Consider the following 72089-nt stretch of genomic DNA (forward strand, 5'->3'; position numbering starts at 1 on the left):
TTGCCATCAATGACAACATAGTGAAACCAACCAATAGAGTGTCAATTGTCAACAATCTCCCCCTTTGGCATTGATGGCAACACTCATGTGAAAAATGGTCAAGGTTTCATCTGTCGGTTTCATCCTGCCCTACTCCCCCTGAGCTGAATATGCAAAATACTCCATATCTCCAAAACTCCATGACTTCACAACTCCCCCCAATGTATGCAACTCTTTTTATTCTTTTTCACATCTATACTACTCCCCCTTTAACATCAATGTCATCAAAAATTCAAAAAGAAATGTCAAAGAATAAGAACTGTACAATGAATATCCCCAAAAATATCTTACCAGAGCTTGACAAATTTCAAAAAATTTAAATAAGCCTTCTCTAGTAACTCCAGATAAGTATCCTAGCCGGTTTTGAATGTGCCAGAAATAGATACAAGTCCACTCAATAAATGTGTAAAAGACTCTTTTTCATTTAACTAAGTCAGTGTGGGCTTTCCCACCATATCCATGCATCCTTTCTTGTGGACACAGAGTAAATCCAACCAGGGACTCACCAAGCCTCTCATACTTCTAGCTCTTATAATTATTTTGTTTCTTTCCTTCTCAAAAGCAGAAATTTGGTTCTCCAAAATCAAATTTTGACCATCAATTGATGTAGTCAATGAAATTAATCCGTCAAAAGAGTTAGCTATATTTGCAATTTTCTCCTGAATCTCTTTTATCCTTTTATCTATATTTGTTGTAAGTAATTCAGTGTTACAACATACTGTATATATATTTGTACATTGTTTCAAAGAATTTTCTATTAGGATCAGCTTCTCCTCAATCTTTTTCTTCTCAGTTTCAATTATTTGATCAAATGCATCTCTTTTAGCCTAAGAAACCTTTCTAATGCTTACCAGTTTGAGATTTCCTGTAAGGATTGAAAGTCCTTTGATATATGCTCAGTGATTACCTTAAGCTTGTTGGATGGGCTTGCTTCATTTTTAATCTTACACTCTAGGACCAGTCTGTGTAAAACATTGATTGATTGATCTATAATCCCTTTATCTGTGGATCCCTCCTTAATCAATTTTTGTGCTACCATCATCATTAGTTCAGTGGAACTCATTTCTGTGATGTTTTTCTTTTCTACCTGTGAGGTGTCAATTGACAATAATGATGGATCAACAATCTGTTCTCTGTCGGATTCCCCTGCCTTCTCTTCTAAAGATTTGTCATTTATAACTTCCTCGCTTGCACCAGTGACCTCGCCACTTGGTGCAGTCTATGTAACTGTCGGTTCCTCTATAGGAACAATAACCTCAACCTGTACATTTGTATCCAGAGGACAATTATCCTCAACATTAGTGTCTTGTACAATATTAGCTTGTTCACTCTCTGTATTAACCAGTATCTCAATATTTTTTTGTACATTTGTATTTGTTGGGGGCTCAATTTCCACTATCTTAATGTTTTTCAAAACTGTGGGTGAAGTACCCATAATCCCCTTTCCTTTACCTTCAACCGGGGTATCTACGGTGTCTGTTTTGGTTTCTGGTGAAGCAAAGAATCCTCTACTTCTTCAAGAAATTTAACCCATGCTTTTTGAGTCTCCTTTATTATTTCATTTACTCTTCCTAGCATCAGACTAGTTATCCTATGCTTACTATTGAAATATTTTTGTCTACCACCTCAAGTGTCTTTTCCATTTCATCAAGAGAAATAGTAACACGGATAGATAATAGCTCTTGAATTTTAATGTCTTTATCCTCTTGCATAGCTTACAGTCTTCTAGCATCTAACATGTTATACAATTCAGCTGGAATTTGATTTTCTATTCTATTAAGGCTTTCTTATAAATATCCAAGTATAATAGGACTGCTTCCTCTACCTCTCTTTGTTCATCCTCCTCTAAGTGGTCATAGTAAAATTGAACATTCTTCAACATGCCATCTTTAGTGATTTCATCTACTAATTATGTACAAGTTTTAGGTGGAACCTTACCAGAATCAGTGTTATCATTCTTCTTCCTCTTTGCAGTTTCGGATGCAACTGTAGGTATAGCTTTAGGTGCTTGCTTTTGTGTCGATAGCTTGATTGTGACCTTTCTAACTGGTTGCTTCTTAGATTCTGGCTTTGTTTCTTCTAGTTTCTTCCCAACAACCCTCCTAAATGCCAATAGTGTGTCATCCTCAGATTCTGATTCTACAATAACAGGCTCAATATGAACTAAAGGATCCTTCCTCTTTCCGCCTTTCTTCAAGACAGCATCAATTAGTGCTTGAATGTCCTTTGAGACCTTCTCCACAAATTTGCTTGCTTTTCCTTCCTATTTCTCTCTTTTCTTCTGGATGAACTTTGTTTCAACCTCTTGAGTTTTCTGTCGTGCAGTACCACGGGGCTTCTTTGTCTCATCTATTGGTGCATCAATCAGTATTTTTGCATAGGCATCAAGAATCTGTGCATCCATCTCATAGCCCATTTCTTCAATCCAAATCTTTCATGGCTTAACTACTTCCATGAGTGTCTCATCCTTCTTTACCATGAAGCATATGTCGGTTGAATATTTTTCTACAATATGCTCAGGTACCCTTACCCTAGACTTCATAGATTTTTGGAATGCTTTAAAATACCCCCATACCTTATCATCTTTTTGTCTTCCTGGAGCAGCAATTGACTGATTCAATTGTCTCTCTATCGAGATGTCAAAATCCCATTGCCTCTTACCAGAACCAGGTATATCATTCAGGAAATATAACATCAAGCAAACTATCAAGTTGCCATACCAGAATGTACCCATCTTTTCACCCTTAATCTTCCCTAGATTTATCAACAACTCATCAAGTATCCAACTGCATAGATCTAATTTTGTATTCTCTCTCATCATTTTGTATGCATCCAAAATGCATGAACTAGAAATAGAATTCAATCAATTTGACTGAGTTACCTTATACCTGATGACCATGCTACCAAATTTGGTGTCGATGTCGGTGATAGTGCTCACTTTCATGGATCTTTTGTCAAATATTGCACCAGTAATTTTTCTCATGAAATCATTTGAAACCTTCTTGTTTGGTTGTTTCCCAACCGATGGTAAACCAGTGATTGTCTGGATGGCTTCCTTGGTGATTTTGTAAGGTCTGTTTATCCATATAAATTCCCCATGTACTCTGCTCAGAATATATCTAATTATCTCATCCTCAAATTCTGGAGTATCCAGAATGTGGGTAAACCCTAGGTCTTCAATATGCTTGAATGTCGGTTTACTCTTTCTAGATTCTCCCATCATCTCACTCATATACATGCCCTTTATTTTTTAAGTTCCCAAGTCCTCGATGTGACAATGAATATATGCACTAACATCCTCTACATAGACAACTCCCTCCGGAACGCGAGAAAAAACTCCAACCAAATCTTCCAAGGTAGCCACATGTGGATACCGCTTGAAAATTGGTCTGGGGCGGTCCTTGACTTCTACTACAACCAAGTTTGCAACAAATATAGGAATAGATGATGATCTCGCTTCCATGTTTAAAGATAAATACCTTTTGATCACTTTCAGTGAAAACCTCCAATAAGTTCTTCTAGACGCCGGTGAGATCACTCAAAAAGAAATCTAATTTCTTTGAGTTACCTTGATCACACTTAGTCGCTCTTAATTTCTCTGAAATCGCTTTGAATGCAAGGTGATTAACAATGAATTATATTTGATCGTTTTAACCTTCAAGAAAAAGCCTAATCTTCCATTGATATAAATGGCTACCGATGAAAGATACCGGATCTTGCTTAGAACATATCCATGCCAGATAATAATCTCCAATATCAAGAACAACTTCCAGAACCTCTTCCCAGGGCATATGCAACATCTTCATGAATTTTGCCTACCCCTATGGCATCTGCCTTAGTTACCGGATGAGCTACCTATCGGTGCAGGAGCAGCCTCTTCTGCTAGATAAGTAACCGGGACATTCCCATCTGATGATTGTTCTTCAGTCTTCCTAAGCCATCTCTAAGTATGATCTTGCTGGATTTCGCTAACCTTCTCTTTTCCTTTTTCATTTGATCATCCATTACTAACCGGTGGATTTCTGCTTCTACAGAACTTTGCAATATCTCCAACCTTATTACATGCATAACATTTAACATTGTTCTTTTGAATTTCTTTTTCTAAAACCGGTGAAATTGCTTGACCTGCTAATTAGCCATATGTCCAAATTTTCCACAAGCATAGCATTTAACATTCATTTTGCAATCTTTTGTTTTATGACCAAACTTATTACATTTAGAATATTTACCAGGAGTATAATTAGGGTTCTGATTTGCTCTATTTCTACACTGTCTAGCCATGTGACCAAATCTATTGCAAACAAAACATCTACCACTGAATTTACAAGCATTAAATTGCCTTACTAGTGCCTTATGGTTTTGATCTTCATTAGCAGTACCGGAACTTTGTCCATGCTCAAATCCAAGTCCATTGGAATCTCCAATCTGCCTCTGTCTCTTTAATAACTCATCTAGTTGTGCTGAGCTAATTTTGAATTTTTCTTTATACTCACTTGCAGTAGTTAGATCTTCTCTCAGAATTATCATTTGTCTTTCAAGCTCTTTCTCATTACTCTGGGATTGTACTAAATCAGTTCTTACCAGATCATTCTCATGAACCAACCTACCACATTCTTCAAATTTGTTCTTCAGGGATACAGCAAGATTTTCTTCCTTCTTCTTTCTATCCTCAATCTCTTTAGACATCCTCATAGTTATAACTTGCATTTCACTTTTCATAACAATGTTCTCCTGACTCAATTTTTGACATTGTTCCTTAAGTGCATCTTTCTCTTCATCATCCTCACTTTGCAAAAGTTCCTTCCTCCTAGCTTGAATTGATGATAGCCTCTCCTGTAGGACAAAAATGAATTCCTTAGCAGAATTTAATTCATCTTGTAGCTTTAATTTATTCAACCTTTCAGCATCAAAATCTTCAAGTGTCATCTCAAGTTGTTTCTCCAAGGCCATATCTATGGATTCTGGTTTCAGGATCTTCCGCAAGCTGTTAAACTTTCTCTGAGGTACAAGACTATGATACCAATTGTTGGAAACCAATAACATTGAAAGGGGGGGTGAATTAGTGTTATACTAGAATGATAATCTTTAGCCTTATTAAAACATGCATACATCAGTCAGTATACCGGTACATACAGAATTAAAAGAAGTAAAGCAACAAGTAAGCCAATCACATAAATGAGAACCATAGCACACATATTTCTACATGGAAAACCTCAAAGAGGAAAAACCACGGTGGGATTTGTGACCCACAATATCAATCCACTGGCCATATGAAGAGATATTACAAAATATGAGGGGCCTGCACTTGCAGGAAGGCTTACAGCCTAGAGCACACTACTCAATCACAAAAGGAGTCTCACTGACTACATAAAATTCCAGACTACAATCCGAATAAGTGTGAATTTCTAAGATAGCGTCTTCTATGCCAGTATACAGTTTCAATTTAACCTTTGTCTCTTCTGGTCTGAATCCCTAAACCCTTTACCAAAATAACGCTTACATGAATTTCCTCACATACATGATCTCTCTTATATATTTCGCATATCCTATATTCTCTCCTTCCAATTATATATTCGCATGATGATTCTTCTCTATTTTTTTCTCTTTTTTCAAAATGATCTACTAAACTGACCTATATACCCTATACGAATTTACATGCCTTATGTTGGCTTACAAAGATATTTACAATATCAAATTACATGTTGGCCAGATAACATAAATACATAATCATTAAAATCAATTGTCGATGTCGGATCCAAGATATGTCGGCCTCCAATGCCGATATCCTTTACTAAATCATGTCGGCCTGCTTTGCCAATGACCAAAGAAATTCCTCTATCCTACCGATGTCGATGTCGGGGAAGTATCTGTGAAGCGTCTACCGGTACACCATAGAATCAAAACATGAAGTCGGAACACAATACCATGTTGTCATCAATGACAACATAGTGAAACCAACCAATAGAGTGTCAATTGCCAACACTTCATACCGATCTTGGAATCCGATGGAATGGATTATGGTGAATAGGACATCCGGTTAAACTTTATAGTTGCATTTATTTCAACTTAAAGTTAGGGTTTGCAAAGTTAAAAAGGGAGAAATGTGAATCATTTCTCACATTGCAAAGAGTTGAGACTACAAAGCAAGGCAAACCAGTTATCAAGGCGATCAGAAAGCTTGAATTCATCCGATCACAAGGAGTTCTTGTGCATTCGACAGAAGAAAAAGGTATTTACCGAAGCATTTGAACCCTAAATTTCTCGAAATGGCATCTTCTTCTATTAATACTCCCTTGGTAGTAGAAGTTTCTAAGCGAGCAAGGCCTCAATTCAAAAGACACCCATTTAAGTCTATTGAGGATGACCCCAATGGTGTTTTTTCGTCTGTTCCCTACAAAGTTTTACATGTTGATGATGTGAGGGCATACATTCACTATTCAATTGAGGAGACCATAAATAAAGACATATTAACTTTGTATACTAACCACATAATGGACTTGGTTGGAAATCCCAAACCGGAATATGCTCAATTGTAGAGGAAGGGTTTCACGTAGTTTGTTCACTTCTCGACTTTCGATGAAGATGAATGGGTGAGGTGCATTTTGAGCCGTGTCCACGATGAATTCATATGGTTGGATAAATCCTGCAAGATAACCAAGAAGGTCATCCATGTAGTTACATGCCTAAATCAAACTAGTGGAAAACCTAATTTGAGGAAGGTAATAAACCGAACCGTCACAAAGCTAATAGGTGCTCAATTTGATAGCAGATCTATGACAATTGATGATATCCTAGAGCATGATGTCATATTTGCATCCATGATTATTGGGTACAAAGTTTATCAGTCTAGAAGATTGAATTTGGTCTCTAGTACAGCGATATATGCGTCCTATCATATGGTAAAAAAGGATATGAAGTATGATTTGTGTACAGTTCTTCTTGAAGAACTCCTGAGCAATCTAAAGAAAATCAAAACTGACAAGAAGAATGTTTTCAAATTCAGTTCACTAATTGTTTGTTTAGCACTATACTTCATGAATGAGATCCCCAGGACAGGAAGAGTCCAATGGGCTTATGACTTATCAATGGCCACTCAGATCAAACAAGGTTTGCAAAGATTGGGAAATAGAGAGAATCAGACAGCTTCCTTATGGAGCTTTTTCAAAACCTTTCAAAGAAGAATGAAGAATAGAGTAAGGATCCCTAAGGAAGTGGTGGATAAATATGAAGATACTATCCGTTTCATGGTCGATACAAGGACCGGTGCCATGTGGAGGTAGTAGATCCTAGATCAGTATGGATAATGTCGATGAGTTATGAGGTTGATGCTCAAACTCTTGAAGGATACGCTCAATATCTTTTGGGAAAACCGGTTGACCCTCAAGAAGAGAGATTCGGGACATTCAAGGAAAAGGATACGAAGTTACATAAGAAGTTCACTTAGCCAGAAAGGAAGAGAAAAGTGACAAAGATGGCAAAGGTTGTTGCTAAGAAGATGGTCTTTACAAAAGAAGCTATTAAGAAGGCTAAGGCGAAAGCAGAGATGGAATCAAAGAAGCCTAAGGTTGAACCGGTTCCCTCCCAATCAAAGCCTAAGGAGACTAAGTTTTCTCCCACTTTGGTGAAGTAACAGCTCAAAGCTCTTCTGGAAAAGGAGTAATGAAGCAAAAGCAGAAGCCAAAAAGAACTTATGTAGGTATATCTCTTGTTGCTTCTGAGATTGAGTCAGATGAGGAAGTAGAAAAAGCAAAGAAGAAAGGAGAATTTGTCAAGGTGATTAGGATACCACATTATGGTGGTGCTCAACCGAGTAAGAAAAAAAATCAGAACCCTCTCTAACTCGCAAGCCTAAAAGAGGAAGAAGGCTAAGAACGGAGTTTGATAAGAACCTTGAATTTGGCAAGGTAGAAGGTAAATATACCTTTATTCCTCCATTAACTGCAAAAGAACTAACTGATGAAATAGTTAAGGATGGTAATCTCAATAACATTAGTGCATACTATGATAATTTTGATGAGAATGAGCAGAGGGAAGTTGAGGAAGTTGTATTACATTTGCATAACTTCAGCAAGTCATTAATTGAGTTAGAACATAGTATTCTGAAATATTTGTATAATATTATTGATGCTAGAAAGCTAACTACAAGAAGATTAGATAAAGAAATGAAAGAGCGTGAATTGATAAATATCAGTGATTGCATATCTCAAGAAGAAGTTGATAATCTCATGGAGCAGGCCAACCAGAAGGAATTCAGAAGCAAAAACAGAGTCAATAGACTTATGGTTGGCAAGGTAGAGGAAGTAAGAAAAGAAACTGAAGAGATTTGAAAAAGGTTTCTAAAGGTCAATTGATTTCCAATTAACCCTAATTATGATGATGAACCTCAAAAAGAAGATACTTCTCATCTAGAAGGCCAAGCCAATACAACTCTTGATGTAGTAGATAGCCAAAATGCTCTGGTTGATCATTCAGACACAGTGGAAATGAAAGGTGAAGTGGCCCAAGAGACACCTAAAGTTGATATTGCACCAAGTGGTGACATCGGTGCTCAGCCTGAAGAAAAAGAAAAGGATAAAGAAGGAAAGGTTGCAGAAAGAGAAGAGGCGGATAAGGATAAAGTACAATATAAGGTAGAAGAGGTAGATAAGGGAAGGCAGACAACTGACAATGTCTTGGTAATCGTGGCAATTGACACTCTGAGGGACAAAGGGAAAAGAGTTCTCCTGCAGATCTCCATTAATTTTGATAAACCTATTGACATTGGGCAGATCTCTTCGGCAGAAAGGCTAATGTTAGCTACAACAGTCCAGACTCAAGCTTGTCAGGACTTGGTGAAATCAGAGACTGAAGATAAGAAGTTGATTGAAATGTATGTAGGTGTTTTGCAAAAGGTGGTACACAAAGTGCAACTAGATCCAAACTCCAACCCCTTCAATAAGTTGTTATAGTTAATCAATAACATCAATAACATCAATAAGTGCATTTGCAGACTTTCCGAAAGATGATTGAAGATGACAGAGTTAGACTGAACAAAGGACCGTAGACTATCTCTGAGGCACTAAGTGAAGGTGGGAAGATATACAAGTCATTCCTTATAATACTGAAGTTCACCTCGGATATAGATAACGAGATAAGTGTTTGCCAGGGAAAACTTGAGAGTATATCTCTGTCATTTGATTCAAATGTTTCCCTAGCCAGTAGTGTAGAAGGTTAGGTGATGGCTTTAATTGATCAAATCTTGAGCCTAAATTCACAAAAGGAGAGAATTATGAGGCAGGTTGGTGAGCTCTAGAACCTTATTGCTCCTCAGATGCACACCATGCTGAGTAATAAAGTTGATTGCTTGAAGACAATGGCACAACCAATTCTGTCTAAATTGAAAGATGTAGAGATATATGCCTATGTTTTTTAATGCATTCATCATAGTTTTGGATAACTTGAACAATGGGTGGGATACCCACTTAGGATTTTTGAAGACCATTTTTGCAGATATCTTCAAGTATGTATAGAGTATCCAGTATATACCCATGTATATAGGTTTTTGTGTAGCACCCCATCTTTAGCATTAATGTCAAACAGGGGGAGTAGAGTGAAAAATGTATAGAGAAGGATACAATTTTTTTGAGTTTTGATCTAAGGGGAAGCCTTAGAAATTTTGATCCGGTGTACAAGCTTCTACGAGTGTTTCCGTCAATGCCAAAGGGGGAGATTGTTGGTAATTGACACTCATCCGGTGAATTATAGTGCATGGATAATGGATTAGGGTTGTCATTGATGGAAACTCTCCTTGGAAATCCTATCTGATAGTTATGGATTTTGATATCCGGAAGAGGAAGTGATCTGGTAATCTGTCCTCGGTATTTTTGGATAAGCAAGGAACTTTTTGGTTTGAAATCGTTGCAGTGATTGTGATGGTTAGATTCAACCATTGGATGATAGGGTCAACATATAGAGATCATTTGGACATTATTTGGTTGATCTGCATGTGTTTTGATGATTTGGTCTAAGCCGACACCTGGTTACACGTTACATTACATATTGTGATTGGCCAATGAATGTCTTATCTGAGGTTGCGGATATATATGACCGATGTAGATGATATTTTTGAGTGATGATATGAGCAAGTGGTGATCAAGAAACCTTTTTGGTGCATTTTCACATGCGCATTCTTGATCTAGTAGCTTACTGAGAAGCAGAACAGAGCAGAGTAGTAGAGGTGTTACAGTCATATTTCTTGCACTTAATTGGAACTCATCCAGGGATTATCTGATGCTATTTTGGGGTTCAAACATTGTAGTTATCATTGTAATTGATCTGTAAGTCAGTAAGACTTCCATATTGTAACTAAACCTTTGATTCTAGGTAGTGTGTCTGAATGCAAGTGCATTCCCCTTATGTAATATTTATGTACTCCTGATCACAGTATATGAATATTGTGGGTTCCAATCCCATCGTAGTTTTTTCCTTTCTAGGTTTCCACGTAAAAATCCGGGTGTTATGATTTTATGGTTGATTATCTTGTGTTTCTGCATTTTACTTTCTTGCATTTGCTTCCAGTAGTCTGAGAATAAGTTTAAAAGACTATTTACCAGTAGAACATTGATTCACCCCCCCCCCCTCTCACTGTTCCCTGATTCCAACATAATCAACTAGTCTAGTTAACATCATTATCTCATTCTAATACATTTCACCTATGATAATATCAGATCATGAAGTAGGTCTATCTCAATCATCAAAACATATTAGGTCTAGATCATGCCCCAATCACCCAATGAATCAAGTAACTAAATCAATCATGGAATGCTTCTCACAACCAAGCAGAAGGAAGGAAGCACACATCTCAATGCAATAGCATTCTCAAATCACCATAGAGTAATCCAACACATCACTAGTTTGGAATGATCATGAACATACATTCAAAAAGGAACACAAGATAAACATTCAAAATTACATACTGCAATAATAAAAAGTCCAAAGCAAGATCAAAACACTACAAGATGATCCACATCCAAACTGCAAAAGATATAATCGACGGGCATAAAGCCAAGTTCACATGCAAAAGTATGAAATGCAAAAAAGCAGACGAGAGGGGCATTACACAAATTATTCACAAACAATTGGATAAGTTATTGATTAACTTCCCTCTAAATTTGTACAACTCCCTATTATGATAAAAAAAAATTAGATATTTGAGATTTCAAAATGAGGTATACTTTTAACTAGAAAGTAGAAGGAAAAGTTAACACTTATGCATAACCATGACTTAAACGCAATTAAGAGATTCAATACAATTAAAAAAATTCAAAATGACCATTCAATATGCAAGTTTAGAAACCAAAGAACATTTTAATAGAATGAATTTCACATGGCATCCCAATGCAAAAATTGAAATACAAGTGAATAGCATATAACTTTAAATTGAAATTTTACCATAACACAAAAGGAAATGAATGTTAAGAAAATGGATATCGCCTTTGCACAGAAAGATAATAACCCAATATTCGCTAAATCACACAGACGTATAAATATCAAAGTATGGCATTCAATTTTATATGCACACAAACTTATAAATCTTCTCAGAAAATAGGAAAAAAAAAATTTGTTCCTTCTCTTGATCATGTCTCACTAACACACTAGAATGTGTTGGGGATCAAAATTCTAAACCCTTCCAATGTATTTTCATTACGTATTTAAAGAGTTACAAACATAACTACCACCAAATTCTTGAAAATGATTCTTTAAAAGAATCATAAAATAAAAGTTTAATACAATTAAAACTTTATGAACTTTTAAAGTTAAAAATAAAATATGTGGTCATTGCTACAGTGGTCGGTCTTGTGAACCCACATTAACTCCATCCACTAGGTCTTGTTTAGCATCTAGGACATGTGCTTTGTAGCTCTTCGGTGCTTGAATGATAGCGCTAGAATATCTGTGTGCTAGGGAATTTTCATGTTTTTGGTTTTGAGCCTCTAGAGGGCCTTGTTACCATAGATACTATCAATCTTGCCAATAAAACTAGCTAGATGACTCTCATACCAAGCCAAAGTTGAGTCAATTCTTGTCAACTTCTTCAAATTATCCTTGTTGAAGTCTTGTTCATCTAACAATACGCTAATGAATTTTTTTAACTCTTCTTTTAATTTGTCTATAGTGGCATCACCTACATTATCCTTCTTCAAGTGACACACGATATCTAAAAATTCTTTAATGAGGTCAGCCTAAGCACAATTACATTCTCTTTGAAACTTGCTTTGCTCCTTAATGTTTTTCTTTAAAAAAGAGTATTTTAATTCAATGCTTTTTCTCCACAATACACATATGGTATCATGTGTACCTTGGATGATTTGTTCAATTGTTGTCTTATATAAGCCCATATCAAAGACTTCCTTGAGCTCTTAGTTAGCCTGCAGCCAAAGGAACTCTTCTTGTTTAGTATTTTCTATCTTAGTGTTGATATCATTCCTAAGTAAAATCAAATCATCATGAACTTTTTTCAATTTCTCAATAAAAGGGGACCCTTCAGTTCTCAGATCTTTCACCCATTCCCGAGTGATTCTATCATCAGAACTATCCTTCTGCACTTTACTCACCAGTCCTTCCCAACTACATAGCTAGGGTCAAAGGAGGCACTTGCTTGTCTGATTGATTGGGGTGAGGGATCAACCAATTTCAAGCAGCTTGTGAGAAATTCCACGGCTTTATTTAGTTCACCCTTGTCTTGTTTATCTCTTTCACTTAGTTCAACCAATCTTGTGGTTGTTACCTAGAAACTATGCACAGCCCCCATTTCTACTCCGGGAGGGGGGGCATGTCAACCTTAGTCATATAATAGTCATCTATGGTAGCCTGACTAAGTTCCTTTTAGGTAGAGAGGTGTGCAATTTCTACATACAAGTGCCCAAAACCACTATCCTCCATTAGCCTTGATGTGGTCTTCAATTTCTTGGGCTTAGGAGACCTTTGCAACAATTGCCCTACATTGTTGTCCTTTGGCAGACTGACTGGTACTATTTTTCTTTTCTTTGATAAAATGGCTTCCAACCATGAAGGGGAGGAGGTAGTACCAATAGTTTGAGTATTTGACTAAGCATCAAGTGATGAAAAATGTAGTGTCCTCCTCAATGGTGATGTTTTGGCTACATTCTGCAAATTAAAGAGAAAGGAGGGAGGAGATTTACCCTTCAAGGTGGCTTTGTCAATCACATTTTGAGATGGACCTAGCTCTAGTCTAGATGAATCAACATTGATCACCTACATTTCGTGTTCTTGTTCATTATCTTTCTCTTTTCTTTTCTCCTTGTCCTTTTTTGCTTACTTCTCCAATCCACTATCCTTGGGTGAGTCGTCCCCACAAGTCTTCTCTGGACTTTTTCCTTCTCTAGAGGCTCTTCTCCATCCCCACCTCCTCCCAATGCAATTGTGTTGTGTGAGATTGGCATTGTACTTGATGAGGTAGCTCCTACCTAACTAAGATTGATCTGTCCTCATGCATGTTGTCCTCCTTTAGGTTGTGCTTTAGAAGCCTCAACCTTCTTTACCAACCAAATTTGGGTCCTTTTCAAAAAAATAGCAGTTCATGTATCAAGGTACATGGGTTCCTTGAGACTCCAATCTATTGGAACAATTGGTTGCTGGTGAAGATTAGGTCAACTAGGCCAGATTCAACATCTTCAACAATAGAAATATCCCAATTCTATGTGAATGTCACAATCTGCCTAAGGGTCATCCTTGGCCAATTTATTTTCCTAACCTCATAGTCATGGGGACAATCAACCCAATAGTCTTCCATGTGAGGGATTTGGTGGAACTTAGTGCCTAGTTGCAAATTATTCCTAACAAAATGTGTACTATCAAAAGGAAATCTCATATCATAAGTTGAGGTAGTATACATAACAATATACATTTCAATGTCAAGGGCATTAGATTGAGACTAGCATGAGTAATACCTAAATCCAATTAGAAATTGGATACCTACCTTTCTCCTTTTGATACATCTTTTATTAACATCTACAACTAGTCTACAAATCCCAATAAGGATAAATTTGTCTTCTGAATATTTGGGAAACTTATGAGGAGGCCCATCATATCCCCCAACTCTGGTATATTATTACCATATTTATTCATCAATTGAATAGACTCAAGGGAGATCCTTTGGCCCAAATCTCCCTATAGCTCAATAACCAATTTCATCGTGAATTCATCATTCACTGATTTGAATTTGTGGTAACTTTTCTCTAGCTACAAATTAGGGTAGTAGTCATATATTTGAATGTGACCATCAAACATGTCTGCAAGCCGCAATCCTAGCCATTGCCTTGTGCATGCCAAAGCATAGAAGAGGTAGCCATATCCAACAATGTCTTAGAGTAGCCAAAATTTAAGGTTAATTCTTAAATTATAGGATCCCCTTGTAGAACTTTGCTAACAATCTATTACATATACTTGATTGCTAATAGGCACCAAAGCCTAGTCCTTACAGTTTCTATTTATGCTTGTCTACTCAATTTATAACTCAAACTAGGATCCTAGCAATTTTATTAGTTGCACCATACTAAGTGAACCACTTCGCAAATATGCAATGCTAAAGCTCTTATAAATTTTTCAAACATATTCAGATCAAGTTGAACTCCAAGTATTTAACCATTCCACGGGACATTAGGCGTGTCCTGAAAATTGTACAATGTCAGGATTGGTCACATCAAATATCCCATATATATTTTGACTAAAGAAAAATTTCAGTTCCTAGCATCCATAATGCCTCGTGTCTCTCAATACAAACTTAATGCTAGTTGCCAACCCTATTTCACTATCAATTATAAATATTGAGAATAAGAAATATAAGGGTAATTTAGGGAATGTATACCTAAGTTGCCAAATTCTTCCTTGGCAGCCTGGGATCCTCGTTCGGTCCAACCCAAATACTAGTTTGGATATGGTCCAACATAAATATGTTCAGAGTCTCGCTTTTGGAGTGTACGTTCACTGTGAAGGACCTAAGGAGAATTTGGACGAATTTGTAGTGAATTTTGAGATGAGCGGTAGAACCCGAGCATAATATGACAGGTTTTAGACATTTTTTTTATTTTTTTTAGTTCTTTTTTGGTCTATTTTGGTCAACTCAACCCTCCAACCCTAAAATAGACCACTAAAAAGGCCAAAAAGGTGGAACATATCTCATTTGTGCATTTGTGAATGAAAAAGAGAAGTTCTTATCTCCATTGCTAAAATTTCTTATATGCTTGTCATTGCTCAAGGAGTGTTGAAGGGTGATTGTTGCATGCTCTAAGCTAGTTTGTGAGCTATTCCCACTTGGTTGCAAGTGTTGAGAACTCCTCAAAGACATTGAAGAGGAAGATTTCAACAAAAGAGGTAGATTTTTGTTAAGTTTGTTTTTTAATTTTTCTTTACAATTTTTTCTACAAAATGAAATGAACTCTCTAAATTTATTTTATTTTTCATTTTGGTTCGTGGCTTTGTCTGTTGTTTATAGATTCATAGAATGGCAAGTGATTCTAGCATTGGGATCTCCTCATTCAAAACAGACTCGGGCTCTCCACCATGGAAATATGGGAAAATGGTTCAACAACTACCAGGTGGAGGAGAATTCCTTTGGATTTGCAATCATTGCAAAGAAGAATATAAAATCTCTTATAGTAGAGTGAAAGCACATTTGTGCTTTATCCCTCAAAAAGGCATCAAGTTTTGTGCAAGCAAGCCAAGAGTTGAAGGGTACCCTCCACCTAAAACTCTTCTTGCAAACTCTATTGTACTAAAATATATTGAAGAGAAAACACAAGCAAATGAAGCAATTGGGAATGCAATTGTTCATCCTTTGGAAAGGTCTAGAAGTAAAAAAGCATCAAAGGCCTCTATGGCTTAAGTTTCCTATGAACAAACCAAAGAGTGACATCCATTCTTGTGTATTCCTCAAGAACCGGTGAAAAATAAGAGCAAAGGGGCCCTTGGAAATGTCATTTCACAATAAGGCTAGAGACATTATCAAGCAAGACATGGCTAGATGCATCTCTGCAAATGGATTGGCATTTAATGTTGTTCACTCGCCGTATTGGCAAAAAATGGTGAGATCAATTAATAAGGCTCCAAGGGGTTTCAAGGGCCTCGGTTATGAGAAGGTGTGCACCACTTTATTGGACAAAGAGGTGAAACATGTAGATAATTCCTTGAAGCCCATCGGGGATCAATGGATTGAAACAGGTGTGTCCATAGTATCTTATGGATGGAAAGATGCAAGAAATCGCCCTTCAGTCAATGTTATTGTAATGTCCATGAGAGGTGCAATGTTTTTTAGAGCAGTGAATTGTGAAGGGGAAGTGAAGGGGAAGTGAAGGACGGTCCATTCATTGCAAACATTTGTTTCCACACCATTGAGCAAGTTGGCCCTCAAAATGTTGTTCAAGTAATAATAGACAATGCCAAAAATTGTAGGGTTGTTGGAGTGCTATAAACACATTTTTTGGACACCTTGTGTTGTCCACTCACTCAACCTAATGCTGCAAAAATTTGGCAAGAAAATTGAGTGGGTCAAACAAATGTATGATGATTCCTAGGAGATCCAAATGTTCATCATGAACCACCATATGTCGCAAGCTATATTTAGACAATTCTTGAGATTGGAGCTCTTGAAGGTAACTGAAATTATTTAAAATTTAAATATGTTTTAGACTTTAGTTTAGTAAACTTTCTAAGTTTTTAATTTTAATTTTGATTTTAATTTATTATTGTTGATTTTGAAATAGGTTGTTGATACTTGTTTTACCTTCAACACTATTATTTTGAGATGCCTTTCAAAGGTTAAAGAGGGATTGTCTAGAATGGTAATCAATGCTAATTGGAGCATATGGAGGCAATCTAGTGGTACAAGGGTAGATGCCATAAAGGAAATGATACTAGATGAATCTTGATGGGATCATGTTGAGCACCTCCTGAAATTTAATGAGCCTATATTGAGCATGATCTGATACACTAACATGGATAAGCCTTTCTTGGGTGAGGTATACGATGGCATTCTCCATGATTAAGATTATGGAAAAAACCATATATGAGAAAGATAAAGATCATGAAGAAACATTCTTCAAGGAACTATAGATAATCATGGTGAAGAGATGGAACAAAATGATTACCCCTTTACATCTCCTTGCCTTTGCATTGAGCCCTAGTAACTATAGTCGAGCAATCCTTAATGAGAGTAGCACTAGAGTTGCCCCATATAGAGATCTTGAAGTTTCTCACGAGTACAAGGCAATCCTTCATAGACTCTTTCCTGGCCCCATACAACCTATGGTGAGGTATGATTTCATGAGTTTTGCAAGCATCGATGATTATGGTCTTGATGCTCTTGAAGACAAGGAAGGTGTTGATGCTCATAAATGGTGGTACTTACATGGAGAAATATGCCAACACCTACAACCCATTGTCATCAAAATTTTATCACAAGTTCTTATCTCTTAAGATTCTAATTTCTAGATTCTTGTTGATGAATATTGAATTTATATTTAAAAAAATTATTCATAACTCTTAACTCTCTAATTTCAAAATTGAAAATCTTGATAGGTTGCTAGTTCATCATCATTTGAGAGGAATTGGAGCACATACTACTTCATCCACTCAATAAAATGCAATATACTACATTACAAGAAGGCAGAAGACTTGGTCTATGTGCATTCAAACTTGAGGGTCCTAACACACAAAGACAATACCTACAAAAAAGAGGAGGCAAAGCATTGGGATGATGAACTAGAGTGTGTGGAGTTGGATGAATCAACTACCAAGATAAGTGCACTTGGAGTTGATGATGATGATCATGAGCTACCTAGTGATCATGAGTTTCCTCCTGAGGCTGAGATTGCTAGTATGGATGCCATTGGCATTGTTTGTGCGTCCAATTTGCCACAATGGGAGGATGATGATATGTTTGATGACTATTGATTATATTTGTGTTGAATATCCGTGCAACTGAGAGGGGGGTGAATCAATTGACAACTTAAACATTTCTTTAATTCTTTCATGAATCCAGAATAACCAGCAGATTTGAATAAAACAGATATAACATGAAAGAACATACACAAAATAAATCACATAATGAACACTAGATATAACATGGAAAACCCAAGAAGGTAAAAACCATGGAGAATGTTAGTTCTCAACATATATAGCTGGTTAAGGTGATTTTTACAAAGGGTGGCTCACTACCAAAAAGGCTCATTACCGAAGGGCTCACTGCCCAAAAAGGTTCACTGTCGGAGGGTTCACTACTCAGAAAGGCTCACTACTGAAGAAAAAAGAAACAAAAGAGAATCCACCACTGAAACATGAATTGTGATATCAGAACTACTTTCGATGTCTCTCAACAACACACTTTGCATATCAACATCAATCAAATTTTTCTTTTTGAAGTCTCTCACATCTTCCATGTCTCGACATGATCCAACCATCTTCTTATATATATTCTCTCCGGGAAACATAATCTTCTAAGTTGGACAAACAGAGACTCGAAATAGGTCATCACTAAACATTATGGTGGTGGGAAGGAATGAGAAGTACACCATACCACAATGCACTTCATTGATCAAATCAAAACATTACATTTATTACAAATATTGGATCTAAATCATGACTCATACGCTACACATGTCGATGCACATTCTCCAATTCTAGATCGAACTAGACCCAAAATAGCACTACCCAACTTAGCAAGAATAAGAACGAAACCAAGATACTCATGAATACAATAAATCAATATCATATCTGGTAAATAGAGAAATTTGGATCACCATCATCACAAACAATTAGCATTGAATATCAAATGTAGCATGCCTTCCAAAGCACCAAACATTCGAAGAGCACATCTCTCAAATCACCAACTCTCAAAACGATATGTTGACATCAATGGCAACCATCAACATCACATTTGCAACAATCTTCCCCTTTGTCATTGATGGCAACATCCATCAACAACAAACATGCGACTTACTCGACATCATCAGATCAGCGTTTCTACACATTTCAGCAACTATCCCCCTTTGACATCAAGGACAAAGGTGGGTACAACTTCCCCTATGAAACTCACTCTTCTCCCCCTAAGAGGAAGCACCCGAGCATTAGTCCAAATAAGAATATTCAAGAAGTTCACTAGACCGATGCACATCCAAATGTACATTAGTTCAAATTGGGAAGGAGTAATACCCCTAACTTATGTCGGAGATACTCAAAAGTATCATTACACAACGCCTTTGTGAAGATATCTACAATCTGCTCTTTTGTAGGTACATACTCAAGTTTTACTTCATTATCCAGCACCTTTTCTCTCAATAAGTGATACCTAATACATATATGCTTTGTTCTGGAATGTTGTACCAGATTCTTAGAAATGTTTATTGCACTAGTGTTATCACACATGATTGATTTGGATTCATTGAACAATACACCGATATCCTTCAAAGTATGCTTCATCCACAGTATCTGTGTGCAACATAAGGATATCGCAATATATTCTTTTTCAACTGTAGATAAAGACACAAAATCCTACTTCTTGCTCGACCAAGCAACCAACCGGGAGCCAAGAAAGAATGCTCCACCACTTGTACTTTTCCTATCATCAACACTTCCGGCCCAATCTTCATTTGTATAAGTTGTCAAGATGAAATCTAAATTTTTGGGATACCACAAACCAAACTCTTTTGGTCCTTTTAAATATCTGAAAATTCTTTTCACCACCACAACATGTGATTCTTTTGATTCTTGACATAATCTAGCTGCCAAACAAACTGCATACATGATATATGGTCTAGTAACAGTTAAATATAACAATCCTCCAATCATTGATTTGTACTGACTTGCATCAGCTTTAGGAGATTTATCATATTTTATTAACTTGCATTTTGTAGTCATAGGTGTACACACCGATGTCGAATTCTCCAACCCAAACTTCTTCAACAGTTCCTTAATGTATTTAGACTAAGAAATGAAAATTTCTTTGCTATTTTGATTACTTGCAAACCAAGAAAGAAATTTAACTCACTGATCATGGACATCTCAAATTTCTTTTGCATCTCATTAGCAAACTTTTTGCACATGCCTTCATTTCCTCTAAATATTATGTCATCAACATATACTACAAAAATAAAAATTTTACCTGAGTCAATTTTGAAGTATAAATTGCTATCAACAGATCCCTTCTAAAAATCTTGATCAATCAAATACTTATCTAGTCTTCCATACCAATCTCTAGGAGCTTGTTTCAATCTATACATGGTCTTCTTCAATCTACAAACAATGTCTGGATCACCTCTCAACTTAAATCCTTCTGGTTGTTCAATGTAAAATTCTTCTTTCAACTCTCCATTCAAAAATGTTGACTTTGTATCCATCTAATAAACCTTGAAATCCTTAAATGTTGCAAAAGCTAAAAACATCCTAATAGATTCCATCCAGACAACATGAGCATATGTCTCCTTAAAGTCAATGCCTTCAACTTGTGTGTAACCTTTGCAAACCAAGCTTGCTTTATTTCTCACAACTTTTCCATTCTCATCCAACTTGTTCCGGAATACCCATTTTGTTTCAATTACATTCTTGTCTATCGGTCTGTGAACTAGTTCTCGTGTCTGATTTTTCTCAATCTAATCTAGTTGTTCTCTCATTGCTTTTATCCAACTCTAATCATTGCAAGCTTCTTCTACTGTTTTCGGTTCAGTCTCAAACAGTAAACATAACATAACTTGCTCTTGAGCTATTTTGCTTCTCATGATAATTCCTCTATTCTTATCTCCAATAATTTGATCTATTGAATGATTCTTTTGTACATAACTTGGGGTTTTAGATGAAGATGTCAGAGCATTCTAAGTTTCCTTTTCTTTCTCTTCGTATCCGGTTTCCTCTTCCCTTCTTCTGTCAGCAAGCTCATCAAATTCATACCCTTTCAGTTTGTCCGAGTCTTTAGAAATATCTTCATCAACCTTCACATTTGCACTTTCAACAATCTTCTTCAGTATTTGTAATATCGGTATGCCTTGCACTTTGTAGAATATCCTAGGAATATGTTTTCATCAGCTTTGCTGTCAGATTTTCCAAGGTTATCTTTATCTCTCTAAATATAACATTTTCCTCCAAATACCTTTAAATACTTTACAGTCAAAGTTCTACCATGTCATAGTTAATATTATGTATTTCCATATCTCTTTTGGTATAGAATTTTGTTAAGAGTGTAGAGTGTTGTGTGAATTGCTTCTCTCCAGTAAACTTCCAGTAGTTCTACTACTTTGATCATTGCTCTGGCTGCCTCATGTATTGTTCTATTCATTCTTTCCACTACACCATTTTGTTGTGGTGTTCTCAGGGTAGATAATTGTCCTCTAATACCATGTTTCTCACAGAAATTGTTAAACTCATCAAAAACAAATTATCCCCCTCTATCAAACCTCAAATACTTAATCTTCCTATCAACCTCATTCTCAACTTTAGCTTTGAATATCTTGAATTTTTCTAATGCTTCTAACTTCTCTCTAAAAAATGCAACCCATGACATTCTATAATAATCATAAATTAGCAACATGAAATACCTTTCACCTTGTATACTCCTTGTTCTGGTAGGATCGCATAAATCTATGTGCACTAAGTCCAACAATCTGGTGGATGATTGTTCTTTTCCTTTGAATGTTCCTCTTATATGCTTTCCTTCTTGACATGTTGCACTTGAAGAATTGATCTTTACCAGATTATGAAAGTTGATATGACACATCCTTTGGTGTTAGAGCCAATTGTTATTGATCTGAGATAACAAACAATGTCTTGTAGCTCCTTCTAGCTGATACATTTTTCCACTAGTCTTTTTCCCTGTTGCAATAACAATTCCAAAGCCTTTTCGGATCTCACAACCATCATCCTGGAAAAACATTAAAGCCATTTTTGCACATTTGTCCAGCACTTGAGATTATGATGCAAACCCTTCACATAGTTTAAACATTGTTAGTATTATGTTTTCCATCAAAAGTAATAGAGCCAATTCCTACAATTTGTGTTGTCTGATCATCTCTAAACCTAACAAAACCTTCATCATACTTTTCAAGTTTTATGAACTGACTCTTATCACCAGTCATATGATTTGAGCAACCACTGTCAATCAACTATTCATTTCTATTTCTTCTAGCATGCAAAGAAGTGGCAACAATCTTGGAAACATCAATCTTAGGTACATCTTTTTCTACCAAAAACATATAGTCGCCAATACCATCTTCATAGTTTGTTTCATCATCTGAAATACCAACATCATCTTTAACATAATAAGCTTTCTTAAAAACTTCCCTTTATTTTCCTTGAATTTTTATCTTGATCCTTTTTTTCGAACATCTAGTAGCTATATGACCAATCTTTCCACATCTAAAACATTTAAGAGGTAACATACCTTTATATTTGTCGGTGCCTTTCTTCAATCTTCTTACAAAGTTTGCTCCATTTCATCCAAGCTTTCATCTTCCAAATCTTCCTCAGAGGCTTTAAAGGTTGTCTTAGATTTCGCTTTGTCTTCCAAACTTTCTTATCTCAAATGTCGACAAGGTGTCGTATAGTTGTTCCATAATAAACTTATTTTAATCATAAGTTTCTTCAATAGCAAAGATCTTATCACTGTAGCTTTCTGGTAGAGACATCAGAATCTTTTCAATTATATCTTTGTCTATCAAGGTGCCACCAAGTTATCTGATTTCATTTATTGCATTGTCAACCTTCTGAGAATAGCTTGTTATATCTTCTTCTTCTTCCATTTTCAAATTCTCATATCTGCACTTAGCTGTCAGCTTCTTTGATAATTTAATTATGTCATTTCCTTCATAGATATCCTTCAACTTTTCTCAAACCTCATGATTAGTGTTTAATGAAATAACAAAAAGAGATCAAGTAACCTCTCATCTTCACTCTCCAAAAGCCATAATCGGATCCTTCAAGTATAGGAATGGTTAATTTGTGTGTCTTTTGATCAGATCTACCTCAAGCAGTTAAGCTTTTTTCCAAAGAATCAAAGCTCTAATACCAATTGTTGAATATCCGTGCAAATGAGAGGGGGGTGAATCAATGGAAAACTTAAATTTTTCTTTAGTTATTTCATAGATCTAGAATAACAAGCAAATTTTAATAAAACAAATATAACATGAAAGCACATACACAAAACAAATCACACAATGAACACCAAATATAACATGGAAAACCTAGAGAGGGAAAAATCATGGAAAATGTTAGTTTTCAATATATAACACCGGTTAAGGTGATTTTTACAAAGGGTGGTTCACTACCAGAAAGGCTCACTGTCGGAGGGCTCACTACTCAAAAAACTTACTGTCGAAGGAAGAAAAAAGAAAAAGAAAATCCACCACTGAAACATGAATTGCAATGTCGGAACCGCTTCTAATGTCTCTCAACAACACACTTTGCATATCACCATCAGTTTTTTCTTTTCAGTCTTTCACATCTTCCATGTCTCGACACAATCAGATCATCTTCTTATATATTGTCTCTAGAAAACATAATCTTCTAAGTCGGCGAAACAAAGATTTGAAATAGGTCATCACTAAACATTCTAGTGGTGGGAAGGATGAGAAGTAGACCATACCACAATGCACTTCATTGATCAAATCAACATGTTACATCCATTACAAATATCAGACCCAAATCATGACTCATACGCTACACAAATGTCGTTGCATGTTCTCCAATTCCAAGTCAAACCGGACCCAAAATAGCACTACCCAACTTAACAAGAATAAGAATGAAACCAAGATACTCATGAATACAATCAATCAAATACCATATCCGATAAATAGAGAAATATGGATCACCATAATCACAAACAATCAGCACTGAATATCAACTGTAGTGCGTCTTTTGAAGCACCAAACATTCTGGAAGCACATCTTCAAAATCACCAACTCTCAAAACAATATGTTGACATCAATGACAACTATCAACATCACATTTGCAACAATTTGATCAATGATGGTTGATTGTTAATGTTGACATTATTATTTTTGAACTGAAACATTGATATGGTGGTGTATTTTGGCATTTTTCTATGTTATTTGGACTAAATCATTAATATATATGGTGGTGTATTTTGCCATGTTACTTTACTATTAGCATAGTTGATAGTGGTGTATTATTAACTTATTTGCTGCTGCATTTTCTTTTTTTTAACATGCTTTTGTACAGACGAACCCAAAGCGAACCCGAACCCACCCCAAAAGAAATTGAATGAACCTGCAAACTCAAATCCGAACCAGGACCAGCAACTTAGATGTATACATACCAACTTCTAGATAATGTCACAATAATACGTCTTCAGACCTCTGGATGGAAGCTCAACATATTGTAGATGAATGAATTGTGAAAACAAAGTGCAGGTTCCTAGCAACCATTTATAGAAGATAATATGGGGCTTTTTCATGACAATCCATGAAGAAAGCCATAGTGGTCCAATGTTTGTTGTAACACCCTGGTTGTCTCCTGTTTATATTTTTTAAGGGAAAGAATGAAGAATCCAATGGCTTGTTGGCGTTGGTGGATACTTATGCTTGCATGCGTTATATAGGGCTCCTGCTTATTTATATCACAAAATGACCCAATTAGAAGAACCCACACGTGGGAATGGATGTCATAATAATTGCTCGTTGCCAAAAGGATCATGTAGATGAATTTCAACAGTGGAATCAGATGATGATGGTGTAGGAGGATGCTTCAACATTATTTTACAAAACACAATCAACTAGACAAGTCTTATGCAATCATCGGGTTGTTACATTTGCCTCTAGACAACATAGGTCTATACAAGTGGAAGGCAAGGTGATTGGCTCATATAAGCTCTCAATCTCCAACCCATAGATCCTTGGTGATCAATCACTTTACTTCCAACACTAAGCTCCCTTGCAAGCTTAATGTTTCCTTGCTACAATCTTAACTATTGTAGAATGGCTAGTGCAAAAATTTGAATCTACTTACCAGACCATGTGGTAAATTGGGTTAAACCTTCACTAATACAAAAACAACAATATATGACTAAAAAAAGAATTAAAGATTGAATATAAATGACTAATCTTGGTCATGTGACCATTAGTAGTTTATTGCTAGTCATTTATAACACGACCAAATTTATGACTAACTATTTTAGTCATTTATTGGTTGTTTTGATTGATCAATTTGGTCATTGATTTGGTCATTGATTTAATCGTTGATTTAGTCATTGATTATTGTTAACTGGTCATTTATTCAGTCATGGTAGTCATTTATTTAGTCATTTATTTAAAAATATATTTAGTCATTAATTTAGGCATTGATTGTTCTTAAATGGTCATTTATTTAGTCATTACTTTAGTCATATATTTAGTCATTAATTTAGTCATTGATTGTTGTTAAGCGGTCATTTATGTAGTCATTGTAATCATTATTTGTTGTCAATTGATAGTATATTTAGTCATTTTTATTGCTAATTTTCGTCCATTAGTAGTATATTTAGTCATTTTTATTTATTAGTTTCCATTAATTGGTAATAAATATAGTCATGATATAAATAATTTATTAAATACCATAAATTTTATAATGCAAAAATAACATAATATTAAACTTGAACTAAAATATAAAAGCAAATAAAAATATTACATATATGAACAAGCTACAACATGATAGAATTAAAAGATTGATTCAAAACATGAGAAATAAAGGTAATTTGCAATATATATATATATATATATATATATATATATATATCAAGTTATAAAATGTTAAAAATGTCTAAGAGTATATATATGTAAATATAATAAAAAATATTCAAGTTGTCTAAGAGTTTCCAACTCTTTCAAATACACCATGATAATTAAGACCCCTAAACAACACATTCAAAATACTGCATAAAGCAATGAGCCAAGATGTCTGACAACTAGTACATGATAAACATGATCAACTATATCATTCTTTGCAAATATTGTAGTGCCTAACGTGTGAAGGCTCCCTCTTTCTCTTTCAGATGGATAGCTCCATCTATTTTGTCTTCATAATCAAGGGCTATGTCACTTGTAAACTTTAAAATGTTTACATTTGCATCTATTGTTTCTTTCAAGTTGACTTCATGTACGATAGATAGAGAGTGAATCTGCCCATAGCCCACATCAACACAATCAAACGGATCCAACACCCTAACTTTATCCCCTTCTTTGAGTTTATCACTACATTTCTACAAAAAGAAAAAGAAAAAAATAACACGTTATATTAGATAGGCAATGATAGAAAGAATCTTATTTCAATCTATACATAGAGCTATAATGATGCAGGAGCATCCCCGGTTCATAGCAATCTTGCATCAACCAAAGTTATTTTCCTTTCTATTTTGCTTTTTGTTTGCAGTTTCAGCATTTCTTTCTGTGTGTCCCAGATTTGGCTCACCGGATCCTGTGGAGTTGGATTTTGGCTTGAAGACTTGATCGTCTTCCTTATTCCCAAACCGTGGAGCATTTGGATCATTTTCCAACAAGTTATTGCTACCAGTTTCTGTGACAGTTTCCTGTTATCGGTTGACAGTTTCATGTTACCAGTTGCCTGGGCCTATTTGCATTTGTGATCTACCGGATCCCTTTCATAGCTTGCGGAGCCCTGAGCATTGATTATGATGTTCCTTAGCGTGTGGCCGACCTTTTCCCATGATCTACACTTCATCCTTTGGATTTTCCGGAGGAACCTCCTGGCAGAGGCTGACCTTGTTAGTTTTGCACGGTAGGTCTTGTTCTTCAAGTTTTGATCCATTTTTGGGCCGACCGGATCCCCTTCGGTCATATAAATCATTGTAATAGAGCATTAGAATGTAACGAAGAAGTGAGACTGAACATAGAAGATAGATCTTAAGATTTGAAGTCCCGGTTGTGACCTATTTTGTACCTTTGAGCATGTTTTAGTAGGCATGTGAGCTAGTTTCTCTAACCCGGTTATTACCGGTTGGTTGTAATCAATTTTCATGTTATAATTCAACCTATTCTACATTGTCTCCATCATGTTTTTGTGTTTCTATTGTGTTTACTCTTGCTAACCGGTCTGGACTGATCTCTTTGAGGTCACTCCTAACCGGTGACTGCTTCAAGTGGTATCAGAGCGAGTTTTCATTCTAAAAATTGTGTTGTCCTGATAATTTTGTTGTAAGGTAGCGGACTGAGGATCCAACTTGCAGCTGCAGAGGACTGGCGTAAACAATGGCACAAAGAGGAACTAGGAATGGTGGAGTGCATGGGAATGCAAACCCTACTATGATGGAAATGTTGCGAACAATAGCAGCCTGGTTGGAAGCCGTGGAGACATCCCAGAGAAGAGGCCGACACATCAAAGATGTAAGTGAAGATGAAGGAGAAGAAGCCCCGATAGAACAAGTAAACCCACCAGCAGTTGATCCGAATGAAGAAAGGTTTTTGAGGGTTTTGAGTAGGGCAAATACTAAACCTCATTTTACCCCATCAAAATATGATGGAAAGTTGGATTCAGATGAATTGATGGATTGGATCTCGAAGATGGAGAAATATTTTGATTTTGAAAACATTGCAGAAGAAAGGAAGGTGAAATATGTTTGTACCCAGTTAAAAGGTCATGCATCTCTTTGGTGGGAGAATTTGCAGGTTGATAGACAAAGAAGAGGTAAAGAGAAGATCAAGACATGTGAATCAGATGATTGCTAAGTTAAAATCAAAATTTATGCCAGTTGATTATCAAGTGAAAGTGTTCCGAAAGTTACAGAATTTGAGACAGAAGGAATCTAGTGTGAAGGAGTACACCGAAGCATTTTACAAGTTGAATATCATATCCGGACATGTTGATGATGAAGTTGAACAAGTCGCAAGATATTTGAATGGATTACAGGTGTCTTTACAAGATGAACTCAGCTTGATCAAATTGCAAAGTGTTGAAGAAGCTTACCAGTATGCCCTAAAGGTAGAAGAAAATCTAAACAAAAGACATGAGCAGAGGCAGAGAGGCAGAGGTGGAAGGTTTTCTGGAGGAATATTTCAAGGAAGAAGAGGATATACCGAAGGTAGAGGAACCTGTACAGATCAAAATAGGGACAAGGAAGTAAGCAAAGAAAGTAATTCATACCGAAAAGATGATAGAAATTTCTATGGGAGGAGAGAACTGGATGGCTACCGGAATGAGAATTTTGGAAAACAAGACAAGAGAACGTTTAGAGGAACTTGCTTTAAGTGTGGAGAATGACATCGTGCTTTCGAGTGTAAAAAGACAGAGAATACCGGAAGAGCAGCAGTGGTGCAAGAAAACCCCACTGGATCGGACAATAAACCGGAAGATGGAGAACTGTTGATGATGAGGAGACCTTTGTGTCATACCGGGAGAGATGAAGAGCCCTTGCAGAGGAAGAATTTGTTCAAGACTAGATGTAAGGTATCCGCTAAGTGTTGTAAACTTGTTATTGATAGTGGTAGTTCAAATAATTTTGTTTCAGAAGAGATGGTGAAAAAGTTGAATTTGGAGAGATTGAAACACCCTAAACCTTATCAGATAGCATGGATTCAGGATGAACATATGTTGTTAGTAAGTGATCAATGTTTGGTGAAATTAAAAATTTGGAATTATCATGATGAAGTCTTGTGTAATATCATGCCTATGGATATTTGTCATCTTTTTTTCGGTAGACCTTGGCAGTTTGATAGACAAGCAATACATGATAGGAGGAAGAATACATACACTATTGTGGCCAATGGAATGAAGCAAACCTTGTTGCCCTTGGCGGAACCTTTGAAGACTGAAATCTATAGAATGCTAGTATCTTTTTGGTAGATGGAAGGAAATTTCTAGATGGATTGAGACATGAGAATGTGTGTTTTGCCTTAATTCCTAGGAATATTGGGAATCCGGAGCATAGAGAGGAACAACCGGAAGAGATAAAAGATTTGTTGATAGAATATGAAGACATCATTTCAGATAATGTGCCTAATGGATTGCCACTTGTGAGAAGTATCAGTCATTGCATGGACCTGGTTTCCGGAGCTAGTTTGCCTGACAAAGTTGCACACTGGATGACACTGGCAGAGAATGAAGAGGTGAATAGACAAGTGCAGGAGCTATTGTAGAAAGGTTTGATCAGAGAAAGTCTGAGCCCTTGTGCAGTACTAGTAGTATTAGCACCTAAGAAGAATGGAGAATGGAGAATGTGTACCGATTCCAGAGCAATAAACAAAATCACAGTGAAATATATGTTTCCTTTGCCTAGGATGGATGACATAACGGAATGTTTGAGTGGAGCCAAATACTTTACAAAGATAGATTTGAAGAGTGGAAGACAACATTCAAGACAAATGAAGGACTATATGAATGGTTGGTGATGCCTTTTGGGTTAACTAATGCACCGAGCACTTTCATGAGGCTGATGAATGAGGTATTGAAGAAATTATTGGGTAACTTTGTTATTGTATATTTGGAAGACATTCTGATTTTCAGTAAGAAAAAAGATGAGCATTTGTTGTATTTGAGACAAATTTTGCAAAGGTTGGGAGAAGAAAAGTTGTTGATAAATATTAAGAAGTGTACTTTCATGAAGGATGAGTTAGTCTATTTGGGATTTGTGATATCTGAGGATGGGTTGAAGATGGACCCTAAGAAAGTAAAAACAATTGTTGAGTGGCCTACACTGGAAAGAATTGGAGAGGTAAGATCATTTCATGGATTGGCTAGTTTCTACAGGAAGTTCACCAGAAATTTCAGTTCAGTTTGTAACCCTATGACTAAGACCATGAGGGGAAATCGGAAGGAATTCAAGTGGACCCTTGGAGCAAACAAAAGTTTTAAACTGTTGAAGTAGAAGGTGACTGAGCAGCCTGTGTTAGCTTTATTGGATTTCAATAAAGTATTTCAAGTAGATTGTGATGCAAGTGGAACAGCAATAGGAGCAGTCTTGAGTCAGGAAGGGAGAGCATGCAATAGCTTATTTCAGTGCGAAATTGAATGATGCCCGGAAGAGATATTCAGTGTATGATCGAGAGTTTTATGCCATAGTTCAAGCCTTGAAGAAGAGGAGACATAAGGAATTTCAAGTTGGCAATGAAGTGATGGTGTATCTGAGAAAAGAAAGATTCCCAGTTGGAACTTATAACAAATTGCAGATGAAAAAGTTTGGACCTTGCAGGATTTTGAGAAAGTTCAGTTCTGGGAATGCATATTAAGTGGAGTTACCGAATAGTCTGAGTATTTCACCTGTGTTTAATATTACAGATCTTCATGAGTATCATGAACCAGAATTCAGTGAGGACAGTATTGCAAACTTGGAGAAACAATTGATCTGGAAGGAACCGAATCATATTGAAGACATTTTGGATAGTAGGATTGGGCTTAGTACCCAGAGCAGTTGGTATAAGGAGTATCTTGTTAAGTGGAAGGATAGACTAGTTGAAGATTCATCTTGAATTTCTCAGGAAGAGGTAGACCGCCTTGGTTTCCCTCTGACCCCGACAAAGTGAGAGACTCACTTTTTCAACAACCTCGGATGTTTGATGTAGGAGAATCCTCGGTTCATAGCAATCTTGCACCAGCCAAAAATATTTTCCTTTCTATTTTGCTTTTTGTTTGCAGTTTCAGCATTTATTTCTGTGTCCTGGATTTGGCTCACCAGATCCTGTGGACTTGGATTTTGTCTTGAAGACTTGATCATCTTCCTTATTCCCAAACCGTGGAGCATTTGGATCATTTTCCGACAAGTTATCGCTACCGATTTCTGTGACAGTTTCTTGTTACCGGTTGACAGTTTCCTATTACCGATTGTTTGCACCTATTTTCATTTGTGATCTACCGGATCCCTTTCATAGCTTGCAGAGCCCTGAGCGTTGATTTCGATGTTCCTTGGCATGTGGCCGACCTTTTCCCAAGATCTACACTTCATCCTTTGGATTTTTCGGAGGAATCTCTTGGCGAAGGCCGACCTTGTTGGTTTTGCACATTAAGTCTTGTTCTTCCGGTTTTGATCCCTTTTTGGGCCGACCGGATCCCCTTGGATCGTATAAATTGTTGTAATAAAGCATTAGAATGTAATGAAGAAGTGAGAGTGAACATAGAAGATAAATCTTAAGATTTGAGGTCTCGGTTGTGACTTATTTTGTACCTTTGAGCATGTTTTAGCAGGCCTGTGAGCCAGTTTCTGTAACGCGGTTATTATCAGTTGGTTGTAATAGATTTTCATGTTATAATTCAATATGTTTTGCATTGCCTCCACCATGTCTTTGTGTTTCCGTTGTGTTTACTCTTGCTAATCGGTCTAGACTGGTCTCTTTGAGGTCCCTCCTGATTGGTGACTGGTTCATATAAGCATTGAGAAAATAATAAAATCACAATCATAATGCAGATCCAAAAAATAAATATATTGTCAATAGACCAAGGAGCGATCCTAAATGCTATTGGTGGTGCAACATTAGGATAGTTTTAAGGTTTTTCAAATATCAATATGACACCAAACCCTACCAAATCAAAGACAAAATAGAGCAACCAATATAGGACAATGCCTGTTTAGGGATAGTCACGTGAGGTCATTTAAAGTTTTGATAGAGGCGTGTTACAATCAAACATAAGGAAATGCAATCACAAGTGAAATAATAGAGAAAGGTTTTGACTTAAGGAAGCTGAAAATGTAGTCATAGAAGACTTTAAGTGATTGTCATAATAAGAATGAAAGAAGTCCAAAAAATAGACCTCATTCAAGGCAATACAAACAATGACAGTCCATAGAGACATCTAACTATTAAATGGCAAAACAGTGACAAGTGCATAACTAAAAGACAGTATAAGATTGTAGACCAAAAAAAGAGGTCTTGATCACAATCCATTTGAGTGTCATAAGCTTGACAGAGGTACAACTTTTAACTCAAGTATTGCTTCTTTTTGAAGAGAACATGACTCTTAGGCGCATGATATGTTACAGCTTAAGAAATTCAAAACTTTGAAAATGTGGCTTTAAGGTGAGATATACAAAAGTGGAAACATGGCTTTAAGCTTATGGATAAAAAATCATCATGGCATGCCATGAATTAAGAGCTTGACTGTTATATGGTAGATGAGAAAGGTCAAAGTTAAAAATGTATTTAATAACATCAATCCACCTTTCACAAGAGGAGTAACAATAGTCCACATTCGATAACATGTGAGTTAATTCCTACAAGGGCAACAAAGAGGGAGTTAAAGGTAAGATTCTATGGCTTTATTTTTCGTAAAGATAAACTGAAAGTTTTGTTTCATGGGTCAATGGGAGTATGATTAGACACAACATTTCAGAGACTTCATATGGTGTTTCTTGTAGAGTTCCATAACATCTGTGCATATCAGTGATCCCTCCTCCTTCCTTTATAATCCAGTCTTCACAACAAAGGAAAAATTCACAACATTTCCTCCAAAATTAAGGCCAAAACAATAGGTTAAACTTTCACCCCTATTTTATCAATTGTTGTCACTATTATCTACTGTAGTGTCATAAAATTGTGACCCTAGCAATTTTTGACTTCATTAGGGTCCTCACGCATGCGAACTCAAATCCTCTAGCCTGATCGGAGACCAAAGAGTGCTTGGCTTGCGAAAACAACTTCTTCCTTGACCTTTGCATCACCCCAACTGCATTCTGCCCTGGAGAAAGGGGTTGGACACGGGCGTGGCACCACTATCCTCCTAGGACAGGGGCGTGGCACTCTTGTCCCTGCCCTATTTTAGGGAAGGACCCTTCCTAGAGCATTACTTGTAGGTTGTGCCTATAGTGGAAAACCTCCCCGATGTCGGCCCGTGACGAAATTCAAATCCACAAACATGTATTTAAAGGGCCACTTGTCTTCTCATTTGCATAAGTTGGATGAGTGGAAAATTCACAAGCGATCAAACATTCAAGAGCATTCAAGCATTCTTTTCCAGCATTGAGCATTTTCAAGTCTCCCTTTAAGGCTAGGTGTTGCATTCAAGTCAAGGATTCAACCATTGAAGAGGAGATTGATTCCAACATACAATTTCATACAAGCATTTCTATCAACATTTCTACTACAACCTCCCTTGAGGAGATTTACAATTCAGTCTTTCATTTACATTTACTTGCAAGTACTTTCTTTCATTACTTGGTCAATTCCAAAACTGGGGTTTGACCTAAAGGCAAACTCTCAATCCCAACCCATTTTCCTCTCTTTTCTGTGTGTAGTTTGCATGTGCGCAGTTGTACTTTCGGATTCGAACTCCATTTGCAGAGGTAGAAAAACCCTTTTCGATTTGCAGATTTTTCGGAGCACCATGTATATTCCCGCAACGGTCCGGGCAACTTTTTGTCAAATTCGCAAGGCGACTTCGTCTCGACATTTTACAGTCAGATCCATGTGCACAACTTCATCCCATATTCTGATCTCAAGTTATAATCGATTATTTGTCACTTTTACACTACATAAGTCAGTCAATTCATTTTTAAATCAAACAAGGAAGAAGGGATCATCCTAACATTCTCAATTCATTCAGAATTCAATTTATCATCTTTGTGTGGAGATTGAATCTAGTGAGTTATTTCATCCCTTATCTTCCTAATGTAATGGTGAAAAGTGTTTGAATGATAATCAATAATGAAACTCTCATCTCTCATTGAGAGAAAGGGTAGTTTTCCTCTTGACCTATCACTCATCATTTTCTCACCATTACATCTACCTACTAAATTTGAACGAAAACCACCACATGGAGGGAGCAATACAAAATAACTAATATGATTGCATCAAATCCAAGCATTTTTTTTCTACAAATGTGATGAATTTTAAGTAAATAATAAACTAGAACATGTGCTAATGGTAAAGAGATAACCTTTGTGGTGTAAATAGTGAAAAAAGTGTATGCCTATGTGATCTTAATTTGTGGCAGCCATAAGGTAAACACAAGATATGAATCCAACGAGAATGATTTATTCATTATAATTTAGGAAATAAAGCCTTCTATTGCATTGTCTATTAATTGGTTAAGATTTAGAGGGAACTAAAAACTTCACCTTTCTGCTGCTAGAACTGCAATCCTTCCAGCAATGCTTCTCACCTTCTCACCTTATTGGACTAAACATTATGTGTTCCATCAAATGACTTTGGGATCCCAATAACTACTTCATCTACCTCCTGCATTCATCAATCATAATCCTCATTATATACATGCATTTAGATGGATCATCTTAAGACATGTTGGAATAAAGAATGTGTCAAGTATCTATCATACATGAAGTAGAAGATGAAAGTTTGAAATGGTTTTCTTATTAGCATCCCTCTATACAGTGATAGACACAATTACACATATATTTGATATCAAACAAAGCCTTTTGAAATTTATTTCTAAAACCATAGCAATCATATCCTAGGATGAAAGTAAATCAAACAAAGCCTAAAGGAATTTATTTCTAAAACTATCTTTCTTCTAAACAAATTAACACGCCTAATAATTTTTTAAGAAAGGGCATTAAAATCATCCCATCCCATAAATAGATGTTCAAAAAATATTCTAAGAGCCTACAATAATAGAAATTGCATAACCTCTAACTTCTGCATTATATTTTTGTACTCTTCATTTTGGTGTTCATTTCCCTAGTATGTTTTAGGTTCATTTACACCGATTTCTTGCCCTCAAGGTGATCACAATTTGACAATGCAAGCTCTCAAGCCCCTAACTAAACACCCCTGGGCACCTCTTACAAGCAAAGGTTTGTTGCATGAAGGATCACCTACACCCTTAAGTGCTCAATCCTAGGTCCCTAGCACCCATGGGCACACCTGACCTTGCGAAGTGAAAAATTTAAACATTCCCTGAGTGTTTAGCCCTAACCTAATTAGGTTTTGGTCCACACAAATCTATAGTAGTCTTTATTTGGTGAAGCCTACTACCAATGCACTCATATGCCTCTCCAAGGCTAGATTCATTATCATCCCCATATCTCCTGACTATGAAGACTAGAGCAATGATGGAGGTAATGTACTCAAGGTTTTTGTCCACACAAATCTATAGTAAAACAAGACTCAAATGCGTGCAAGCATATTATAGTTTTTCTAGGTTAATGGAGGAGATGAATTCAAAAAATAAAAAAATATTTAGAAGTCATCCAATACAATTGTGTTGAGGTAACCAAACTCTCCTCTCTATAAATTTCATGGGCACTTCTTTAAACTCTTTAGAGACCAAATTGAGAATAGAAATTGCCCAAAATTAAGAGTTATGCTACTTGTATAATAAGTTTTCATGCATGGTATCTGCTCGTCGCTAATTATGGAGATGCTTATGGCATACAACTTCAAGACTTTTCTGCTCCCCATATGCCATTTAAACCAACATTTTAGATTAGTGTTTAAGCACACTTCACTTGCTCAATTGGATTGGTTGGAATTTTCAATTTAGAAGCCTATTTGAGTTGTTCCTACTTGTACAGATATTTCACAGAGAGAATGATTTTGAACCACTTTAGAAAATCATCCTAATCAAATTTCAATGGTGGTGGCTCTACTTCTTAGATTAACACTTACATTGTTTGGTGTAACATACAACCCTTTTTTTTTTTTTTGCCACAATAGCTATCTCTAGTTAATGTATATCACTGCATTGTTATTTACAGATTTCTAATATTGTATTGCTCACAAATTCATCTTACAAGAGACTCTATTGTTAAACAGCCCTCATTTATACATTCATTATTTATCAAGACTGGAACAAATCCTTTTGAGGTCGTTGCAAATGTTGTCAAGTAAGTTGCATATTAATTATAGTTTAGAGATGATATTTGAAAGTGCATTCATCCTCTTTTTGCTTTATGTGAGCCTTTAGGCAAGGATAATTTGATATCAATGGCAGCATGAATTGGTAGAACATCAAATGATATTTGAAAGTGCATTCATCCTCTTTTTGCTTTATGTGAGCCTTTAGGCAAGGATAATTTGATATCAATGGCAGCATGAATTGGTAGAACATCAAATTAATAAATAAAGAATGATCTAAGTAATTGTTCACCATGAAAAATGCCAGTAACAAATGTATTATTAAAACATTTAAATGTGTGAGCACATATCAAGGCTTTTAATGCTTACTAATGCCCATGGAACTTATGCTACAAGGCTATGGAAGTTTATTTGCAAACATTTCTTCACAGGGAGGAAAAGAAGGTGAAGATGATATTTGAAAGTGCATTCATCCTCTTTTTGCTTTATGTGAGCCTTTAGGCAAGGATAATTTGATATCAATGGCAACATGAATTGGTAGAACAATCAAATTAATAAATAAAGAATGATCTAAGTAATTGTTCACCATGAAAAATGCCAGTAACAAATGTATTATTAAAACATTTAAATGTGTGAGCACATATCAAGGCTTTTAATGCTTAATAATGCCCATGGAACTTATGCTACAGGGCTATGGAAGTTCATTTGCAAACATTTCTTCACGGGGAGGAAAAGAAGGTGAATATGAAGTACCAATCTCTTGCATCCTTATTGTCATAAAAACAGTTTTTGAGAGAAAAAAAAAACATTGATATTTTTTGAAATGGACTAGCTGCCTAGAATAATTGACTGGTTTTGATGGTGTACCTGGGATGCCTTCTCCAGGAAGTTTCTGCAGAGGGTATAGAAAAAGGCTTAAAGAGGTTTTCTCTAACTTCTACATGAAAGACTACCTGCTTTTTAATCTCTTATAGTTTTGTAGTCTTCACACGCTACTCCCTGTTATCACATTCCAGTTGTTTCTAAGCATCTCCACCTCACATCAATCCTTGCAATTTCAAATTGCCTTTCCTCTTCTACCTACATATTAGCAATTCATCTTTAAAAGTATCAACATTTAAAAACTTAGCATTATGACTCTTTTTATACCACTCCCTTTTTCTTGTCCTTTTTTCCTGGAATTTAATGTCTGTATGGTATCATGCACATGGTTCAAATGTTCCCAAATATCGTAATGTTTATGTACTTCGGTCTGTTAGAGGGAGGGTCACCGCCATGGTTTATTATCATAGATGATGGTTGGAAATCTGTTCAAAAACCAGAATTGTTCCCTAATAAGATGTAAGAGAATTCTACTTGATAAACTTCTCAAATAGGGAAAGTCTCATATCTTTAAAAATATATGAATAGCTGAATGCAGTCAAAATATTTTCTATTTAAAATGTTTTTCCTGCTCTTCAGGCCTTACATCTGCTTAAATCACATAATGATAAAAGAGACTAGTAAATTTCAAATTGAAGTTGAAGAAAGCAAAAGGTCAAAAGATCCAGCCAAGGGCATTCAGAATATTGTCCAAATAGCCAAAGAAATGTACAACTTGAAGTAACTATAACTTATGAAAAACGTTGATAGTAGTTGTTATGGTTATTATATGGTTGGTCAAACAAAAAAAGGTGTTATCAATGCCCCAAAATTGTTGGGTATGCATATAAGCTTTGATATCCTTTACTACTGGGGAGGAGTTCAACCAGGAATTGCTGCTATGGAAAGCTATGATTCTACAATGCAGTACCCTACATCTACTCCAAATTCTTTCCAATATATGCCAAAAACAGATAGCCTTTATGTTCCTGGAATTGGCCTTATGAATCCTGAAAGAGTGTTCTGGTTCTATAGTGACTTAAACAGCTACTTTGAAGCATCTGGAGTTGATGGTGTGAAAGTCGATGTTTAGTGTCTTCTTGAGACTGTTGGCAGTGGTTTTGCAGGCAAAGTGTCAATTGCTAGGCAGCACCACCACGCATTGAATAAGTCTATTGCTCAGAACTTCTCAGATAATGGATGCATAGCATGCATGAGTCATAGAACAGATGCTCTTTATTTGTAAGGGTGTCCATCTTCTTCATTTACTTCTAAGCAAATAAATTTGCTACATCGTTTCAAAAGATGAATAAGAACTTTCCAGAGGGTTTTTTTAAATAGAATCTTTTATATTTAATAGCTTTCAATTCAAAGCAGACAACAGTTGTAAGAGCTTCAGATGATTGTTTAGTCCCTACAGTGAGGTTGGTAAACACATGGATAAACAGAAGTATTCAACATGTACCAACAACATATGTAACAGGAACATTCATGTATATTAAAGCATAAATAACAATTACAGGAACACAGATATGGCAGAATTATGGTATCTTTATTTCATTCCAAATATGCCAGTACAATGCTAGCTTGTTGAGGTTCCATCCATACACTATATAGACCCGACGGTTGGCCAGGCTGCCAATAGTCGCAACCTATCAACTACCAACTACCCCACGAGAACCTCTCGGCAACTCATACATAACAAAACATAAACACCCCAAACAACTATAAACTAACAAGTGTTATTAGCCCCTAACATCAGCCCCCCAAAAAAAGTAGTCGTCTTCCAAACGACCAGAACAAATAGGAGTTGGAACTACAAAACAAAAGACACTAAGACTTATGAGGGGGAGGAGGCGTCCCTGTCGTGGCCAAAGAAGAAGGTTGTCATCATGTGTGGAGCTAGAGGTTCTTCTCAGCAGTCAGTTGTCACTCGCGTGCCTTCTTAACCATGTGTGCAGCCTTTAATAATTTCATGTCCTTCTGCTCCACCTGTAGACTCAAGTCAGCCACCTTTGCTGCAAGTTCCTTCGACTTCTCCTCCTGCCTGCTGCAACGGGCGTCATAAGTGACCACCTTCTCCTCCAACTCAACCCTCAAGTTCTTCTCTACCATGGCCAACTGTGCACGTTGTTCCACCTTCTCCAATCTCTCGACGTACAGTTGTTGTTCTTGTTGCTCCATCTTACTTCGTCTCATCTGCAAGTAGACATCTCAGAACAACCCCTCCATACTGCGCAAGATGGCTCCCAAGGTGCCAACTCCCTCCACCAGTCACGTGTGCTTCCACTCCTGTGCCATCTCCGAGATACCACTGTCGGGACACCCTGGCTGCTCGAAGTGGCGTGCAAACTCCTCCTCACACCCCAAAGCCATGAAGTGCAAGAGCTTCTCAACATCAGCTGAGTTGCCGCCATCCACATGTCCAACCAACTGTGCCATACATTGAACTATGTCTGATATCCCCTATAACACCCCAAGGAACCGATGGAGGGATTATGTTGGATCTCTAGGGTCTGGCGGAGTGATGTGTAGACCTGCAAGTGGTCCTCCAAACCCGCTATCCTCTACATCAATGATTTTCTGGTCATGTCTACTTCCCCCAGTCTCCATGTCCTGCTCCATTGCAAACATCATCTTATCTTGAACCTGATCTATGATAGGAGCGGTCGTGTGTTGTGTCTCGCCTTGGCCAACTACCATGTCGTGTGGTGAAGGTGAAGTGGGAAGGTGAGGTGCAAGTGCAAACTACCCGAGCCACCCGTCGAAGGATCCATCTATATCATCGTCAACTAGTGCACCCAACACCGCCAACTCCTCCTGGCCATCCCCTCCTTCCATGTCTTCCATCAATACGTCCACGAACTCATTCCCTCAGGGGGGTGTTGTACTACCCTCAACTGCTACAGTCACCTCCTCCATACTAGTACATGTCGTACTAGTACCTGCCTCATGTATGGCTACCTCCTGGCTCTCATCATTCTCCATGATGTTAGCTTCCCTAGCATGTTGCACGTCCATCCCTACCACCGTACAGTCCACCACTACTGTGCCGCCTAAGTCTCCACTCATACGGTCTGTTGGTCCACTAGTACGGTTTGCTACTGGTACAACTTGTGGTTCTAGTACAGTCAGGCCTATCTACGGCAGTGACACTCGCCTTTGTGTTGGAGGCGCCCCTTCGTCAACTTTCCTAAATAGCACACCTACTGGTCTCACGTCGCCTATCGAACTAGCCACTATGAGTGCTTCCTTGGGTACCAGGTGCGCGGAAGGAGGCAATTTGGGGGGTGTAAATTTCACCCAAGTGCTTCTCCACCTTACTCACAACCCTCCATGCTTTGGCTGCTCTCCTTCCTCCTCCCCTTCCTGTTGTTGTGACTCTGCTTCTTCTTTTTCCTCTCCTCCAGCATTGTGCAGTGCCATGCAAAATCCCTCATCCCCACTCTCTTATTCCTTCGTTTCCTCTTCTTCCTCATCTGAGTCTTCCATGTCGTTGTCTTCTTCCACCTCTACTGCTACCTCCAACTTCCTCCTCTTCGTTGGTTGCATGGCATCCCCAAGGGTATCCACATGGAGGGTTTGTTGGGTTCCACCTTACCGCATGGCTCAAAAGTCCCCCACATTTCTGAGGGTACCTATGTACGTATTGCATCCAAAAAGAAACTAATGTCATGGTGGCACATATAGAATGTTTTATGCTCTAGGTTGAGGAAATCATGAATCCTCTCAGATAAGAGTTGCGCCCAATTATAGACCTTACCACACTTGATGTCGTTCATCAGTCCTATCATCCAGATGGCTATGTCAGATGCTCGGTTGGCCCCTGTGAGTCTTCTTTTCACCAAGTCCATCAACATCCTCCACTCCCCGGGTGCAATGAAAGCACGCTTCAGTCCTCTACTATTATTTGCAGACAAAACATTCTTCCATTTTTCTTCCATCAAATCATCCCTGCACACCAACTCCAGCAACCATTTCTTTTTCTCCCCGGTGAGCTTCTTGGTCGGTTTTGCTACAGATGCCCCCTTATCAGGTATACCAAATACCCTCTTGAAGTCCTCGGCTTTGAAAGAAATCCTTATTGTGCAGCCCTAGAACTGAATAATTGAGGCTCTCTCGTTGCGGTTGTATTTGGACACCATAGTATGAAGCACAGGTTCAAAATCCTTAATATTAAACGTCGACATTTGGATGGCATGGTCTACCTGTTCTTTCTGGAGAGAATCTTTTATCACATGGTCTGAGGGGTTTTCCTCCCACCAAGTACGACATTCACTGTCGGTCACACTCTCAAAAGCCACACTTTCTACAGTGATTCCTTCCGGGTCCTTCTGTATTTTTGGCCTAATCTTCACCTTCTTGTTGTTGTTGCCAAGCTCCGTAGTTGTCGTGGTGGCGTTGTGGTTGCCTTTCCCTCCACGTTGATTTTTCCCTTTGTCACTTTTTGTTCCCTAGTCGTTATTATAACGGTCTGAATTTGTTGCGCACCTAGGGTCCCCCCAGCTAGTACGAACCATCGTACCAAATTCCCTACCAAGCCTATTGTAATGCCTACATGTGATACTTCCAGACCGTACGACTTCTTCAACTTGTACAAAATCTTCTCACAGCTCCGTACGGATGGCTCTAATTCTTGCACAGATGCCTTTGATTCTTTTCTGCAACTGTTCCATGTGTGTACAGATGCGAACACTGAATTGATTGTACAATTGTTGACCGTACGAGGTACACGCCCCCTTTTGTTGGTCGTACGGTCTTTCTTGTTCTTCTGCTAGTATTTGTATGCTATCGTACGGATCGCTTTGCTCCTTGTCGTGTCTGACAAATATTTTTTCGTACAGCACGACCCTCACGAGTTCGTACGTGTGCGGTGTACGGACTCCCATGTTTTTGGTCGTACAACGTACGGATTAAACTTATACACTTCGTGTACCACTTCTCTTGCCCTATCCGTACGTGTTGACAGTATGAGCTCCGAATTGGTTCATACTGATGAGTCTATCGACCATACAATCTTTGTTCAGGTTGCTTTACAATGTACGGATCCGTACGATCTAGTACTTCAACTTCTGCCTTCACTTGATTTTCTTCCTTTGCAAATTCTGCTTCTACAAATTCAATTCCTCCTGTGTAATGTGTAAAAATGGGCTCTTTGGGGATTTTTATAATCATTTGCACTTTCCAGGGTTAGGGTTAGGCATAAATACTTTATTAATTTTTTATAAAAAAATCTCCTTTTTATTAAATGTATATTTCCTTTATTTACTTCCATCATTTATGTTTTAATTTTCTAATATTTGCTAACATTGTCCCTTTTATTTTTTCCATATGCTTTCCTTGTTAAGATATAGCCCTCGTGAATCTAACTGATGGTAAATCAGTTATTATCTGGAGAGTGATATATTAACAGAGCATACAGTTCGGAAATTAAACATAAACAAACTAATTGTTATGAACGGTTGCCTCCGTAGGGGCATGTCCATACGTGGCAATTGCCACGTATGGACATGTCCCTACGTAGGCAACCTTTCCTCTTGTATTTAAACCGGATTCAATGATGGAGACGATCAATAACTCACGGCAATCAGTCTTCCGGAATCGCTGTCATTATTCTTCAATCCATATTTCACAACATGGTATCAGAGCCAGCATATTAAGAGAATAAATTAGACAGCCATATTACTCATAAGCATTTATCGGAAGTAAATAACAAATCGATGCAGAGGCTATATACGCAAAGGATATATCCGACTAAGAAAACATTCAAAATGTCAAGTAATATGAGAGTCAAAGATAGACTCGAAGGAGCCTCCAACTTCGTTTCCTGGAAGATACGAATCATTGCCATTCTTGAAGAACTAGAATTAGAATCTTACATAGAAGAAAATCTAGACATGCCAAATGATGAACCAGAGAAATCTACCTAGAAAAGGCGTAATAATAAAGCAAAGAAAATAATTATTGACTCAGTCAAAGATCATATTCTTCCATCTATAGCCAGACTGCCTAAAGCATATGAAGTATTTAAAACCATTAAAAATAAATATGAAGTTAACAATGCGAGCAGAATGTTAACCTTGAAACAACAACTTTTAAACATAAAGATGAATAAAGATGATACAATATCTACATACTTTTCAAGGATATCTGAAGTAAAAGACCAATTACAAACTATTGGAAATGAGGTAGATGATCAAGAAATCTCTCTCATAGCCCTAAGAGGATTACCAATTTCATGGGAATCCTACATTCAATGTATTAGCAGAACACCCCCCTTACCGAAATTTGAACAACTTAAGAATGAGTGCATTCAAGAGGAATCTCGACTAATCTCAAGAGGATTAGGGCCAAATAAAGAAGGAGAAATCCAAGAACTTAATACAAATACCTTCAACAAAAAGAAAAAGTTCTCCAAACGGAAGAGAGGAAATAAAAACCATCAGAAAAGAGATATGTCTAAAATTCAGTGTTACAAATGCGACAAATATGGGCACACTCACAGGAAGTGTCCAGAAAGGAAGAAAACACAAGCTACTCTAGCCGAAGTCAAAGGAGAAAACTCACTTTTCTTCTTAGCCCTATCAAGCGAAATAAATACAAATAAAAACACTTGGATCAAAGACAGTGGAGCATCAAGGCATATAACTGGATTCAGAAATCAGTTTGAAACACTTAACGGGAACTCAAGTGAAGAGGTTACTATTGGAGATAACTCCACATATCCTGTGAAAGGAATTGGGACCTGTACTATCAAACTAAGAAATGGAGTATCTCTACAATTAAAGGATGTTCTGTTTGTACCTGGAATAAAAAGAAATCTAGTCTCAATCTCAGGCCTAGCTGATCAAGGATATTGGGTTACCTTCAATGAAGATAAAGTTCTACTCTGGCCTAAAAATACAAATATCAAAAATGCCATAACAGTAGGTTCAAGAGATGGTAGCCTATACAAACTATGCAGTGATCGAAAGGAAGCACTAAATCTTGAAGTTTCAAATAATAATGAATTATGGCACAAAAGATTAGGACACCTAAGATAAAGTGCTCTATCCAACATAAAGAAGATTACTTCAGGACTACCCCAACTAAAATCTGAACACACAGGCATTTGCAAAGGATGTGCCTTGGGAAAGAATGTGAAAGTTTCTTTTCCCTCAAGCGAGCACAAATCAAAAGTTATTTTAGAACTAATTCACTCAGACCTATGCGGTCCCATGTCAACACCATCCCTAACTGGATCCTTATACTACATAATCTTTGTTGACGACTACTCTCGAAAAACATGGATATATTTTCTAAAGTGCAAAGACTAAAATGAAGTACTATCTAAGTTCAAAGAATTCAAGGCACTAGTAGAAAACCAATCAGGGAAGAAAATTAAGGTGTTAAGATCTGACAATGGGGGAGAATATACATCTGACAACTTCAAAGACTTTTGTAATTCTGTTGGGATTAAGAGGGAGTATATTGTACCATATAATCCACAACAGAATGGAGTAGCAGAAAGAAAGAACAGAACCATAATTGAAGCAGCAAAAGCCATGATGCATGACCAAAACTTACACACTTTATTCTGGGCAGAAGCTTCAAATACAGAAGTCTACATTCAAAATAGATGTCCACACTCAGTTCTAGAAAACATAACTCCTGAAGAAGCTTTTATAGGGAACAAACTAGACTTAAGTCATTTAAGGATATTTGGCTGTCCCGTATATATACATGTTCCTAAAGAAAAGATGACAAAACTAGAACCATCCAGAAAAAGAGGTATCTTCATTGGCTATAGTGAAAATACTAAAGGATATCGCATTTACATTCTAGGGAAAAAATCTGTTGAGATAAGTAGAGATGTAAAGTTTGAAGAAAACACTACACTCAAAGAACCTGAGGATGATAACATTACTAAAGAAGAAGAAGATCACATAATTGAGATTGAGAGGAAGAATATCATAGAAAATTCCGAACCTTCAGACACTGAGAGGGAGGACATCATAAGAGCTTCTGAACCTCTTGTTGATGAAAATATTGAAACACTCAATAACAAGAAAAGACCTCTATGGGCAAGGAAAATGATTGAAGAGAATAATGTAGAACCAAATGAAATTTCCAAAGAAAATAAGAGAACAAGAACTCTAAAATGTTATGCTGCACTTCTAACCGAACTCACAAATTTTGAACCAACAAATGTCAGAGAAACCTTATCAAAACAGGCTTGGAAAGATGCTATGGTTGAAGAATATCAATCTATACTAAAGAATGATGTTTGGGATATAGTGCCTAGACCAAAAGACAAATCAGTTGTCTTGTCCAAGTGGTTATTCAAGATCAAATATGCATCTAATGGCGGCATTGAAAAACATAAAGCTCGCTTTGTGGCCAGGGGATTCTCTCAGAAAGCAGGAATTGATTATGAAGAGACATTTGCCCCAGTTGCCCGGTATACGTTAGTAAGAACAATCATTGCAATTGCAACATCCAAAGGATGGAAAATTCACCAAATGGACGTAAAGACTGCCTTCCTAAATGGTTCAATTGAAGAAGAAGTATATATAGAACAACCAGAAGGATTCACCATACGTGATAAAAATTGCTATGTTTGTAAACTAAAGAAAGCTCTCTATGGGTTAAAACAAGCACCTAGGGCCTGGTATGCAAGGATAGACAACTATCTCTCTAAACTAGGGTACTCCAAGAACCTAGCAGATCCCAACATCTACTTCAAGGCTTCAAATGGCAATATGATTATATTGGTCCTTTACATGGATGATCTTTTGATAACAGGAGAGGATAATCTCATTGAGAAATGTAAGCAAGATCTGGCAGCAGAATTCGATATGAAGGATCTAGGGCTTCTACATTATTTTCTGGGATTAGAAGTATGGCAGAAGAAAAACTACATCTTCCTAAATAAAGGAAAGTATACCGCAATTATTCTAACTAGATTTGGGATGATGGAGTGTAAGCCATTAGCTACACCAATGGAAACTAATTTGCACAAGCTGAAAATTGAGGCAGAAGATTCAGAACCTACAGATCCCACACTCTACAGACAAATCCTCGGTTCACTCATGTATTTGGTAAATACTCGTCCTGATATCTGCTATGCTACAAATGTATTAAGTCACTTCATGTGTGAACCTAAGAAGATACATCTAATGGCTGCTAAACACATTCTAAGATATTTACGAGGCACAATTGAACTTGGCTTAAAGTATGAAAATGTTGAGATTCAACTTGAAGGATATTCTGATTTTGATTAGGCCGGAAGTACCACTGACCGTAAAAGTACTACAAGGTGTTGCTTCAGTCTTGGTTCTGCTATGATATCTTGGTTCAGCAAAAAACAGTCAACAGTTGCACAAAGCTCCACCGAAGCAGAATATATGGCAGCCTCCATGGGAGCTCGTGAAGCGGTATGGCTAAGAAAGTTATTATTTGGATTATTTGGAAAAACTCTGAATTCAACAATAATTCACTGTGATAATTAGAGTTGTATCAAGCTCTCAGTAAATCCAGTTTTTCACAATCGATCCAAACATATTGAGATCCCTTATCACTACATAAGAGATATGGTAGATCGAAATGTCATAAAACTAGTGTACATCAGTACTGAAGAACAAAATGCTGATATCTTCACCAAGCCACTTGCAAGATTGAAGATAGAATACTTCAGAAGTAAACTTGGTATGACTAGATTATAATTGAGATTATTAGGATGAAATTCCTACCATGTGTAATTTGTTCATGAATAAATAAATAAAATGTATATTGCAATATTCTAACTGTGTTCAAGAAGATGACGATCTTCTTATGTTTAAGGTTACTATTTCAAGGTGACGATCTTGACAATAGTTGACCAAGTGTCAAGATTGACTACATTAAGTTGTTGTCTCAGACTGTGCCGGATATCTTGATCCTAAAGTATGTGATCATCTCATGATTGACTTCTTAAGTGATTGTCCCAGACTGAGCCGAATATCATGATATTGAGTTTATTGTCATGACAAGACTATATTAAATGTTGTCTCGAATTGTGTCGAAAGTCATGACAGAATATGCTCCCAAGAAAATTACTTAGATCCACTCCTGCTAAGAGGGAGTGTTAAGATATAGCCCTCGTGAATCTAACTGATGGTAAATCGGTTATTATCTGGAGAGTGATATATTAACAGAGCATACAGTTCGGAAATTAAACATAAACAAACTAATTGTTATGAACGGTTGCCTCCGTAGGGGCATTCCATACGTGGCAACTGCCACGTATGGACATGTCCCTACGTAGGCAACCTTTCCTCTTGTATTTAAACTGGATTCAATGATGGAGATGATCAATAACTCACGGCAATCAGTCTTCCAGAATCGCTGTCATTATTCTTCGATCCATATTTCACAACATTCCTTAGATAATTTTTTAAAATCTTCCCTCGACAATGTTTTTTGAATTCAATTTTTTGTACCTTCAACTTACTACGGTATCCAAGGGCCTGTTTTTGTCATTTTTTGCTCTCTCGTTATTATCTTCAGAATAGCTTATCTCCTCTTCTGACACTTCTACATAACATTTTTGCTCTCTTGGCTTCCTCTTCGATATACGGATACTTGATTTTTTCTTCGCTTTTCCCTTGTCATTCATTATGATGTCCTTCCATCTTTTATTTGGTCCTCCGTTAGCATCTTCGTCCTCTGTGTTCCTTTTCACTCCTGAAGGATCGTCCTAAGACCTTAACTTAATCTTTGAATCATGTAGCCACATACATATGTGCAACAACCTCCTGTAACATTCTTCTGCACAACACGTCCCCATGTACTCCAGATCCCATATCTTATCCACCAACGGAGTGGGTCTCACTCCCTTGTATCACCCGTCAATGTACCGGTCTTCATACTGTTGGTACCACGTTACCCTTTCCCCGTTCACCTCTGGAGGTCCTGCGGGGTTAGGTATCACCCGGTACAATGAATTTGGACTGGCCTCCAGTTCTCCTGGTTGGGAGGCTATGATGAACAAGTCTTCGGTTTTTTGCACCATCTTCAAACAGGGATCTAGTGTTGCCCTGTATTCCTCTAGGTCAATTTCTTCCTCCAGGTCTGCAAGTTCCCCTTCCTTATTTGCATTATTAGCTTTCCTCTTGGCTTCGTCTTCTTCATCAATATCATATGCTACATACCCCTCTCGAACGCCTTCATATGGAGCCCTCTTCCTCCAATGACCTGAAATCCGTACCCACACAGTCGGGTCCCCAAAGCATGCATTTGTCAGGTGTTTATGGATCCTCGAAACCGCAACACCTTCCACCCACTTCGACGCAAGTCATTCTTCCATGAATGTGAGCGGTTTGGCCCAATCTTCATCCCGGCGATGGGGCTCTGCTTTCACCACCGGGTCTTCTTCCACTTCCCTACTCTTACCGATGGTCCAATCTCCTCTTGTGGTATCCCAGCATGTTGATTGCTATCATAGGTTTGTTTCATTCTCTGTAAACTTTCAGTTTCGAACCATTCACCGAGTCTTTGATTGGGTTGTCGTCCAACGTAGATAACTTTATTGCTCCACTCTTCCCGACCTCCCTGATCTTATAGGATCCGAGCCAACGAACTTTGTACTTCCCTGGTCGTAGTTCATTACGGCTGTTATACTTCAAAACCAACTGCCCAGCTCAGAAGTTCACCCATCGTAGGTGCTTGTCCAGCCAGAACTTATGTTGTCATTGCGCTGCCTCTGTTGCCCACTGTGCCATTATCTTTCGTTCGTCCAATTTCACCAAGCTTTCAAGTCTTGCACTCAGACTCTCTTCATCACCAAGTCTATTGTCCACCTCCACTCGCAAGCTTGGTACGATGTACTCCGCAGGTACCACAGCCTCCTGCTCGTACATGGACTGGAACGGAGTATGCCCCGTAGTGACTTTGTAGGACGTGCAGTAAGCCCACAGTACTGTCAGCAACCTTTCTTCCCAATCCTCCTTCTCCACCCCGCACGACTTATAGATAATTGACACCAATACCTTATCAGTCGCCTTTGCTTGTCTGTTTGCTCGAGGGTAGTACAAGCTAGAGACATTGTGGAAAATTTTTAACTCAACGGTCATGGTACGGATTACTTGGTTGATGAAATGCACTCCCCGATCACTTGTGATTTGAAGGGATATCTCGTACCTAGTGACAATTTGTTCGTACAAGAACAGTGTTGTACTAGGAGCAGTGTTATCTGGTAGGGCTCTTGCTTCTGCCCACTTGGTTAGGTACTCCGTAGCCACCACAATATATTTGAACCTATGCATACTGCTTGGCTTCAAGGGTCCCACAAAATCCATATCCCACCTTTCAAATAGCTCCTGCGATTGGGAGGCGAAGAGGGGCATGAAGTCCCGCTTGAGTGGTTTCTCTGCACGTTGGCAAGTGTCACACCCGACCACCCACTCTCGAGCATCAGTGTGTAGAGTTGGCCACCACAGACTGACACATTCGGTCCCATGTGTCCCCCTGCTAATCCGTCATGTGCTTCCTTCAAGACACTGGGGATTTCCTCCTCCATGACACATCTCCTCAAGATTTGATCAGGTCCCATTTTATACAAAAGACCATTGATCAGTTGGAAGGTCTTACTCTTCAGTGCCAGTTTCTGTCATTCCCTCAGCGGCATCTCTTGTAGAAATGTGGAAGTAGAGAGGTACTGGCCAATCTTCTCGTACCACGATGGTAGTACTGCAATCTGGAACAAGTGTGCTTCTAGAAAGTCCTCATTCACCCCTTCGACCAGCTCCCCTGACTTGATCTGTGACAGTTGATCGGCTATCACATGAGACTTCCCTGACCGCACAATAATAGTGAAGGTGAATTCTTGCAAGAGCAGCAACCATCTACTTACCTGTGTTGGCCATTTGGTGGAATTAATTATGTGTTGCATTGATGTTTTGTCATTGATGCCAACACTAGTTGTTTGGATGCTTTACCAGCACCCTTCTGGTCCCAATAGGTTAAGTGGTTTCTAGTTAACTTGGATTCGGCATGATCCGGTAGGCTCCGGTATAGTTTGGTGATGGAATTGGCTTGTTCATGATACCCATGCTCATATTTGGTCAGTTGGTTTTGGTCTGGTGATCGGTTGATATCTTGCTTGCTTAGAAGATCGGTTTCTGGTTCTGGCGAGGGTTTCACCGGCAGAGATTTTGATAGAAATCTTTGATGAATTGCATAAGTGGTGTTGGTGCAGCTTATGATGGAGTTTCATAATGTTGTTGGTGATCATGTTCGAGACTTGGCGATTGGAATCATTGATGTGGCATATGGACCTATTCTTGGTCCCGATTGATCTTGGTTATGGATCGACTTTATTGAAACGTGTGGATAGGACCTATTGATGTATTTCTGGGATGTCTTATGTGTTGATATTATTTGTTTGGTCTAAAGCCGACATGGTTTGTAATAATGTAATTGGTTTATTATCTGGTGGCCGACCTGATTGTTCAAGGTCGAGGGTTGTATAAATAGATGTAAGATCTCATTGTAGATCATCATGGTTATTGTTAGAGGTCATGGTCAAGGAATGTAATATGCGAATAATGTAATATCATTCAGGCAAAGGAGTTGGTTGATCATTGGAGATCGAATTGGGTTTATGTAAGAGGATTTAGTCCTCTAGTATTGAGCTTAACCAGAACGGTACTCGGGCATAGGAGATGCTATCTTTTGCAGTTCAACACTTCTCTGGATTGTAGTCTGAATTTATATGTAATTAGTGAGGTTCCTTTTGTGATGAGCAGTGCGCTCTAGGTTGTTGGCCTTCCTGCATGTGCAGGCCCCTCAATTGTAATTCACATACTTACTGCAGAAGTATTATCTGACTATGGGTAGGCTTCCCACAGTGGTTTTTCCCATTACTGGGTTTTCCATGTACAAATTTTGCTATTATGTAGATGGCTTTTATTTTGTGATTATTGTTTATGCTTAATTGGTTTAACTATTATTTTGGTATTAATGTTTTCGGTTCTGGTATTAAAGTTTAAATTGCTAATGGTTCGTGTAATCTGTTACAACTGATTCACCCCCCCCCCCCCCACTCTCAGTTGTCTTCCAGTTATTTGAAATGTCTAACAACCTGACCCTAGATGATCAGTTTATTTACCAAGTACATCAGTGCCTGATGGTCCACGTAGAATGTGAATGGGGTAGCCAGCAGGTAGTGGCGCAACTTCTGTACAGCGTACACCATTCCTAGTGCCTCCCTCTTCTTTGTACCGTAGTTTTGTTCAGCCCTCGACAAAAGTCAATTGGTGAAGAAGATGGGATGATCCAGTCCATGTGTCCCCACCTGTGCGAGGGTGGCACCAATGGCGAAGTTGGAGGCATCCATGTGTACGTGAAACTCTTTATTCCAATCCGGGTACACCAGGATCGATGCACTCACCAGCCGATCCTTCAGTTCCCTGAAGGCTCCTTCCTGCTCCATACCCCATACGAACAGCTCCCCCTTCCTTGTCATCTTGTCCAAGGGACAAGAAACTTGTGCAAAGCCCTTGATGAATCTCCAATAGTAGCCAATGTGGCCTAGGAATGACTACACCCCTGTTACATCCATCGGACTCTCCATATTGATAATCCCCCCTACCTTGTTCGGGTCTGTCTTTATTCCTTCCTTGCAAACAATGTGGCCAAGGAGCTTTCCTTGCAGCACCATGAACCTGCACTTCTTCGGGTTAAAAGCTAGCCTGGCTCTTCGGCACCTCTCCATACACTCTCCGAGTACCTTCAAATGAGTATCCTGGTCACTAAAAATAGACCAATCATCCAAGAACACCTTGAAATTCCTTACTAACATTTTGTCAAAGATGTGCAAAATTATTCTCTGGAAGGTTGTTGGTGCATTACACAACCCAAAGGGCATGCGATTGTAGGTGTACACCCCATCTTCCACCACAAAGGTGGTCTTTAGCTTGTCTTCTTCAGCAATACTTATCTAGTTGTACCCAGAGAACCATCCAGAAACGTGTATATCTCGTGCCCAGCTACTTCTTCCAAGATGTTGTCTGTGAACGGGATTGGAAAGGGATCTTTGATTGTTACTGTGTTTAGACACCTAAAATCCACATATATCCTTATCTAGTTGGCCTCCTCCTTGAGGGAAATAACGATTGGGGTGACCCAGTCACTTGTCTCCACCTTGAATATGATCCCAGCCTCTAGCATTTTGTTGAATTCCTCATTCACTTTGGCAGTGTAGTTCTTGTTCATCCTGTACGGCCTCCTCCGTACAGGTTGGGCCCCTGGCACAAGGGGTATGCGGTGTACGCACAATTCTGGAGGTATCCCCTTCAAGTCCTTGTACGTCTAGGCAATGACGTCCTTGTACTCAAGGAATATCCTGAAAGTCGCTGCCTTTAGTACGGGGTTCCAATCGTCCCCTACGAGTATCACCTTCGGGTCCTCGTCCTTGCCTAGATTGACTTTTTTACATTGGTTTACTCGTACTTGATAGTTTTAACTCATTCAAATCGGTGGATCGGTGTGTCATCCACCCATGCCACCCCTTCCTGGTACCTACCATACTCCGGAGGGAATGACAGCTCTTCTGTACTGCCACTTGATTCCCCAATCTCGCATATCTGCAACATGTGGCACTCCGGATGGAATACCTTGTAGTCCTCCATCTACCAATTGAAGAGTCCGGCCAATGAACTAGTTTCATCTTCAGAGCATCCGTCCAGTTCCAGCACTCCTTCCTCGTTGGGTTCCATCCCTCCTCTGCCTCCATCTAAACCCCTCTCCCATCTGTTTTAGTCATCAGAGTTGGAATCGGACGATGCAAGCTCTTCACTGATGACCCGGTTCCTCAAGTCAATCACATACTTATGGCCCTCACTCTCAATCGAGAGTGTATTCTTTTTCCAGTTATGATTGGCTTTGACCATGATCAGCAATCCCCTTCTAAGGAGGGCGTCGTACACTTTCCTTTCCAGTGGAATAACCACGAAGTCCAGAAAGAATTGTTGCGTACCAACCACCACCTTTTGTGCCATGAGAGTCCCGAGGGGTTTGATGTCGCGTTGATCTGCACCGACAAGGTGGAATGTTGGTGGCCAGAGGGTAGGCTTGCCAAGACCCCTCCAAGTTTCTTCAGTACATTGATGCCAAACCCGCCATCCACAATGGTGTTTGTGAACTTCTGTCCAATTATCTCCATTTCCACTATGGCAGGTTTTCGTCCAATGCTTACTATGAGCAGCATAGGGTCTATGGCATCCCTACTAGGTTCCGTCATTGGAACCGTACTAGATGGTTATGTTGCCACTCGATGTTCCTGGTCCGCAATGGTGACACCGACTGCATTTTTCAAGGCCATCCTCAACTATGGCATGGTTTGTAGGAGGTCGGATACCCGCACAAGTATAGTGGTCTGTAACATCTGCTTGATGATAGTTTTTTTAGGTCCCGACCGAAGTGGAGTACTGGCAGCCTGGTGCACCCTCCGCTCTTTTGCCATCGCACGTTCAATGTCTACCCTGGCCTCCCGGAGTCTTTCCTTCTTCGTGCGGGGGTCAAGGTACGTGGCTTTCTTACTTTGCTTGTGATTGCCAGTACATCTCCCTCTGGTTCCTTTACCTCCAGCATATTCACCCCTTTTTGCTTTGGACACTCAATGTCCTTGTGATTCCCTGGACCGCACCACTTGCACAGCAAACTCCCCATATTGTTTCCACGTTGACATTCCCATACAAAGTGACCCCATTCGTTCCATTTTCGGCATTGGATCATGAGCCGTCTTTTTGCATTGTACTGAATTTTACTCCTTGGTGTGTTATTGTTGGACCGGTTGTTACCCCAACGGTTGTTGCGGTACCCTCTAGGAGAGGCGTCTAAGTTTGTTGCCAGCTTCGGAGGTGTCGTTGGCGGTGTGACTTGGTCAGGTTGGGTGAAGAGCACTTGGGTGCTCTGTGCTTTCAGGTTGTACGGGCATTCCTTGATGGAATGTCCCATTACTTGGCAGATGTCACAGAAGGCTTTTTGAGAGCAGCTCCCCTTAGTGTGCCCTTCTGTCTTATAGTCAATGCACCGTAGTTCCTTTTCCTCCTTGCCATTTTCTTTGTCAGCCTTCAATTCTTTCATTATTCTCATCATATCCCTTTGGAAGGCTTATGCGGTCCTAGACTCCCCATCATTGTCTTCATCCATACTATTACCATCACTCACTCGACGCTTCCCTCGGGATGTCTTACTTTCACTTTCAATATCCATCGCACGGTTATAAACTTCCTTGTACGACGGTGGCGGGAACACCCTCATTTTTCTCTTCAGAGATGGTGAGAAGCCTTCCACGAACCATCTCTTCTTCAATTCGTCGGCTAGCTAGTTTTCCATTCTATTCAACAATTCCTTCAACCTCCAATTGTATGCCCGGACACTCTCGATCTTCCATTGTTTCGTGCTATAAATTTATGTGACAACCTCATTATCGTCTCTCAAAAGTTTAAATTCTGCCTCGAACGGCTTCTTCAAGTCCTGCCATCTCGTCTTGTGTTGGGCATCAAGATCTGTATACCAATCAATGGCAATCACTCGGAGAGTGGCGGGAAATGCCTTCAACAATGAATGCTCATCATCGTCACCATTTGCTTGCCAAATGGTTACACATGTCTTAGTGTGGCGTACGGGATCCTCAGACCCATCACCCGTAAACCTTGGAAGCTTTTGTTTGTCCATGTTCTGCATTGGTTTTGTCTTGGGATTGTTTTGTAGGGGTGCTTGGAAGGAGGTGTACGTGGTACTATGCACCGCTTGGTAGGTAGTGTGTGTGTACGACGAGGAGAAAATGTTCTGCTCTTCGTGTACCAATGCTTGTCCTACACTCTCGGTCCCACTTGAGCCTTCACCACATCTATCCCCTACGTCCTCAGCACCGCGATTACTTTTGCCTCTGTACTCATCCCTCCTTCCCAGAGTTTCAAGCTTCGGACCTCCTATTTTTTTTTTCTCTGCCAAGGACAAATTCCCGACGCAAAACAATGTCGTTTCAAAGATATTGTTGATCTCTTCATGCAAATCCCATACCGCCTCCTCTCCTTGTTCAGAGTACTCCGACGAACTACTCTGCAACTCGACTCCGGAGTCTTCACTCAACGTCGAGTGTGGGGCATGGTCAACGAGATCCTCCTCCACTACATCTGGAAGTGGCAGGTTCTTGGCGACCTCCTCCAACTCCTTCCAGGTACACGGTCTCTGTCTCTCCCAACTACAACTCCGACCCCTACTATTTCTCTCCGAACTCCTTGAGACAGCAACCTCCCTCAATCGTCGTCTCCGCTCGGCCTGTTCTTTTATGCGAAGGGATCTCCATATGGTTCCCTCGTCTACTCCTTTGGTGGTAGTGGTACAGCTATCTTTGTTTGGCAGTAGGGGCATTAATTATCAAGAGTACGGTGTCATCTCGTATCCCTTTCCTCTTCCTCCCTACAGTTCCACTCTTCATACCTTTGCAATACTTGTTGCCAACGGAGTTCCCGTGCAGTTTCCTTCCTTCGGTCTTCGAGTGCAATCAGATTTCTGGCGAGCAACCTTGGAATGCTCCCGAGAAGATCAAAGATGAAAGTGTTGACGGTGAGTTCACCACATACCGTGCCTTCAAAGACGGCTCTCTCCTGAGCCTCCCTCTGCATGTACTGTGTGACTGACACGTCCCACAACTCTACCAAGTCTGTCGTCAATTGATCCTCTCGTGCTTCTTCCTCGGTTCTTTCTTCATGTGTGTCATTGTCTACGACAGTCAATTGTTGGTTGAATGGTCGGTCCATTAATTCCTTCCACCTAAAGCCATGGTTATCTCCAGGTTCGTACTAGCAACGACGCCAAAATGTTTAGTCCCTACAGTGAGGTTGGTAAACTCATGGATAAACAGAAGTATTCAACACGTACCAACAACATATGTAACAGAAACATTCATGTATATTAAATCATAAATAACAATTATAGGAAACACAGATATGGCAGAATTATGGTATCTTTATTTCATTCCAAATATGTCAATACAATGCTAGCTTGCCAAGGTTCCATCCATGCACTATATAGACCTAATGGTTGGCCAAGCTGCCAACCATCACAACCTATCAACTACCAACTACCCCACGGGAACCTCTCGGCAACCCATACATAACAAAACATAAACACCCCAAACAACTATAAACTAACAAGTGTTATTAGCCCCTAACAATGATTTCTACCCAAGAAACCCGTTATCCCACACCATTCACATTGCTGTAGTTTCATACAACATCTTTCTTGGAGAGTTCATGCAACCAGATTGGGATATGTTCCAGGTAATTCATTGATTAACCTAATCAATTCAAAATCATTGACCTCATTCTAATTTTTCAACAAGTTCATCCTTTTACAACTAATTTGTAATAGGTTCAATAACAATGTTTCCAAAGTTTTCACTCAATTGCAGAATACCATGCTGCTGCCTGGGCTATCAATGGCTGCCCTATATATGTTAGGTACAGATATTTTCACTTGTTACATCCAATAGTTTGTCTACAAGGTGGACATTCATGCTTTATTTTAATATTTCCTGAACATATAGAATGCCTATTCCTATAAATTTATAGAATTCATTATCTTCTGATGTTGGATTTTGAATGTTGGTTGCCTATAAGTATTTCTTGTTCAGTATTCCAAAGGGCAAATATAATGTAGCATTACTAATACTTGCCTTGACCAGTCAATTGTGGAAACTAACTACCAGGAAGTTGGTTTAAGAACTTGAGAGTGCAAATGCCAAAATAAAATTGTTCTTGCTGATCTTGCAGCAACAAGCCTGGGAATCACAACTTTGAATTATTGAGAAAGCTTGTTCACCAAATGGTTTTGTATTGCGAGCACTCCTGTCCGGTCGACCAAACCATGATTGTTTGTTTGTTGACCCCCTTCGTGATGGAAAGAGGTAGGTGTCTCAAGGTCTAAAAACAGAAATTTATTTTGGCAATACCTACCTTCAAAGCATGGAATGAGAAGAGATGACACAGATTTCAGTTTTAAATAATAAAATGAAAATATGATTCTGAAAATCTTCTGGTTGCAGTCTTTAAAGATATGGAACATGAACAAATACACAAGAATTTTGAGTGTTTTCAATTTCCAAGGCGCTGCTTGGAGCCAAGAAGAAAGGAAGAGTGTATATCATGATAAAAATCCCGAAAAGATTTCACAAAGCATCCGTCCACAAGATGTGCATTTATTAGCAGATGCCATAGTGGGTGACTGGGATGGCTTGTGTGCAGTTTATTCCCATAAAGGTGTGGTCATATTTCATGCACAAACTCATTTATGATGACACTCGAATCAATAGAAGTTTCATGTGAAAAGTTGTTTATCTCTTTTAATCCCTGGTTTTCAGGTGGACTTGTGCTTCTACAAAAGAGCACATCATTAAATCACATTAAATCATTACCTGATGTAATATCATTGTCAAAGAAAAATGAACATGTAGCAATTCACATTAAATCGTTACTTGATGCAATGTCATTGTCAGAAAAATGAACATGTGGTGTGCAAGTAGACAAAGATTTATGACAAGACTCAAGAAGTTCCTTTACAAAAGCATCTTGAATGACAATGTTGATGTCATAGTAGAAATTGTTTCTTTTGCCATCTTAAGTATCTTCTGTAAACCATCGAGTGATGAGATGCTATCAAGTCATTTCTGTATGATGATAAACATAATCAATAACTAAGAAAAAATAGAATAAATTTTTAAAATTTCTGATGTGATTGCAAGCAGATATTTACATGCAGCTATATCTTTCCATATCAATCATGGAAAAAAATAATTTTGGGCATAAAACCAGATATCTCATTTATTAAATAGGGTTTTGAGTCCTTGGCCAAGAAAAACTTGGGATATGTATTGGCAAGATCAACTTGGGATATGCATTGCTCAAAGAAAAAACTCATGCAAAGGAAAGAACTCAGGATTTTACTAATTGGATGGTGGGGAAAGAACTGGTGAAAATAGTCAGCTGGCGAAAATAGTCAGAAGTGTGCACAGGCATGATCATACTTAGGATCTGATTTGATTCAAAACTCAACATCCCTTTTGCTAGCAGTGCACAATTTATTTAATGTGTCCTTCAGTAATACTAAACAGATTTCAATGCATGGTACTTGTAAATTAAATGTATTTATTTTATTTGCACCTACAAATGACAACTGAAGTGGAATGTGTTTGTACCTATTTAACAAACCTGGAATCCTCTATGCTCTTTCTCTAGTAAGTTGCACAGTCTAGTTCTCTTTTTCTTTGCCGTCAAATACCAAAACTTCTTTAATGTAGAATCTGAAAATTTGAGAAGAGAGAATGTGAAACATCTCCTCATAATCACTTCATAAATTTAAGCTTAATGGACTCGTCCATTGAACACATTTATGTGAAGGAGAATGTCACCAATCTAAGTAATGCACATATGGATGTAAAATAATGACGATCAATGTTTACAGTATATAATGTCCCAAACATCTCGCTATGACATTCAAACATTCAATAGGGTAGATTAACAATAGCGCAAGACAAGCCAAAACATCTCACTACGAACACCCGAACATTCAATAGGATAGATAAACAATAGCACAAGACAAGCCCAAAACTGGCATTTAGTCCTTTAAGTTTAACTTGAGCAGTATATTTCCAAAGTACAAATGTCTAAGGATTACCACTAGAGATTCCAATTTACAACACAACCATAGTTTCCTAACTCCATTCAATTTTAGGTAACTTAGGCACAAGAGGTCTTATTTTTTTCACTTGATGATTGTTCCCAATCTAAAACCCTTTTCAAAGGCTTACTAACGAGCTATTTATTAAGTTCACCTCTATTCATAATAATATACTCATGAACAATGATAATATTTGTTAATATTGTACACATAACCCATATAAATCTATTCTCAGCTTCCAATCTACAGATTGCAGCAAATAGAGCAGTCTTAAAACCACCATAACTTTCACATCCCTTAGCCAAAATTAAAAGTGCTTTATATTCTGGAAAGGGGAAAGAGCATAGAATAAAACCCAGAAATTATTTTGAAGGATTCTTAAACATGCAAGAGCAGATTCTTCTGCAATAAAATCTGCTACTTTCACCCAGAACAGCAGTTTGTTCAAAAAGACAACCTTCCAATATGGAGTGCAAGTTTTCACTTGACTAGAAGGGGAAAAAAATAGAAAGTAAAAACTAATGACTCCACTGGTAAAGGCTTAGACAATTACTTGTTTCTAAAGTGAAGATATCTTAAGTTACCACTAAGGTCACTGCTGCAATCATAAACTAGTAAATTCACTTCTTGGTGATAACGTGGCCGCCACCCCTAAAGGAAGATTATGAATGTTATAAGCCCAAGTAACAGGAAAGCTCTCAGCAGTTAGAAACTTTCATCCTAGTGAACCATTAATTTATAGTGGGGTCCACCATAAAATTATTGGATTTCAAATTATCTAGAAGAGGACATGATAGTCTAATAGTACTTACATATGCAGTCCCTTATAATTCAATACCAACTCAGGCCAAAAATCTGCAGCAGTATGGTGATTGAACTTGACCAAGACACAATCTTGATAAATATGTACAAACCAATTGCACTTAGAAATAAACTAATTTAAGGTCTAAATAAAAGATGTATTGGTCCATGTGTTCCACATTTAAATTTCTTTAATAAGAACTCCATTATGATATATTCTTTCATACATAAAGCTCAAAGGAAGCGGTTAGGCAGTATGAACCAAAGGCACCAACAACTTCCAAGCCAGGAAAGACCATAACATACAACATGGCTTCACTCTTCGCTCTTTCTCTTATCAGCTCCGTAAATTTTACTAGTTTATTAGAGTTTATCTTAAAGCTAATATAAAGAAGATGAAATGCCCTTTCTTAATTTTTTGAATTCGTTGCAACTCTTCTTCATGGAAGTTATTTACTTAGTCACATAAAAAAAAACATACATTTATGGTTGCCTCTAATGCAGATTGCCTTTAGAAACTCAGAGACTAGCAATGAGAGGAATCTAGCGCATGTATGATGGATAAAGATCTGGGAAGGATAACACAACAACAAAATTATTTACTTATGAAGTTTAGACCCTAAAACACCTGATGGGAACTCGAAATGTGATGCTATTGGTTTCTACCAGCGGTAATTATTAAAAAACTGCCAGTCTGATTAAAGGGATTTCTTTCCTGTACAACATGTGAGAAGCTGAAATGAACAACTTGACAAAATGTATTCAAATTCCCATTATGGAGAATTTCAATACGTGGGGAAGGTCCTCCAATAATCATTTAATAACATGGGTAGGTCAAATTGGACTGTGAGAGACTTGTAAAGAGTAAACCAATCTTCTCAGTGCAAGAAACACAATAAATCAAAGAGTGAGAGTGCATCACAAAGCATGAATTACCAGGCATACATAATATGCTTAACTTAGCCAAAGAGCGTGAGGAGGGATGAATAAGCCGTGAAGTTAGCTACAACTATGCCATGAAAAGATTATACATCTCAGCAGTCACAGATTAGGTTCTTTTATTTTCATAATTCTTATCTCACTTTGTTTGAAGAAGGAAGGTAGTTTGTGTATGCTAAAATGGTTTTATCTTATTCCATTTATGAGAGTATGTCTATGATAGAGAAGGGAAAGCTAGATAGAAATAGCACAAGTTTTGAGACTTCTGAACAGTGTAAGGGTTTCCTATTATTAAAATGTATATTTGTCAATTGCCTCTAAGAAATCCCTCTAGGGTTTAGGCCAAGACATGAATGGTTGAATCATTAGTAAAAATGGTAGAGGTCTCAAGAGATTTTACATGGATTTGTTCTTATTTTCACGCCCAAGACTGTGAGAAAGAGACCTCACAACCATATGGCACAGTCAATGAAGAGTAGAGATTAGTAAGAAGTCTCCGGAAACATGTTAAATGTGGTAGACACCAACAATGGTTCAATCAAATGAGGTCAAAACCTTGTGAAATGAGACATTAGAAGTAACACAGACTAACCAAGCATAAAAATCTCTAGTGCTGATTCCAGGATTATTTGAAATAAATGCATATTAAATTAGTCATTTAATATGTCTTTATCAAAAGTATAATTTCAAAACAATCTACAGGAGGTCGCTCAAAGTTGGTCTTCATGTGGTTTATGGCTGTGTCAAAATTTCATAGATTAGACGTTTTGTTTGTTGGCGGCAATATTGTACGAGAATAAAACTAGTTAATTAAGTTGTATTTGTCCTTGTTAGTTCGGTAACCGAGGGATGGTAGTTACGGGTGCGATGGTTGCCCCTCGCACCCCCTCGGTACCTTTATATACCTTGGAAGGTAACTTGTAAAGACACGTGATTATGAATGGAATAGCATCTCTTATGTTTTATCTGATATCTATGGCATTATTATTCTGCATTGAGTGTTCTATCTGTATGTTCTAAACTATTCACCTAGAGGGTAAACATCTGGCGCCGCTGCCAAAATTTATCCGAAGCACGGGAGTATACTACATGGCACACGGATAATGGGACAACCATTGGCCGAAGGGACAAGCAGTAACCCGGACAAAGAACCCGAAGAACTATTCGACGGAGAACTAGCACTCACGAAGGATTTTTCCTGCATCCTCCAGGTGGCGATTGAAACACACGTACGAAGGGAAGCCACCACTGAGGATGTTCCAGAGGACGTTGTGTGGAGTGCGCTTGGTGTAAGCCCGGCGGTAAATCGGTTGATGAGCAATTTGCCCAGCCTTTTGGCACAAGCATTTTTGGCTCTCCAAAGCCGCAGGGAAGAGACCTATCGAGAGAACCGACGCCAGCAAATCCTACGGGAGTTTCATGAGCGCCAAGAGGAGCGCAATGAAACCGACCGAGGGATGAATAATCCATGAATGTGTACAGGCGAAGAAGAATAAAACAAGAACACCCCCACTATAGTGACATACGTTGTATACCAGGGATGAATTAATAAAAGTGTTCTTTTCAATATGATGCCTTGTTCTATTGCATAAAGAAAATTTAGAATTAATGCCCAATCTGCTAAATAAGGACAAAAATAAGAAAGAATACATTGGGGACTCTGAAGCCGCCCAACGAGCATTAATTCTCGAACAACAAGTAGAACAAAGAAGAAGATTTATGAGGATTGCCGAGGAAGGAAGCGGCAGAAATGGTAGCAATGGCTCTGGCGAGGGCCAGGTTTCTACACTAATAGAAACCACCAGGAAACGGTTGGGGGACCTTTCCCTAACATTGGAGGAGATCGGTGACGGGAGTACGGTAGAGTCGTACACGCCATACAAAGGTGCTGAGAGAAGGAGGGAAGACAAGACAGAGACCGAGGACAGAGAGGCCGAGGATACCGGTGCGACCGAAGGTGTCGGGAGGACACAAGGTCACGGTAGTAGAAGCAATCTGTTCGGGGCAGTGTCATCAAACCCTGGTAGTCAGAGCAACTTGGTGGGACCCAATGGACCAAATCTCGGCAAAGTACCTTCGGGAGGACAAGTGCCTGGAGGAGGAGTTCCTGGAGGGTTACATTCGAGTTCCGGAGGGCAGATCGGGCCACCGCCAAGAAACGAAATGGCGAATCAGCAAAAATTACCGAAGTTCACCGGAGATGGGAAAGAAGACCCTGTACGGCATTGTCGTGCATGTGAGACAATCTGGTCGGCCAATGGCGTGGTCGACAGGGCCGAATGGGTGGTGCAATTTCCCACCACCCTACGAGGAGTAGCCATTATTGGTACTCGGATTCTGACAAAACCCAATTGACAACTTGGGATGCATTGCACAAAGCCTTCGAAAAGGAGTTTCGACTCCTCAAAGATGATAATGAAATTGTAGCAGAAATCCTGAGCACCAAGCAAGGGAAAAGTGAGACCATCCACGCATATAGCCGATGCCTCAAGGAATTGTTGGGGAGAATGGATAATTAGCCCAGAGATGGGTTAAAGAAAAGATGGTTTGTGGAGGGCCTAAAATCATCACTCGGAAGAAAAATGAAAATTGTACCCCCCACATCCTACGACGATGCCTATAATTGGCAATGGACCTAGAGAGTGAAGGGAAGACATCCAGGAAAAAGAAAGACAGATCCTTTGAAGAGGACTCCTCTAACTGAAGTAGCAGCGACAAGGGGTCAAGTAAAAAGGTGCAAGCCCTTCAAAAAGATATGCACCACATGATGAAGGAATTCAAGAGCATGAAGGGAAGCACCAGCAAAAATGAGGAAGTATGGTGCGCAGAATGTGAGGAAGGTCACACAAAAGGCTCTTGTCCAAAAAAGGCCTTCTGCGATATTTGCCAAGTGTTGGGACATTATACCAAAGAATGTCCCTACAACATGAAGACATGCGAGAACCAAGTGCTCTTCACCCAGGAGCAGCCGTCAGCAACAAGAAGCACATCGCAGCCCCAATGGGAGGAAGAGGCAACAATAATAATAGCAATAATCGAAGTTGATTGCAGTATGATGCCAAGGGACAGTCGATGATTCAGTGTCGAGCATGCAACTAGTGGGGACACTTTGCGCGGGACTGCCAGAAAGAGGAGGCATCACAACACTTGTGCAGATGGTGTGGTCTTGGAGACCACGATGAGACAAATTGCCCCAAGCCAGGGGTTAACCTCCTCAACATTGAGAAGACTGGTTAGAAAGAAGTACTCGCAATCACTCACGCTCAAACCAAAAAGGCCACTTATCCGGACCCCTGTACGGAGAAGGAGAGATTACGGGAGGCAAAAGCCAATATTGAGCATGAGATGACGGCCGAACGATAGAACAACAAGGTGGTGAGTACATCATCCCATACAGAAGCCAAAAATAACATAATTGGGCAAGTACTGCAGATGGAAGTGCCTATAAGGGTAAAGGACCTTCTAGAGACAACGCCACAATTGAGAACCGCCACTTTTAGTTCCATACAAACCACTGCGCAGGCACCTTCGCGTGCGACATGGGCGGAAGTTCCGGTCAGCCCCTCGGCTGACCCAATGTTGTTGGCCTTAAATAGTGGTCGGCATCCTGCTGTAGTAGAGATGGGAATTCTCGGGGCTATCCTCAAAAACACCATCGTGGACGGAGGTTCGGGGGTGAATGTGCTGCCGGAGGATACGTGGAAAAAGCTCGGGAAGCCAACACTATGGCCACCCAAGTTCAACTTGGTAGGTGCAGACCAACACGACATCATACGGTGGCACGACGTGCCCACCGTGCGGTGAGGCAAGTGCCCCCGCACGCCATATATAGACCCCGCACAACCGTACGGAAGGAGAGAAATTGCGGAGGAAGGAGAGCCGAAAATCGCCATCGCATGTCGTACACTGTACACCCACAGGCCGTACTATGACAAGAGCTGAAAGGGAAACGCTGGCAGTTGGAAGGAGAAAGTAGCAGGTGCAAGAAAGTTAAAGCTATAAAAGAAAATTAAGGAAATTAATCGAGGATCAATGGACACAAACAGGAATAAGGCGGATTGGAGAAAACGGTTGCAGCCGTTAGAAGACAAGTTACAGGGAGGGCAAAGATCTTCAGAACCAAGTGCAGATACAGGCAAGCGAGTTTTGCCCTCTAGTGTGCGTATTGCAGGCAGCCTCGGGATGAGCAGCACTCAAAAAAGCAAGAAGCATCGTCCAAAAACCCAGTCGACAAAGGACAAGGAAGAGGTAACAGCGAACAATATTGTGTTTGAGGGTCTTGATGGAATAGACTGTAGGAATTGGTGGGCGAAGACACCTCACGACGACCCAATAAAGAAAAATCTTCGCCAGGCACAGGTACATTGGGTTGTCCAAATGCCAGTTTTTTGCATAAAAGATTTTGAGGTAGTTTTGCGTGCCATGATTGGCACCTATGATAGACACCACCACTAGTCTGTATTTGACTACCAGTACCAGCGGATAACTGTTTCTTTCACGGCAAGTGAGTTCAGCAGGGTGTTTGGCATACCTGGGATGAAAGGGAAAAAAATTGATACTTCGCAGAAAATCACTCCAGAAAACCGTACCACCTTGCTACAGTTGATGTTGCGGGACAACCTCACATAGACAGAAAAAGATAGCCTCAAAAGTGTTGGTAAGAGTAGGGGGATCAAGAAAACATTTTTGGCGAAGGGAGTATGGCGATGCTTGTTGTCCGTAGTAAAGAGTCGCCTGCCAGCCACACGTCTGATATAGCTATCGCACAAATTGTGTTGATGAATGGGCTGCACAATGGAGTGGTGTATGATTGGGCATCACTGTTGGCCGATAGGATGGACAAATTCATGACTCTCCAGTATAAGAAATTTTACATGCCACATCACGCCATTGGGTTATTTCTCGATGCAATCTGCATGCAGATCAAGGCTCACGGCCATTGGAGCCACAGGGTCGTGTTGCACCGGACCAGTCACCAAAATTTTACTAGTCGCATTTCGATGTCTTGGCACATGGCGTTGAGGCACATCTGGGCACTAAAAGGAAGAAACCTGCCATGTCAAAAACGGAGTCCGACACAGAAGAGTCTGACGCAGAGGAGGATGCTGATAGCGCCAGGGAGGAATCTGTTGACACCTCCCAGGTGAGCGGAGGGAGTTTCCGGTTGGCAGGTAGAGGGGGTGACCAATTGCCTGAAGAGGAGGTAATGGAATCGGTAGGCACAGAAGGGTCTGCACCAACCAGTACTACTCTAGCATCACACCTGGCTCGGGTCCAGTTTACACCAGCATGCTTACCGAAGACTTCTCAGTTGGCGGTGCCACGGTCATTCGGGATCGTCAGCGTAGTCACCACGGTGCCAGTACCTAGCTTTGGGCAGCCTCGGGTGACAATCGCTATGATACCACCGAGGGTCGAGACCACAACAGGGATCGACTCTGGGGTGACCTCAGTTCAGCAGGATGGGTCGGGTATCTTGGCGAGTGCGGGGGTTTCCATGGAGCAGGATGTGTCGGGTGTGCCAGGTTCTATGCAGGAGGTAATGATGGAAGCAGGCGCTCTCCAAGATGACCTCAGTGCTTGGTTGAGCCGTTACCAGCTCACACCCGTGGCACCAGTAGGGGAGGCCGCTCTATCTCCAGGGAGGGAGATGCATTCTCTGGATATCATTGATCTCGAGGAAGGGAGTTCTCCCAGTAGTAGAGCGCTTCAAAGGGTTGCTTCATCCCCAGTGGATGTAGTAACCAATCCTTACAGAGAGGAGGGGGTGCCTGTGGGAGTGCAGCAAGGTGCGGGAGAGTTTGAGTTGTTCATTGCCGAGATGACTTTAGGAGTGCAGCGGCTTGTGATCTCTGCGAGACTCCAGGAGGATGCTGCCATGGTTGAGCGGATGGAGAGGTTGTTGACTTTTGCCCGCACCGGATGCAAAGAAGAGTTTGTGAGGTGTTTTGAGTCCGCCAAGTGGCCTGAGACGGAGAACCTGGGGATGCTAGAGGCTTGGCGGCTCACTGAGGGGGTTGGCAAGACCCGGATGCAGTCCTTATTGAGAGAGGTGGAGCAGGCCTTCCGAGAAGGCTATCTTGAGCTCCGGAGGACATAGCATATGGCATCCATAGCTGAGGCCTTGCGCGTAGCAGCAATGACGGCTCGAGAGGAGCTGACTGCCAAGTTTCAGGAGGTTGAGGCTACAGTGGCACAGACTCAGACAGCAATGGACATTCTAGTAGCAGATAAGTCTGTCTTGGTTATGCAGCTGGAAGAGGAAAGGGCATCTAGAGCTCGATTAGAGACTCGATTGGTCAGTGCACTGGAGAGCGTCGACAAGAAGGATAAGGAGGTGTTGGAAGCAGCCTATATGGTTAAGACTGCAATGGAGAGGCAGCTGGTGGTAGAACGGGATCTGAAGAGGAGGACTGTGCAGGTGTACGAGTTGCGTGGGCGATTGGCTTCCACCACTACACTACCACTAGCGCCTTCTTCATCAGGGATGCCCTTTGCACCCCCTTAGTTTTTGATTTTGGGTTCTGTAGTAGCAATGTATTCCCCATTTTGTTGTAAGTCGTCTAGAGAAGACCTTTCTTTTTTGGGGGGCATGATGTTGGCGGCAATATTTTACGAGAATAAAACTAGTTAATTAAGTTGTATTTGTCCTTGTTACTTCGGTAACCGAGGGATGGTAGTTACGGGTGCAACGGTTGCCCCTCGCACCCCCTCGGTACCTTTATATACCTTGGAAGGTAACTTGTAAAGACACATGATTATGAATGGAATAGCATCTCTTATGTTTTATCTGATATCTATGGCATTATTATTCTACATTGAGTGCTCTATCTATATGTTCTAAACTGTTCACCTAGAGGGTAAACACTGTTAAAGCAAGGAAATACTAAAATATGTTTACTAGATCCTAGAAGCTTCCTTGCTTCAAACGATTCCTTTGCACTCAGGGCCCTGTCTTGCATGCTAATAAGTTTATAAACATTAACTGTTTAACATAATCCTGAGGAATCCTTCTAATTCCTAATATATAAGGGAAACCTTGTTTTAAAGTTGCCAATATTCAATATCTAATATACTGTTCTCAGCAAATATTGATTCATCCTGTATGTGTATTCCAAGAGATTCCTCCGTGCTTCTCTGGGGATAATTTTTGTAAGAAGCACTAAATCTGGACTATAAGAGTTGCAGTATGGGTGCAGTTCTGGAGAGTCTCTGATGGTAGGTACCAACTTAAAGTGTTTGGGGGTGAATTTATGACAGTTGAAAATGGAGGAGGCGGCAATGTATCAGCAACAACAGATTCTCCTGGTGATTGGGAAACATTCGATATAGTTAGGCACCATAAACATCGAGATCGAGTACATATCAGGGTGTTCAATGGAATGTACATGTAGGTATGTGATATGATTGGTATTTGGAAACCTCTATTACCCAGATAAGGATTTGCTTTTTAGAAATAAAGTTTAAAGTTTCTTATGATCTATTTTGTATGTACCATGGGCAGACAATCTGAGGAGCAGCTGACTGCAGATTATCAAGGAAAACCCAGATGGGATGACAATGCAGCAACATTCCAGATGAATATTGTAGCAAATGATTTGCACAGAGATTAGCAACTTGCAAATGGATATGGTCCTAAGAAGGCAAAATTTGTCTATGATGTAAATATTGGTTTGCTGCTGCTTTTTGCGTTGTCATATACATAGGATGCCCTAGTTGGAGATTTCTAAAGTTATTTTTCAAATTTATATACAAATTATCTAATGCAGAATCTTGTGCTTGGGACTAGAAAAATGTAGAAACATAGAAGCAGCTTCATTACAGAGAAGGATTTTGGTTCCTTTCAAAAAATGGTATAAACACTGAAAATTTTAGTTGGATGGTGGATTGCATATGACCCGAACCCTCCAGCCCCTTTTATAGGAGGATCTTTGCAAGCCATTGACAATGCTTTTACATGGGCATAGTAGGTTTCAATATTTTTATTTTGCTTTCAAAAAAGTGCTGGATACATTTTCCCAATTGTATACTAACTAGAATAACCTTTACATATTTTAGAAAGATGACTACAAAAGTTGTTAAAACTCCCCAGGGACATATACATCCACTAACCCACTTTTGTTTCGGTGGGGTGAAGGGGTTTGGTTAGAGGGAAGGAACAAACATTAGGTAACTCGGGTATGTTGCTTTAGCTGCCAACTTGAAGTGAACAATATTATTTTGTTGCAGGAAACATGATATAAGGGTTATTGTTGATTTTCATGCAGCTCCAGGCTCACAAAATGGAATGGAGCACAGTGCCAGTAGAGATGGATCCGCTGACTGAGCTAACTCTACACAACAAATTTCTCAAAGTTTGCAAATTATTGACTTACTTGCATTCATGTTTGTGTGAAACTACTTATAAACTGTGCTTTCCAATTTTTAAAATACCAGAGGACAACGGTACTTAAGAGAATTGTTCGTTCTCTCATAGAACTAAAAATTTGAAAACAATTTTTTAGGAAGTTTATATTGGAACTCAAACTTTCCAATGCCCATAACTTATAAGTTATAACTATAGTCGGTGCAAGTAATCTCCCTTAGCAGCGATTGGTAAATTGTATAAAAGAAAATTGAAGCTAGTGTTGTAGGAACTATTGACTATAAACAATTGGCTGAAGACATTTTTTGCAGAAATTAATATTTGCAGAGACATACCTGAATGATGATTGCAGGTTCGCAGAGAAGTAAGATCAATGCAACATTATGAGAAAAAAATGGAGTTTGTGGCTTAGAGCTGTGAAAAGGGCATCCGGATCTCCTTCCAAAGATCCTGCACAAATTGTGCCCTGCTATCAATGATGCCAATGAGAAAAAAATGGACAGAGTTTGGAAGAAAAATTTACAAAACCATACCACAACAGAATATTTTTTAAATGAGACGAACCAAAACCAATCTCGGTACAACTGCTGCTTCAATTCACAGTAAATGAAAAGTGGATCTAAAAATATTGGACGTTTAGGGCCAGAAAAGATATCATGATTAAAATTAAATTTGATTTTGATCTGTATTAAATCAAAATCAAAATTTTGTTTTCAAGCGTGTAGAAAATTCTAAAAATAAAAGTCATCAAGATGATGACAAGTGACTCACCTCAAGATTCTCTACTATCAACAATGCCGATGAAAAAAATTGCGCAGAGTTTGCAAGAATTTTTTAGAAACCCTATCATAGTGGGAGAAGAACCAAAACAAAATCCTCTTAACCAATGCTTGAATGGATTTGCGGTAAATGAAAAGTTCATCTAAAATTATTAGGATTTTAGGGTTAAGATTTCATGATTGAATCCAATTTGATATGGAGATCTATATTAAATGCAAGTGAAAATTTTATTTTCAGGTGAGAGGCAATGAATAATATTAAAACAAGTTTAGGTATAACTATATTATAATATAAGTTACTTTTTATGTAAAAACATGTTATTTTATGAGTAAAAATTGTGCAGAAGCGTTCAATTATTAGTTCTTCTTAGTTGAATATAAAGATAAGATATAACAATAATAAGTGTTCTTAAAAAAATTAGGATCACTTTATTGATCAATAAGTTAAGTTTTGAAGAAAAATATGGACATATTTTGATAACAAATGGTATTTTGATGTTCAAGTATTGGGGATTTTTAGATTAATTTTTGGACGGATTTTTAAAAAGTCATTTTTTGGACACTTCACACTAGACGTGATATTTTGACGACTTGCATGATGAGTCACACCTTCAAACCTTAGTTGTAGATGGTATAATGTCCATTTTACATTTCTTAAAAAAATGGAGGTCTTACAATATTCCATGTGACAGCTACATGTTGACGAAGTTAGCCCTCACAACTACTAGTCCCTCTCCCTTAATAGGGTATTTGCATGATTGTTAAGTTTAATTAAATTATGTGATCAAGAGGCTAGAACAGATGAAAGGTATAGTCTGGAATTTACTTCGAACTGCAGTAGTGTGAATGAAGGAAGCACAACACTTACAAATTTTCGGTATTGTCCTCCTCCCCATTGTATGCGTGTTATATATCTAAGTGAATGAGAGGGTATGTAGGGAAGAGATATGTCTTCCCACGTGGGAAGACACATCTCTCCATACGTACCACTCAGCACGTTAACAAACATATCGCGATTTATTACAAATCGTTCAACCCAGTCCGTTATCATTAAGGAGTGTAAACGGTGGCATAAATAATCCCCAGCCCGATAACATAAAGGGGTGTGACCGGTGGCAATCACCACAATAAATTCGATTTATTTATTGTTTATTGTTAACGTGTAAACTAATATGTTAACAGACAAGCATCGGAATTTTGAAGTTGTACGACAAACGTTACCAGAATTAACACTCCCTCTTAACTAGGGAGGACACATTTAGAGAAAAAATCACAATTCATCCATTGATTGTGAAGAGAAGAGATATCACACCATAGTGATATCCAGAGATATGAAAGATCCCTGATGGATCTTTTAAGCTGACAAGCTGTAATTTTTAATCATTTGTTTTAAAATAAATTCTTCCTGTTTATTAAATGATTTTTCAGAGAGAGACAAAAGTTGCAGAAAGGTTGTGTCTTTTGTTTTTGTTTGTATTTTTCCAGATATAGGTAAACAATGAATAACAACAGCAGCAAATATGAAATAGGCTGGAAAATAATGTGCAATAATATAATATTCAGCCAATCCAAAATAGCTACAAATCGTACCAGGCAAAATACATAAATGATATGCCAGCAAAGTATCTACCAACCAAAATTGTTAATGCATTAGTAGCTTCTGCAAGATAAGATTTTCCTAACTCAATAATCTCCTCTATTCTGTTTTGGTTTACTCATCTATGCTATTAGATTATCTGAACTAAATATGTTTATTAGACTGTAACTTTGATCTTGATTATGATATTGATATTGGATGAAGATGGATTAGATCGACGACCTGCTTAACATAGTTAAGCGTCGATCTAAATGCTATCGGGCTAGTAACCCGATAGCATATTAATGTCGATTCATTTATGAATTGGCATTAATATACTATCGAGGTATTAACCCGATAGCATATAATACTATTAGTTATTGTTATTGTTTACTTTAACACCGATTCATTATCGGGTGTGCTTATATCATAATTTGCTTTAACACCGATTCATTCGGGTGTGGTTATATCGATCGGTTAACATTTGCCTTGACACCGATTCATTCGGATGTGGTTATATCGATCAGTTAACATTTGTCTTGACATCGATTCATTATCGGGTGTGTTTATCGATCTGTTATCATTTAGTAATGGCACCGAATAAGTTATCATAAACACCGAATGAATTAGTAGACAGTCACGACCAAGTGACATCTTGGTCGGACATGTCTAAAAGACATGTCCAATCAAGGTGCCACTTGATCGTGATTGCTTTACTATATATACAACATTCAAAAGAAAAGGAATGACATTGAAATCGATACATGTTCATCCTTCAAACCTGCAGAAAAGAAAGACTATAATATTATTGTCATAATAATAATACCAAAATCAGAAATACACTATCTAGCATATAACTTGTTTATTAAATTGGAAATTGCAATAACATTTACATGGTATCAGAGCCACGTTGATCGAACTTGAGGCTATTCAATTTCGTGAACAATTTAAGAAACAAGGTTATATACTACATCACATTTCTCCAATGGCCAGCGCTATCAAATTCGAAGACAGACTCGGAGGTGGCGATGATTTTTCAGCCTGGAAGTTCAGAATCCACATGATCTTAAAGGAGAACAAAGTGGATTCATTTATTCAAACTAAAAATGACCAACCTGAAAATGAACCTGACAAAACAGCATGGATTGAAGGAAATGAAAAAGCCATCAAAATAATAGTTGATGGGGTGAGAAACAACATAATGCCCATCATAAGAAAACATCAGACAGCCTATAAAATGTTCAAAGCACTTGAAAGCACATTTGAGATTTCGAATGCAAGTCGAACTCTGGCAT

The 72089-nt window shown here is 38.7% G+C and overlaps 1 pseudogene; it reads left to right on the top strand.

The window, feature by feature from the left end:
• Positions 1 to 8522: 8522 nt before the first annotated feature.
• LOC131072045 (probable galactinol--sucrose galactosyltransferase 6) lies at positions 8523 to 57161 on the top strand (annotated as a pseudogene).
• The last annotated feature ends 14928 nt before the right edge of the window (positions 57162 to 72089 follow it).

This window comes from Cryptomeria japonica, chromosome 3, assembly GCF_030272615.1.
Source record: "Cryptomeria japonica chromosome 3, Sugi_1.0, whole genome shotgun sequence".
In the NCBI taxonomy this organism is placed as follows: Eukaryota; Viridiplantae; Streptophyta; class Pinopsida; order Cupressales; family Cupressaceae; genus Cryptomeria; species Cryptomeria japonica.